Raw genomic sequence first — 60,948 nt, 5'->3', positions numbered from 1 at the left:
TTATTCTGTCCAATTTGGGGGGAAAGATTTTATATTGTATAACCTCACTGTAGAGCATGTTTGGGGGCTTCAATTCAAAGGAAGAATAAACATAAAACTCAAGGTCAATCAAATGGTATCCAAAGTCATTGAACCTCATCTCCTTTTAATTAAGGCCAGGCTCAACTCTTGACTTCCCATGTGACCCACTGACCTGGGAAAGTAGTTTGGCTTAATGAACATTTCCTGCAAAAAAGGAAGAGGCAATTATCATATGTATCAGAAAAAAAAAAGCAACCTTCCATTTCAAGTGGCTTTCCTCCAAATCTTCCTCTCTCCTCAGCAACTGAATTCTCTCTCCCTACCACACTCCTTCACCAGCCTCTCTTCCCACAGCTCCTGGTCTTGTTCTCTTTTCCCCGTAAATGGTGAGTAGGATGATAGTAGGATGTCTAATTTTGGATGATAGAGCTCTGCTTTGTCCTGTCTTACATGTAAATATTACTACCTGCATTACTTCACTCTTGGCCTAGGTAAACTCTGCTTCTGAATGTGCCTCCCATCAAACTCCATGTTTTGAGTGGGTTCCTCTGCTGTAGATCTCAACCCCCACATCCACCCCTGATCTCTTGAATTCATCTCTCTTCCTGGTCTCATTTCCAGGGAAACAACAAGCAGCTAGCTGCAGCCATTGTCTTGACTAACGGTCAAGTCCCCCAGGGCCTTCTTCCCTGCCTTCTTCAGCACTTGGTGATTTGGAAGTTGGGGGTCACACTTCCTGCTCGATTGCCCAAGATGCTTAGAGAAGCATTAAGAGCAGCATGGCTCTGGCCCTATAGTACCTGCATTTGAAACCTACCCTCACTGTTACTAGCTGCCCGCTCCTACATAGATTAACTAGTTTGTCCATGCCCCAATTTCCTAATCTACAACACTGGGGAAGTACTAGTACTTTCTTCCCAGGGTTAGGGTCAGGGTTAAATGAGATGAACCAAATAGAGCACTCATGATGTTTACTGGCTCATATCCAGCCTTCAAGGAGTATAAGTTATCATTACCCTTTTCCTACCAAATTGTGCTTCATCATAACATTTTGCCCTCAAAACCACTGCATAAATAATACATACAGTATCTTTTGTCTGCAGCACACACACAGTCAACATTATTCAATTTTAATACCTAATAAATTGCAAAGGGAAGTATCTCGCAACATATCAAAGTCTTCAGATGGGGCACCTGGGTGGCTCAGTCATTAAGCGGCTGCCTTCGGCTCAGGTCATGGTCCCGGGGTCCTGGGATCGAGCCCTGCTTCAGGCTCCTTGCTCAGCGGGAAGCCTGCTTCTCCCTCTCCCACTCCCCCTGCTTGTGTTCCCTCTCTCACTGTGTCTCTCTGTCAAATAAATAATAAATAAAATATTTGAAAATAAATAAATAAAATAAAAAATAAAAAAACAAAGTCTTCAGATAAAGGAAAACTTCTAATAATCCGTGCTTTAAAATGACTCATCCATGCAATGTTCTTGAAGCAACTAGGTTCAGTTCTTGGTCGTAGAACCACCTTGACCCTGGGAGTGGGGAGATTCCAGCCCTTAACAGTGCACACAGTGGTTTTAAGTGCCTGAGCAATTTCGATCCTGCCAACAGCACTCTGAGGGGACATTATTACCCCAACATTGCAGATGTAAGAACTGAGGCCTGCAGAGGTTTAGGAATTTGCAGAGGAGACACTAATCACACTAGTAGGACAGAGCGAAATTGGAATCCAGATCATCTGACCCTATGTCTTCTGATTCCCAAATGTTTTTGCTACTTGACCATGCTGAGTAATAGGCCCCATTTCACTGTGACTACTTTAGTAACTAAAATAGATGATTAGATCTAATATCAAGAATAGTTTAGGGGCACCTGGGTGGCTCAGTCAGTTGAGAGTCCAACTTTATTTTTTTTATATTTTATTCATTTATTTGACAGAAAGAGACAGTGAGAGAGGGAACACAAGCAGGGGGAAGGGGAGAGGGAGAAGCAGGCTTCCCATGGAGCAGGGAGCCCGATGTGGGGCCTGACCCCAGGACCCCGGGATCATGACCCGAGCCGAAGGCAGATGCTTAATGATTGAGCCACCCAGGTGCCCTGAGAGTCCAACTCTTGATTTCAGCACAGGTCACAATCTCAGGGTCCTGAGATCCAGCCCCGTGTCAGGCTCTGTGCCCAGTGAGAGTCTGCTTGAGATTCTCTCCCTCTGCCTCTCTCCGTCCTCCCAAACACTCTCTCTCTAAATTAAATAAATAAATAAAATCTTTTTTAAAAAAAAGAATAGTTTTGTTAATCATTGGACAGTTATTGAGCAACCCTTGGGTGAGGGTAAAGCTAAAGAAAAATAAATCTTTGCCCTTTGATAGAGTAGTTTGCAATAAAGGGCAACATAGCTGTGAGGAAGAAAAACTCAGGAACTCTTACAAAGCAACATGCAGGGGCGCCTGGGTGGCTCAGTTGGTTAAGCGACTGCCTTCAGCTCAGGTCATGATCCCAGGGTCCTGGGATCGAGCCCCGCATCGAGCCCCGCATCGAGCCCCGCATCGAGCCCCGCATCGAGCCCCGCATCGAGCCCCGCATTCGGCTCCCCGTTCCGCGGGAAGCCTGCTTCTTCCTCTCCCACTCCCCTGCTTGTGTTCCCTCTCTCGCTGTTTCTCTCTCTCTGTCAGTTAAATAAATAAATAAAATCTTTAAAAAAAAAAGCAACATGCAATCTCTTATGAATCATAAGCTGCAGGCTATTTCAAATTTTAATGTCTCTGGATGATTCCAAATCAATTAAATGTCATAGCATAGTAGGTAGCATTTGTTTTCTTTCTTGGTGGCGCATAAAATAACAGTGATGCATAATCACTGTCATCTTAGGGGCGCCTGGGTGGCTCAGTCGTTAAGCGTCTGCCTTCAGCTCAGGTCATGGTCCCAGGGTCCTGGGATCGAGCCCCGCATGGGGCTCCCCGCTCAGCGGGAAGCCTGCTTCTCCTTCTCCCACTCCCCCTGCTTGTGTTCCCTCTCTCGCTGTGTCTCTCTCTGTCAAATAAATAAATAAAATCTTTAAAAAAAAATAAAAATAATCACTGTCATCTTGAGTCAAGAAAATATAAAATAATTAAAGCCACTTATTTTACAGCAATCAACAAACATTAGTCAAAAGTAAATCTTTTTTATACATAGTTAATAAAGTTAGTATCTGTTACCACAAAACTAGAAGTTTTCAGTATCACCATTATTGATTACCACTATCTGGCTCAGGTTCAAGGTCCCCTCTGTCAGAAGCAGGCACAGCAAAAGTCCCGCAGGGTTGGTTCAGAGCAGCCTGCACAAATGAGGCTATCAATTAGGTTAACAATTCCAGATGACAATATAATCAGGGAGTTAAACATGCATATAAAATCCTCATAGAGGGAGAAACATTTGAATAAACAAAATGGTAGGTGAATTCAGACAGAAGGCCCACACAGTGTTTCTGGAGACAAAATGAACGTTGGACTTTCAGAGAAGTCAAATACCAAGGGGTGCAACAGAGGGTGGGGAGGTCCCGGTGGAGGCATCTCTGTGGCACAGGGGACAGGAACATACAGAGGGTATTTGGCAAGTAGTGCCACACGCCGGACGTATGTAGATCTGTAAGAGGTCAGGTGACAGGGAAAAATAAAAGTGTTACGGACTTTTTTAAAGATTTATTTATTAGAGAGACCGCGCGCGCAAGCCCACATGCCTGCGCATGGGGGGAGCGGCAGGGGGAGAGAATGTTCAAGCAGACGCCCCCCCTGAGCGGGGAGCCTAACAGGGAGGGCCCCCCCACACCCTAAATCTCACGACCAATGAGATCATGACCTGAGCCGAAACCAAGAATAGAAGCTCAACTTCCAGGAGCCCCATAAAGTGTTAGGGACAGGGACACCACTCTCACGGATTCAAATCCTGGCCAGGCCGCACATTGGTTTTCGACCTTAGGAAAGTCATTTAACTATTCTGGGTGTCAGGTTCCTCCTTTTTTAAAATGGCCATAAAATATGTATGTTTAGTGGTGTGAGGAGTAGTGAATGACATTTGTAAAATACTTGTCGAGAAACAGGCACTCAACGAACGGTAATGAAATTGGTTAGGAGATTTTGACTGGAAGGACCCAGTGAGCAAAGCCACGCTTTGGGAAATTGACATGGAACTTGTGATTAAAACTGATTAGAGGAAAGGAAGTAGTAAGGAGAAAACTAGTTAAGATGGCTTTTCATTCGTCTAGGTGAGAGGTAATAGAGTGGAGGGAGAGACAAACCAGGATTATGTCGGTGGAGATGCCGCTATCAGGTGTCTCTAGGGGCGGGGGCTACAGAGATTTTGAACCGTGTCTATGCAGTACGTACTGGAGGTAGACCTTAGGGTGGAGAGCCAAAAAAGCTCGAGAGGAATCCAGAGGCTTGGAAGTTTGGCGCCCAGGTACGTGAGGGCCGAAGCCGGCGTGGATGGGGGCCGGCGGGGAGTGGGGCGGGATGTAAAAAGTTCTCCACCACAGCGGCCTAAATCCCGTACGCGGGAGAATCTGTGTCCAGGCCCCGCGCAGTAGTCAGGCTCCGTAGAGGAGGAGGGGCCGGCGGAGGCGGGGCGAAACCGCTCCTCCGCCCCGCCCGCCGAGCCCCGCCCACCCCACCGGCCGCGCCCGCCCCGCCCGGCCCGGCCGACCTCCGAGCGCCTCGCCGCGGGGCGGAGTCCGAAGCGCCAGCCAGCCGACCCGGCCTGTTTGCCCTCGCCGGCCTTGAAGCCCCGAGTCTGCAGGTGCGTTCGGAGCGCCGCAGCCGCACCATGCTGGGCGTGATCAAGAACTCGCTGTTCGGGAGCGTAGAGACGTGGCCTTGGCAGGTCCTCAGCAAAGGGGGCAAGGTAGGCCCGCAGGGCTGCCGAGGACCTGAAGCGGGGCCGCGCTCCACACACCGCACCCTGATCAGGGCTGGAGCGGGTTCTGACGGGCAGGTGGGACAGCGGTATGCCCCAGAATGTGCGTTTTAGCTTCTGCGGGAGGCGCGGCCCTCCAGTGCCCAGCACGTGAACTGGGAAGGAGGAAGTAAAAGGGAAGTACGGAGCAGCGGGCTGAGGGCTCTCCTGGGAGGAGGGGAGACAAAAGAGGAGAGAGATCGCTTTAAGAGAGGAGTCCCGGGGGCGCCTGGGTGGCTCAGTTGGTTAAGCGACTGCCTTCGGCTCGGGTCGTGATCCTGGAGTCTCCGGATCGAGTCCCGCATCGGGCTCCCTGCTCGGCGGGGAGTCTGCCTCTCCCTCTGACCCTCTTCCCTCTCGTGCTCTCTCTCATTCTCTCTCTCTCAAATAAATAAATAAAATCTTAAGAGAGAGAGAGAGAGAGAGAGAGGAGTCCCGGCGTGGCGATAGAACAGCGCCTGTTGAATGCATTAGTTCATCTAAACATCCTAAGCATACTGAGCATTTGTTTGCTGAGAGCCCTTCGGGTGCAAAAAGACCGAAAACGTGCTCGTCCTCAAAAAATTCCCAACTACTGGAGAAATGAGTATAAAAGAACAAGATCTGTGCTCCACAGAAGTAAACGTGCAAGGGAGGGACTGCAGGGGGAGAACCGATCCATTCTGCCAGGGGCTGATGAGGGGGACTTCCCGGAGGAAGTGTCTTTAGCTGGGTCTCTGAGATGTTAGGAGGGCACAGAAAAGGGAAGAGCAATGCTGCGCAAAGGCCCAGAGCCTTAAAATGGTATGCCGGCCAGTGGAACTCCCAGAGTTGGGTTCTAGAATACAGGATGGGTGAAGAGGGCATAACTACTGTATCCCCCCAAATTGACATCAGTGCTAACACAAGCAAATTGGACTGCCCCCTGAAAACAAAGAGTCTGCCACTAGATTATAGTCTCCTTGCAAGCAGGTACTTTGTGCCTTTTGTATACTCAGCTCCCTGCTCAGCACCTTATATGCTAAAGGACTGTGTTGTCTGGGGGCCGGTTTCTGGTACTTAGTGCGCTGATGGTCAGGCAAAAGCCCTCAACCAGACTCTACTAGTCTGGACTCTTCACGCAGCCATAACCAGAGGCCGGTCACTTCATCTGTCTGTCTCTGAGTTCCCTCAGCTGCACTTAGAATGACCAGATCAGGGGTGACATACTCAGATGTCTACAAGCTTCCAGGCAGGCCATGGAAATGAGTGAAGCTGGCAGTGTTAGACTCTAAGGCAAGGTGGGGACTGAGGCAAATGCGAGGGAGAGCTCAGGGCCCCCCCTACAAAGGGCAGTCATGTTGCTGTGCAGGGACATAAACCAGGGTTGCCAGATTTTTAAGGAAAACCAGAAATCCAGATTCTTCCTGTGAACTCTCCCAAGTTAAAATTAATGTATTCAACAAGTAATTATTTGTTGAGTGCCATCTGCATACCAGTTGCTCTTACAGGCAGTGGGGATAAAGCAATGGACAAAACCAACAAAAACTCCTGTCTTCATGGAGCTTACGCTTTAGTGGCTAATGCACAAGTAAACAGGTCAGATACATCGTTATCAGATGGTGATCAGGGCTGTGAAGAAAAACAAGAGGGAAGGCAGAAAGGAATAGGGAATTTGAGGAATGAGCCGTGGTTTTGAGTAGGGCAAATAATGTCAGTTTTACCTGTTGGCAACTGCCTACCAGTGTTCGTAAACTGCCGGCCACGGGATCTGTCTGTGCTGAGACTGTGCCTTTGTGAGGTGTGCACGCCAGTCTGTGGACTTGGCCCAGGAATGTCTAGGATGCTTTTTGGCCCTAACGCTTAAAGAATCCCCGTGTTACCAACAGCTCCCAGAGAGCTCTCCTTTCTGTAGTGGAATCCAGCTCCCTGGGTCTTTTTGGGTTAGTAGACAATTGCCAGTGCAGGGTCTGGGCTGTTCTGCGACCTGTCTGTTCTCAGATCCCCTCCCTCGCCCATTCCTGGGTCTCGGTCTGGAGTCTGGAGTGGAGGCTGATTCCAGTTGCCTACTTCCCAGGCTCCGATGTCAGACAACTCGCAGCAAGGTTCACCCAGAGAGAGGCGCTAGCGGGAGCAGAATGGGAAGAAGGTGTTTCTCCCTCTCTTTCTCTGAACTGTCAGGTCTCTGGCACCAAGAGTTTCTCTGTAGCTCCAGCTCTTTCTAGACAGGCCACCATGGTTCTAGCATCCAGCGAGTGATCCAGGTATCTAGAGAATCCTCCCTCTACCTCTCCTAGGGTGCTCACCAACCTCTGGGTTGCTTCCCTGTTCCCTGTTGGGCATCTCAGCTCTTCTGTTATCTATGAAATAAGTTTCTTGGAACGAGGTGCCTCTGTTCAAAATACTCTAGCAGTTTCTGTTTCCTGTTAGACCCTTAGTGATAACAGTGTCACCTGCCACTGATTCAGTGCCTCTAGGGATAAATACAGTTCCCTGATAAGCATCTTCCCTCAACATTCGATGGGAATATGGCGCCATATGAGATATTGCTACCAGGCTGACGCAGATCTTTTAACCTGAATGATCTCAGTTTCTGCAGCTGTAGAATGGGTATAAAAATATCTTTCTCATCTACTCCCAGACTAATTATAAATATTAAATTTTTAAAAAACATGAAACTGCTTTGTAAAGTCATGCACCCTACAAGTGTAGTAATATCATTATGTCAGAACTCATCTCAGCTCCGCTTTTGCTAGCTGTGTGGTCACAGGCAACTTACTTAACTTCTCTGAAGCTGATCACGAGAGGAAATAATAATTTGTGTCTTATAAGAATCTTTGGAAGTTTAAATGAGATAACCAGTTATAAGTTGTTCAACAAAATACCTAGCACTTGGTTGGGTATGGTAACAGTTAACTTCCCCTTAGTTTCACAGGTAATTTTGGGTAAGCTACTCAACCTCCTAACCAGTTTGAACCCTGAAATTCCTCAACTATAATATGAGAATGACAGTGCCTATGTGACAATTACTTAACTATTCAAAGATACTTATATGCCTTTTTTAAAAAATATACAAATTCAGGGGGTTATTATTTTGAAGACAGACTCTCCCTGAAATTATCTCTCTTGCCCCGGATAGCGTCTGGGTCAGGAACTGTTGTCCACTTTCTTGGGCCAAGATAGATGGCAGACAGCGGGCCCCGTGTAGCTCAGGTTCGGGTTCACCAGATGTTCAGGACTGATTGTGATGGGGAGGTCCATGCTGCTGCGGAACTTATCAGGCACCTTCCACGTTGCTTCGGGAAGGAGGGGGGCACACTGTGCTCTGTGTTGGATTAGGTGGGTCTTGTGAATGCTCAGAGCAGGACTGATATGAATAACTGACATCTTAATGGGATTTTTTTTCTAGGCTGTGCATGCTGTTAGGACGGGTTAGGACCCGACAGCCCAGGTTTGAATCCTGGCTTACCACTTGCCCACTGTAACTCCGGCAGGTTACTTAACCCCCTGAGCTCCAGTTTCACCTGAAAATAAAGATTAAAACACTCACTTCTTCACAGGATCATTGGAGGGATTACATGAACACATCCATGCAAAATATTTAGAATAATACCTGACACATAGAAAGTACTGAGTTAGGTTGGCTATTATTATTATTATTATTATTATTATTATTATTAATTTTCTTAGAATGAAAAAGCTGGCTTCCAGAATCAACATGTATACCCAGCCCAGCAGGTGGCAAAGAAAAAAACTGACCTTGTAAAGGACCTTGCAAATCCCATAGCAAGAGGCACTGTTGCAAAATCCCTGTCTGGGGGGGCGCCTGGGTGGCTCAGATGGTTAAGCGTCTGCCTTCGGATTTGAATTTGACCAGGGCTCCCAGGGAATGTTGAAAATTGGTGTTTGCGGCCATCGGCCAAATCCTCATCTGATTGGAAGCATAAGCTAGCTGGATCTGGGGCAAAGGTGGGCTGTTATTATGTCCCATGTGACAAGGACACACACTAAAGACACTAAATTTGAAGAATCAAACGTTAGCTGTGTTAACTTAGGTGCTTTTTTTTTTCCTGCGGAAATAGAACTCTATTTAAATTCTGCTCCCTAAAGGACTAGAGTAGTTTTGTAATATCCATTTCTCAAACCTAAATCTTCACAGTGATCCAGTGGTTCAAATGAGAGTTTATGGACATAGATGCTATCAAATCAGATGGGACCTGCTGTCATACCACCTTAAGACATTGTGAGTTTGCTTTCTTCCAGCATAGACATAGTTAGACTAATTGCTCATCTGTCTACCCAGCCATGTCTATTGGTATTCCTTGTTCTTAGAGTAGAACCGGGTTTTACTCCACAGCCTCCTTTTCCACAAATACTCCTAGTACCTACCATATGCAAGATGCTAAGAGATACAGTGGTAAACACAGACAGCCCCCGACCCCATGGGGCTTATGGTTGCAGATGGAGGTTAAACACATTATTATTCAGTTATAATTACAATAACTTCTGTTGTGAAAGTCCAAGGGGCTATAAAAAATATCATGGGAACTTGGTTTTTGTTTGTTTGGTTTTTTTTTTTTAATTTTATTTATTTATTTATTTGACAGAGAGAGACACAGTGAGAGAGGGAACACAAGCAGGGGGAGCGGGAGAGGGAGAAGCAGGCTTCCCGTGGAGCAGGGAGCCCGATGTGAGGCTCGATCCCAGGACCCTGGGATCATGACCTGAGCCGAAGGCAGATGCCTAACGACTGAGCCACCCACGCACTCATGGGAACTTGTTTTAAATGAGGATCCTCTTTGAGGATGTGACTTTTAGGTTGGGACTTTTGGGATTAGTAGGGGTCCATCAGGCAGGGACAGGAAAGAGATACTCCAGGCAGAAGAAGAGGCAGGTACAGAGGCCCTGAGGCAGGAATGACCATGGCATTGAATGAAATAGCAGAAGGCCAGTGAGGAAGTGCTCTGGGTGTGGCTGGCAAGGTAGGTAGAAGCTAGCTGGTGCCTGGACCATCTGGGAGAGGTTAAGAACTTGGTGAACGAGGGCTTTTAGGTAGGACATTAATTAACTTGTCAAATGATACAGAATGCTCTGTGTATGTTCCCTGGGCAATCTCAATTTCGTTCACAGCTTTAGTTACCCCTTTTGCTGATGACTCCCAAATTTATCTCCCCATGTCAGTCTCCTGCTGAGCTCCAGGCCCACATGTCCAGCTGCGCAATGGATAGTTTGCTCATCTGTAACAGGAGGCAGATGAACTGATAGATATGAAGGGGCCCTTCTAGCCTTAGTGTTCTCTGCCTTTGGGGTTCATAGGAAGGAGGGATCACTCAAGAAGAGGAGGTGGAGTTGAGCCTTACAGACTGGCAGAATTATGGGGTGCCTGGGTGGCCCAGTCTGTTAAGTGTCTGCCTTTGGCTCAGGGTCCTGGGATTGAGCCCCACATCGCATCGGCTCCCTGCTCAGCAGGGGGTCTGCTTCTCCCTCTCCCTCCACCCCTCCCCCCCCCCCCCCCCCCGCTCATGCTCTCTCTTGCTTGCTCTCTTTCAAATAAATCAGTAAAAGCTTTAAAAAAAAGATTGGTAGAATTATCATGGGGGCCTTGGCTCTCTGAATCAAACTAGATTCCTTTCTCGGCAGCCTTTCTTTCCTTGCTGTGGACCCTCTGCCTAGGGAAGAGGCTGAGAGCACAGATCACCTATACCATCCTCAGAACTCCTTTCTGCACCAGGACCCCTCCCACTCAAAATCCCACATTTGGATCACAAAGTCCTTTGAACTAATTTTGGGTAGATGAAACTGACTTGCACTCAGCTCACCCGCGGGGGAACGATGGTTACAAAATCCTCCCTATGGCAGCCTAGGAGTTTTTCAGGGGTCTGGCCCCAGCCAGAATCTCCAGCCCCTCTCTCCCCAGCCTTTGCTCTAGGCCCGGTGAAGCACTTGTATTCTTCACCTGCAGCATATTGTTCTTCCCCTTTGCTCTTGTACATCTATGGTGCCCGCTACCTGAAATCACCCTCCCTGAACTATCAGAACATTTACTACATCATACGATAATTTCATAATCTTTTCACCACCCCCACTAGACTGCCCTCCAAATCCATAGCACCTGTCAGAGGTTTTCAATAATATTTCCTCAATAAATCCATGCACAGTGACTGAATGTCCAGTTGGATGATCTATAAGCATCTCAAGGTCAGCCTGACCTAGCCAAGCACATCAACACACACCCTGCCCCCCAGAATAACCGAAGTAGGCCTCTTCTGTGTTCCCATGCTGCCCTGCCTCTCCTCTTAAATATATCATCGGATTATAACCCGGTTTCCTGGCCACTTCTATTAGACCACACCCCTCCTGATGTCAGAGACTGTCTTTCATCAGTATCTTAGCACCTGGTACAGTGCTCAGCACATAGTAGAAACTCCATTGTTGGTGGTTGAATGAATAAGAGAAGGAAAGAAAGAATGAAGGAAAGAGCCAACCAGCTCTTTTCTCCAGTGAGAGCTTGTCATTGGTTTCTCCATCTGTGAGAGAATAAGCCACATTCAATGACTTTAGATGCCCCTCTTCGGAGTTGGACACAGGCATACAAATGTCTATCAGAAAGAACTAACTCAGTAGCTAAAGGAAGATACTTAAAAGCGCTCGCATCATCCCCCATATAGTACAGAGTCCTGTAGTTAGCATTAGACTAGGGTTTGGAGTCTGGAATTCTGGTTCCAGCGTGACCACTTAGTAGCTGTGTGTTCCTGGGCAACTCAGTCCCTCTGGTTCTTCATTTCCTCTCTGGGAAAATTAGTTTGATTGGATGAACTTTAAAACCGTTTTCAGGCTGCAGTTCTGTGAGTCACAGAATTTTAAACTCAAGTGGCAAGACTCAATGGGACCTCAAATGAAGGGTGAGTCTAGTCTCTGCTCTGACAGAGCCAGAAAGAGCAAAACACTCCAGGTTTATGCAACATGGTTTGCTACTGAAGGCCCTTTGGAAATGTGACACTTTCCAAGGGGAGGACCTCACAGCCATCCTCGGAATTAGTAGCCACAGTGGACTTGATTTGTAGCCTCTTGATTCCCAGTTTGGTGCAATTTCCCCTGCCCCACGTGAAGGGAAGCTGATGAAACTGGCATTCAGAAACCTTTCGGATTTCCCGGGCCCCTTTCTCACTATTCTTTCATTTTGCATTACCAAAAAACAATAGGTATTTTTTTCATTCTAAACATAAAATTGTAATGTAAATGTACTTTTTCAGACTATACAGACCTCTTAGCTCCACAGTCCTACCCACCTCCAGAGAGTCATTCTGTCCCCTTGGGATTTGAAAAGCTTCAATCTAGGATGTCACAGGAAGGCCTATTTGCCCAGCCAGGGTGGCCAAGTCCTCTCTCATGTGTCTATTTTTCATAATCGTTAGTAAGCGAGGCAGCTCCTTAATCAATAAATAAACACCCATTGAGCGTCTAATTTATGATGCTCCATGGCATAGTTCTTGTCCGCAAAGACTTTATAGCAGATTTTTCAAACTGCACCGGTGTTCCGTTACCAGATAGCAAAATCAATATAGAGTACGTCTTTCTTCTTTTAGTAGAGTAGAATAAAATTCACTTGAGTAGAGTAGAAGTCAACAGGAAAGAAAGAAAAGGTTAGTATCAGAAAGCCTCCCCTCCATAAGGGTAAAGTATTATTTTGTGAAACTTTGTTTCAATCATGTGTATGTTCTTGATAAGGCATGATGTAAAAATGCATTTCTTGTTTTGGAGCGTGATTCTTTTTCAGGTTTGAAAAACACTGGCTTATAACATATGTTCAAGGAATACGAAATTATATCATATGAAATATCGAAGGACAAGGAAGAAGCGGGTGATGGAGGAGGAGGGCTGCGTGGGTCCATAAGGCAAGGGATAATGACCTAAGGACAGAGACTCCCACGGAGAGTGGTCATAACGGGCGACGGGGGGGGGCGGGGCGTCCTACCAGGGAGGAAGGCTTTGTGGGGGAGTGGCACTGGAGCTGAGCGTTCAGGGGGAGTGGGAGGTACGATTTAGCGAGATGAGTTGGAATGAGGAGTCAAGTCTGGGAGTACAAGTGAAGAGAACAACTCTGATTCTTTTTTTTTAATTTTGTGAAAATTGCCATGGGGATCTTTTATTTTTATTTTTTTAATTTAAAGTCAATTAATTAACATGTAGTGTATTATTAGTTTCAGAGGTAGAGTTCAGTGTTTCATCAGTTGCATACAACACCCAGTGCTCATTACATCACGTGCCCTCCTTAATGCCCGTCCCACAGTTACCCCATCCCCCCACCCCCTCCCCTCCAGCAACCCTCAGTTTGTTTTCTATAGTTAAGAGTCTCTTCTGGTTTGTCTCACTCTGATTGACTCTGATTCTTCTTGACCTGCAGCCCTGCTTCTAGAATGAGGCTAATCCTGGGGCCTTTGAGTTTGTGGCATTGTTGCTGGATCTCTTTCTTTCCACCTTTCCAATTTTCTTCTTCTCATTTTCCTGGCTCTCCTGTCATTCAGATGTTGGAGTTCCTGGCTTGATCCTCTGATTTCCTTTTCTGTTTTCTACATCCTTCCTTTTTACTTGACTTCCTAGAAGATTTCCTTCAGCTTTATCTTCTGACTTCTCCCCTGAATTTTTTATTTCTGTTATATTTTTAATTTCTAAGAGCTCTTTGATCTCTGAACATTGTATTTTTCTAGCATTCTGGGGATGTTCTGAGTGGCTTGGGATGCAATATTTTCTCTTATCTCTCTGAGAGTATTGATGATTTGAAGTTTTTCCTGCTGACTCCACATTTGTAAGAAAGCCCAGAATCTTCTTCTCATGGCCCTTCATACTCCTATTGTCTCTTCTACCCTGTCACCATGCCCAGGTTCGTTATGGAAAGTTCTTTAGCCGTTCTTATGACTGGGTCATTACCACTTATTCTAGAGTAATCACAGGTTGCCACTTTTAATCTCTTAAGCATGTATATTCTGTTTCTAGGAAGATGTCTCCTATGAGGAAAGGACCTGTGAGGGTGGGCGCTTTGCCACAGTGGAAGTGACAGACAAGCCTGTGGATGAGGGTCTACGGGAAGCAATGCCCAAAGTCATAAAGTACGTGGGAGGCACCAATGACAAGGGTGAGTATCCCCGAAGGGTGTGGCTCTGGTCTCAGAGGCAAGCTTGCTAGGTCTCATGTCATCAGGAGAAAATACAAGGAGGGGCCACAGAGCACCTGTCACCACCTGCTTCAGTAGCATGTGAACTTGGGCTGTGTGCACAAGGACACTCTAGGGGGACCACACCGACTTCATCCCAGCCTACCCCTCGCTGTGTGGTACCCCTGCTCCATATCACCGACGCATGCTTCTCTCCCAGGCATGAACATACACTCTGGGGGTTTTAACCCTGTAGTGCTTATAGTATCTTTGGATTGGTTGACTGAGTGAAGAAAGCCAAGTCACAGAGCCAGGCCAGCTTCAGACTTGAGACCTCTGCCTCCAGGCTGGACATCTCTGCCCAGTCCCCCGGTAGCTCAGAATCTGCAGAGCGCTGAGGCTCAGTGACTAATGAGTATGGCAGGTCCTCGGCTCTGTCCTGGCAAATGAAGGGTCTGAGAATTTTAGGGGGTCCCACTCTTAGACATGGCAGTCTGTGCTGGCTGTGCCCCCATTTTTCAAATGATGGGCCCAAAGTTTCAGTGTGCCTGCCAGTATGTAGACTGTATTTAAATATGAATTTAACTCTAAAGCTGTCTAATTTGGACTGCTCTTTAGAATCAGTGCCAACCCAAAATGGGTCAGAAAGCGAGGTGAAAAAAGAGATAGGATGTTTAGTTTGTAGGATATTTCTCAAGCTGATAATTTAGAAAGTCAGAAACTGGTTTTAACCTCAGTAACATTAGTAGCACCAAAGTAATCAGGCTTTGGATGATAAGGCAACCAGTAGGAGGTCAGGAAGAAATCTTTTCCTTCTTAATACTGTTGTAACTTTTTTTTTTAAAGAATATATGTATAAAAATGATAAAACTCAGGGTGCCTTGGTGGCTCAGTCGGTTGAGCATCCGACTCGGTTTCACCTCAGGTCGTGATTTCAGGGCGTTGAGATCAAGCCCCACGTCGGGCTCCATGCGCAGCACAGTCTGCTTCGGATTCTCTCTCTCTCTCCCTCTCCCTCTCCCTCTCCTTCTGCCCCTCCCCCCCAACAAATAAATAAATCTTTTTAAAAAATCTTTTTAAATGATTAAACATTAAAGAAAATCTTGAAAATAACAAAACAGCACCCCTGATCCATCTTTTTTAATACAATCATTGTTGTCTTCTGAATGTATTTCTTTAGGGCTTTTTAATAGGCCTTTAAAATGTAATCATAGTGTTTGTGCAATTGTATATCCTTCTGTTACTTATAGTTACTTATAACTATTTTCCACTATTGCTAAATAGTCTTCTTAAGCGTAATTATTGATAGCTACACTATACTGCACGATGTATAATGTGTCTAATTTACTTAGACATATTCCCTGTTTTGAACATTTATATGGCTCCCAATCTCTCACAGTTATAAATTTTGCTTCAGTGAATATCCTATTACCGATAGCCTTTCCCATATTTTGGATTACTTCCTTAAAATTTATATTTAAATAGACAGTAATTAGAGGGGCGTCTGGGTGGCTCAGTCATTAAGCATCTGCCTTCAGCTCAGGTCATGATCCCGGGGTCCTGGGATCGAGCCCCGCATCGGGCTCCCTGCTCAGTGGGAAGCCTGCTTCTCCCTCTCCCACTCCCCCTGCTTGTGTTCCCTCTCTCGTTGTCTCTCTCTGTCAAATAAATAAATAAAATCTTTTTTAAAAATTTAAAAAAAACTAATTAGATACTGAAATATTTACAGTCTTGTTATATATTACCAAGTAATTTTTTCCAAACGAGTTGAGTCACTATATTCTATTTCCAATATATACAAATAAGAGGTGTTTCGTATGTATCTGACTATATATTTTTAACACCTACAAGGTTTGTTAATCAATTTCAAGAACAAAACATACTGTCTTGGAGGAAGAATGAGACTAGCAGATCTTCCACAGTCCTGAGCAAGTTCTGTCTGTAATACCCACCTCACTCTGTGGGTTTTTCTGTTTTCAGGAATCGGAATGGGGATGACAGTTCCTGTTTCCTTTGCTGTGTTTCCCAGTGATGACGGCTCCCTACAGAAGAAATTAAAAGTCTGGTTCCGGATTCCAAACCAGTTTCAGAGCAATCCACCGGTTCCCACGGATGACAGCGTTAAGATCGAGGAGAGAGAAAGCATCACTGTCTATTCCCTGTAAGGAGATGATTCTTTAGGCATCCAAGGCTAACACCTGATCTCCATAACCACTCCTTGACCATCTGCAGTGAGCATTTGCATTACATTTATATTTTATTCCAGTTTTATTGGGATCTAATTAACCTATAACATTGTATTGACTTACAGTGTACAACATATAATGCTTTGATTATATAAATATTATGAAATGATCACAATAAGTTTAGTTAACATCCATCATAGTTACAATGTCTTTTTCTTGAGATGAGAACTTTAAAGATCTGCTTTCTTAATAACTTTCAAATATACATGACAGCATTATTAACTAGAGTCACCTTGCTTTGCATTACATTCCCAGGACTAATTTATCTTATAGATGGAAATCTGTACCTTTTGCCCACCTTCACCCGTTTCTCCCACTCCCTGCCCACATCCTGTCTCTGGCAACCACCAATCTCTTCTCTGTATCAATGAGTTCATTTTTTTTTTTAATTCCACATATAAGTGAGTGTGTATTTTCCTTTCTCTGTCAGGGTTATTTCACTTAGCATAATGTCCTTAAGGTCACCCACGTTGTCACAAATGGCAGATTTTCTTTCTTTTTTTATGGCTGCCTAATATTGCTTCATATTTACCACATTTTTATCCATTCATCTCTTGATGGACCCTGAGGTTGTTTCCATATCTTGACTGTTGGTGAATAATGCTGCAGGGAACATGGGAGTGCAGATAGCTCTTCAAGATAGTGATTTCATCCCTTTAAAGAATTTTTTAAAAAAAAGAAGATAGTGATTTCAATTCCCTTGGATATATACCCGGAAATGGAATTGCTGGATCATAGGGTAGTTCTACCTTTAATTTTTTGACAAACCTCCATACTGTTTTCCGCAGTGACTGCCCCAATTCCCATTCCCGCCCACAGTACATGAGGGTTCCCTTTGCTCCGTAGCCTTGCTAATACTTATTTCTTGTCTTTTTGATACTAGCCATTCTAATGGGTGTGAAGTGATATCTCATTGGGGCTTTGATTGGTATTTCACTAACGACGAGTGATGTTGAGCATCTTTTCATGTACCTACTGGCCATGTGTATGTCTTCTTTGGAAAAATGTCTATTCAGATCCTCTGCCCATTTTTTAATCAGAATGTTTGGCTTTTTTGCTATTGAGTTGTAGGAGTTCTTTATATATTTTGGCTTTTAACTCCTTATCAGATATGTGATTTGCAAATATTTTCTCCCATTGAGTAGGATGCCTTTTCATTATGTTGATGGTTTCCTTTGCTGTACAGAAGCTTTTTGGTTTGATATAATCCCATTTTTTTATTTTTGCTTTTGTCGCCAAAGACAAAAAATTGTTGCCACGACTGATGCCAAGGAGCTTACTCCTTATGTTTTCTTCTCGGAATCTTATGGTTTCAGGTCTTATGATCAAGTCTTTAATCTATTTTGCATTGTTCTTTGTATATAGTGTAAGATAGAAGTCCAATTTCAATCTTTTGCCTGTTGCTGTCCAATTTTCCAGACACTGTTTATTGAAGAGACTGTTCTTGGCTTCTTTGTTGTAAGTTGGTTGACCATACATGCATGAGTTTGTTTCTGAGCTCTCTGTTCTGTTTCATTGACCTATATATCTGTTTTTATGCCAATGCCATACTGTCTTGATTACAATAACTTTGTAATATAGTTTGACATCAGGAAATAGGCTTCAGCTTTATTTTTTCTCAAGATTGCTTTGGCTATTTGGGGTCTTTTGTAGTTCCATATAAATGTTAGGTTTGGTTTTCTATTTCTGTGAAAAATTCCATTGGAATTTTGATGGAGATTGCATTGAATCTGTAGATTGCTTTTGGTAGTATGTACATCTTAACAATATTAATTCTTCCAATCCATGAGCATGGAATATCTTTTTCATTTATTTGTGTCTTCTTTAATCTTCTTCATTAATGTCTTATAGTTTTCAGTGTACAGATCTTTTGCCTCCTTGGTTAAATTTATTCCTTGGTATTTTATTCTTTTTGATACAAATAGGTTTATTTTATTTATTTCTTTGTATTATTGATGAATTAAGTTACATACTGAGTCCTGACAATTTCTCATTTCATTTTCTTCAGTTTACAGCACACAAACATTTGCATTATGTCTGAATAAATACTTTGCCAGTTGCCAAATTGATGTGGATAGACTATCCCCACAGCTTAAACTGAACATCTACATTAGCCACAGTAGGGTTCTGGGAGACTCAGGGAATATGAAGTCAAGCTGTTGTTTGGGGTCATGAATACATAAATGAGTATATGAATATATATAGGACTTGGGGGCCCTCCTTTTTACCCCATGCTCCCCTTGAATGCCAAAAGGGCAGGGAGTATTTGCCAGAACTGGACTGCCCAGCCCCTCAGTTGCTCAGTGTCCACGGTCCTTTGAGCAGAGCACACAGGCATCCTATATCCATTCTTATCCTGTTTCCAGAGACCCATTTGGGGTTGTGTTCCTTTTGACTATAGAGCATTAACAGGTGCAGATGGTTGCATGGTTTTATTCTTTGGGCCCCAGCCTCCCTTCAGAAACCAAGTCTCTTGTAGAGAATCAGTGACTCCCCATTTGTTAAAACCCTACTTTGTGACAAGCACTGAACCATGTACAGTCACAGACCAGGATCTTTTCAAGTATTAACTATAGGTGTGGTTTTGGTTCTACTCTAGAACAACCTGAAGAAAAATAAATACACAAATAATCTTGTACTGAACAGTTTTTGTCCGCTCCCAGGCGCCTCCCAACCTACTTATTTGGCTGCCTTGCCCCAACACTGCTACCTGAGGGTGTGGCTTTTTCTGGAGCTAACACTAATGCTGGGAACGTGAGCTGGGCTGCTCTGGGCAGTCGTAGGCCGGGTGACGCACGCCCCCCAGAGGACAGTGAGTGTACTGCAGCCAGCCGGGCCGCGGCCCTCGAACCTCCGGCTCCTCTGCGCCACTCATCATTCAGACCTCCCAGCCTTCACTACAGAGGCTGCAAAACTCTAGGTAAAGAATATCTTTCCCAAGGGCAGGGACTAGGGTGGGGAAGCGAGGTGGCTGTAGTACAAAATTTAAGGAGGCACCCACTTTCACAATTGTCCAAGTGCAGGATTGGCACTGAGAGTGAGTGCCTCCTTAAATCTTGGGTGCCGTGTCTCCACTGTCTCACCCGCATTCCTTCTCCCTCTTCCCCATGTGTCTTGGGAGGCAGCCTGGGGCACTCTAGTGAACAAGTCTATTTTAGTTTGAATCCCACTCAGCCTCGCTAAGACAAGTTTCCCCATCTGTTAAGTGCCTATAGCAACCTACCTCATAGGACTTCTACTAAAGAGTATCTTTCAGTAGTTACTAAGATGCTTCTGTTTTTACAGATGACTTAATGTGTGTGACCTGTGGGAGGTTTCAGTAATTATTTTTTCCCTTCGCCCCTTTTGATTTCATAAGGAATGAGGTCGACGTGATTAAATCAGTTCACGTAAGCCTCCAAGCAGATGGGGCTATTGTTTTAGCAGAGCCAGGGTAATGAGCAGGTCTGATGGTTTTCTTTGGTCCTTAACTTTTTAGTATGGAAATTCTCAAACTTATAAAAAGATAGAATAAGATAATGAGAGGCGCCTGGATGGCTCAGTCGTTAAGCGTCTGCCTTCGGCTCAGGTCATGATCCTGGGGTCCTGGGATCGAGCCCCGCATCGGGCTCCCTGCTCAGCGGGAAGCCTGCTTCTCCCTCTCCCACTCCCCCTGCTTGTGCTCTCTCTCTCTCTCTCTGACAAATAATTTAAAAAAAAGAATAAGATAACGAGACCCTATGGAACCCATCACTCACCTTCAATGATAATTACACTCAAGGCCAGACCCTGTGTCATGTGTACCCTCACAGCTGCCACCCAGCCCCTCCACTGGGTTATTCTGAGGCGAATTCCAGACATTATATTTTCATCCATAAATACTTCAGTGTGACTACTAAAGACTTTTTAAAAATACAATCCTAATGTCTTATTACTCCTAACATTTTTTCAGCGTGTCATTAATGTTATAATAATAAAAAATGTCCAGTGTTCAGATTTCCCCCACTACTCTGATCATTTGTTTTTAAAGTTTGTTTGAACCTGGATCCAAATAAAATCCATCCATGGCCATTGGCTGGTACACCTTTTAAGCTTTTACTAATCTGTAGCTTTTCTCTCTACCACACCTTTCTATTTTTCCGGGCTGCTTATGGATCATTTGTCCTACTGTTTCCCATAGTCTGAATTTTGTAGACTGCCTTTCCACGGCGTTTTAACATGTCCTCTGCCTCCGGCATTGCCTGTAAGTTAGCAGTTAGAACCAAAGGCACGGGCAGCTTCAGGTTGGCACCTTCGGCCAGGATGTTTCATTGGTGATGTTGTATACTGCCATGGGCGGCTCATCCCGTTTGCTTGCCTCTGTTTTTGTGATGTCAGTAACTGTAGATCACCTTACCTAGATGCCTTGCTTCATTTGAGTTTGTAAAATGATCATGTCCTCCATTTTTCCTTCACTTATTAGCTGGCATACTTTGATAAAGAGAAACCTCCTCTCGTCTGCTATTTGGTTTCCCTGAGAGGGAGTCACAGAAAAAAAGAAAGGCAAGATACCTTCTCGTTAGCTTGTTGCCTTCTCTTGCCTGTTTTCAGAAGAATGACTTCATTCCTGAACATGCTCTGCAGGGAAGGTGGCGTTGGTCTCTGTTTTTCTGAGGCTCAGTATAAACATACGAATTTAAACATAACTGATGTGTTTCAGTTCTGTGCAGTTGTTCTTACTGATGCTCACATTGTCCTATCTTTGGCCAGTGGGAGCCTCTTCAAATTGGTTTCCTAGTCCTTTTGATAGGACTCTAGTACTCTATGGTAGCTTCCTTGCTGTCTGGTGTGACATGATGTTCTAAGCACATCTTGGCATTTCTTGCCCTAGAGCTGGAATTAGCCATTTCTCCAAGGAAGCCTAGTTCCTTACGGTGGGACAGGGTATCTCTTTAAAAGGTACTATTAAAGTCAGGTCTGTGGAAGTTTCCTATTAATTCTCTAAAACCTAAACAGATGGATGTGATAAATACACTGTCTAGCATGGCTCTGTGAGTGTTTTTTTAAACCTAACCCATGGTCTTAAATTAGCATGTGTTATTCCTCAGCTAGCCACTTGGTGTCACTGCACAGTCAAATGTGCATTTAAGAGTCCCTTACTGTGGAAGGCAGAGTGAATGAGGTAGTAGAAGGCAAAAGTACCATTTCGTATACACATAAGTGTATTTGCATTAGATGGCAAAATTAATTCTAAAATGAAAGGCTTGCCTCCTTAATTCAGGCTTCCTTTTGTATGACCTCATGGAGAGATGTTCAAAAGGGATGATGCGTCTATTAGTGGTATGTATTACCAGTCAATGGATAGAAGGCTAGGAAGGAATAACACTATCAGAATCCTCTTAGTAGTCACAAGAGGCAATGGAAGTATCCTCACACTTGTATGCGTGGCCATATTCTAGGTCCCTCTGTGTTCCCTAAAGGCCACTTAGGTTACAGCTCAGCCTCCTTAGGGCACTGCGAGAGTGCCCTGGGTTCAACAGAGACCAGGGGCAGGAGAGGGTGATGGTTTTAGCAAAATGTCTGGCCAAAAGGAAAGAGTTGGAAACAGGGAGTTTGTTGTCGGGGTAACCTATGATCCAATCCTAGCTCTCCTGCTCAATGGCCGTGGGACCTTGGGCTTTCTGAGCTTCAGTTTTCTCATCTATAGAACAGAATGTATGACACACTGTTGTTAGGGTCCCGCGAAGCGTGCGTGTGATACAACTGTCAGCCACAGGGAGCCTAGGGATGCCGCTGTTGTTGTCCCCTCTAAATGCCCAGGCCCTAACTGAGGCCGCTGGCGGCTTGGGAAGCTCAACCTAGAGAAGGAGAACTTTGGAAAGAACTGCTAAGCCTCTAGGGTGTTCCATATAGGAGAGCTATAGACCAGTGTTAGCCAAGTTCCTAGATAATTCCAGCGCCCATCTGTAATCACAGGAGGCTCTGGCCACGGGGGACATAATACTGTTTTGCCTCCTTGGTCTGCTCAATGCCTAAACTCCGTCATTTTGATTTCAAGGAGCCTCACCTGGCCATTCTATCAAAAATAGCACCCCTTCCTTTTCTATCCTCTTACCCTGCTTGATTTTTCTTCACCTCACTTACTCTCATCTGCATTATATACCTATTTGTTCATGTGTTTGTGGTTGTCTCCCTCACTCGCATATTCTTGAGGGTAGGGCCTTGGGTTATCCTCTAGTAAGTGCTCAGTTAAAAGTTAGGGAGTAAATAAGCGAGTGAAAGTCTTGGTCCTTGCCTTCTCTGCACTTCTCTTTTTCTTTTTTTTTCTCTTTTTTCTTTTTTTTTTTTGCTCTCCTCCCTAAAGATCATGGTCCCCACCCATAGTTTCAACTGTCACCCTTCCATCCATAAATCTCCAACCTGACCATCTCTCCCCCTCCCTTGAATGCCTTAGCATTCACCAGACTCAACATGATGACCAAGATGAGGCCATTTACACATTTATTCATTCATTCAAGAAACCATGTATTCATTATTCACTTATTCTGTGCCAAGAATTATTTTCAGTGCTCAAAATAAAGCAGGGAACAAGCAAAATGTCCACTCTTTGAAGCAGGAAAAACATCCTAGTGGGGAAAATAGATGAGAAACAAATGTCTTTGGTATGTCAGGCCTGTGTTATTCATTTATTTTTTTAAAGATTTTATTTATTTAGGGACACCTGGGTGGCTCAGTCGTTAAGCATCCACCTTTGGCTCAGGTCATGATCCCGGGGTCCTGGGATCAAGCCCCACATCAGGGCTCCCTGCCCGGTGGGAAGCCTGCTTCTCCCTCTCCCACTCCCTCTGCTTGTGTTCCCTCTCTCACTGTCTGTCTCTGTCAAAAAATAAATAAAATCTTTTTGTCAGAGAGAGAGCACAAGCAGGGGGAGTGGGAGAGGGAGAAGCAGGCTTCCCGCCCAGCAGGGCGCCCGATGCCGGGCTCGATCCCAGGACCCCGGGGTCATGACCTGAGCCAAAGTCAGACGCTTAATGACTGAGCCACCCAGGCGCCCCAGGCCTGTGCTACTTCAGAGATGAGGAGTGGTCTTTGCGGATGAAAATTATAGGGAAGCACATTTCTTACTGAAAAGCCTTCTGGCATAAAGTATCTACCAGTAAGATGGACAGGTAACAGGATGATGAACACTTGCCTCGGAGGAATTCAAGCATCATCTGCCCAGATGTGCAGCAGTTAAGCTGTGTAATGTGTGTGCTCAGTGGCAAGCTTGGTTTCATTTGGCACGTGTCTCTCGAGTACCTCTGACATCGAAGCCACCTCACTTCTGAGAGCCCTGCCAGTGACAAGATTCTGAATCTAAAACCTAGTTAATCACCATGTCCCCCCACAACCGGTCAGGTATCCCCCAGTCCTTTACAAACAGGTTCTTGGAAGAGGCTTCAATCACCATTTCTGGGTGGATGAGCCCGAGTCAACATGGCTGGCACTGTCATGTCTCCCAAGCACCAGCGCCCCCTGACCCCCCGGGAAGCGTCTCCACCTAAGCCTCCCCAAGGTCTCCCAAATCAATACATCAGAAATGGAACTCAGCTTTCCTCCCCAGAACTATTGCTGTGTCCTCCTGATTCTTCGTGGTTCTTCCACCTCTGCCCCTTGCAAGGTGTCCTTTCATCACCACCAGCCCTAGAGCACGGGACCCATGCCTCTCAACTTTGCCCGTGGGCCTCAGGCACACGTTAGGGTTGGGCCCAAAGTCTAGGCTGGTAATAAAATGAGACGGGGAGTGGGTAGACTTTGGGTTGGGTCCCCAAATGTTTAGCCAAGCAGCGAAGCCTAGTAAAAATGCTTCATCATGGCATCTAATCCACAACACACCCCGCTCCGTGTCCACTTGATCTCAGGGCATGCCCCCCCAAACATGTCCACGTGCAGCATCCACTTCCACTCGCCCGGCTCCTCCTACAGCCCTTCTCCAGCTTTTCCTTAGTGGAAGCCGTGTGAGGCCAGGCATTTTTGTCACATTATTCATTGCTGACGTCAAGAAGAGATGCTCAATAAACAACGGCTTAATATCGGGTCTTCTATAATGCCTTCCCTTCATGTTCTAAGTCAGAACCAATCATTCCCTATTCCCCGCCCCTGGAACATTCCATCTGTACCTTCTACCTTCATTCTAGTGCTTCCTTCTGCTCTATATAATCTTTATGTGTGTTGCTGGCCTGACCACTACAGTTAGACCTCACAAGGGTAGAAAGACGTCTTTATCATCTTTACAGCTCTGTGGTGTCTCGCTTGGGTTGTGTGCCTCGTCATGCTCAGCTCAGTAAGCATGGTTCAGTCTGACTCAATGAAAGGCCTTCTGGGGTGAAGCCTCTTTCCTGTTGACATGCAATTATCAGCTCCTAGTCTTACACTTCTTTTGCCTAGCACAGAGCTACATGCATAGCAGACCCTCCCCAAATTTGTGTTGACTTGCTGCTTGTTAAAGGCTCAGACCATCCATTTCTCCATCTATCCCACTGCATGCCTCAACCATTATGATTTCTTGCCTCCTGGGACCAAAGCCTCCATCTGTTAGCCTGCCTCATCTCAGCCCCACAAACCTCTTCCAGACCTTTGTAGTCAGCTCCTTTTGTGTTTTTGGAATCCAAGGGGAGGGCGGGTGTGTGTCGTTCCTCGGTTCCCATAGTAACCAAAGTCTTTGTTCCAAATACTAAACTCTGACGTGGGGGGAGATAAAATACAGTGCCCTGGAGGAGAGCTTCTTTGAAGATGGAGATGGAGACTTGTTAATAGGCTTACAAAAATAATGTGTAGACTTCATGTTTGTGTCCTTTGAGGAGCTCAAAGTGCTTTACGAGAATTCTTGAAGTCACACTCTAACATGCTTGTGAACGCGGAGACTGTGGGCACTGTGTTGCCCTCCACATACAGCTTGGAAGCTGAGGCAGGGAGGAACAGGGTGGCTTATCCCCGAACGAGCTGAGGAGCCAGCACTAGGCCTCCGTTGTGTATAGTAGGGTCATGTGCCTGGTAGGGTTTGGTTTTCTGGCTCGTTTGTGCAGTTCTGTGCTTGGGTGAGGGTGCATTGGTTAGACCGACCGTGAGGAGAACACATGGATCTGCTGTTTCCTAGCCCATTCGCTTTGCTTGTTTTCTAGTAGAAAGTTCCATGGTGAAGCAAGAGGGAAATTTTTATCTTCATTATCAGCATCTCAGTCAGCCTGGGAATAAATATTTTTAAATTGTTTTTGTTTTTTTAGTGAATTTAAGAATCCCCAGACGATGACATTCTCCATATCACTTGCTGGTCTCTGTATTTCTCAGACAACTCCTTCTCCAGTGGCCCTTTCCAAGGCCACTTCTTCCACCCACCACCTGCGGACTAGGATTCCGAAGAGCAAACTGCTGACCCTCTGTCTGCTCACCATCTAGGCCTCGTCTCCCTCCTTACCATGATTATAGCTAGTACCTACTCACTGAAGACTCCCTGGATCTGTCGCTAGACCCACCTCCTTCCCAAATCAGGATCTCTGGCTCCAGTTCTTCGCCAGGTCTGAGGAGATTTGCACAGTGCCTGACACACACTTAGGTACACAACAGTTGTTGCATGAATGTATTTCACAGACGCACCTTCATATCAACATGGCCCCCAAACCATATTATTAACCATCCCCACTCCTCCTTTTCTTCACCCTAGCATCCCTAGCATCCCTAGCAGCAGTTTCTATCCAGAGACTTCACTGGAAATCCTGGAGAATCCTCGACTCCCCCTCTCCCTGCCCTCCCCTCGCATCAGTCACCTCTCAAGTTTACCTTTGTCCAGAGGCCTTTGCCATCTCACACGTGGCCGTTCCTGGCCTCCAGCGATTCCATCTCTTTCCCTCCACCGCCGCTAGAAGGATTTCTCCAAAACACAACCTGATCACGTCAGCCCCTTACTTTCAAAGCCTTCGTAAGTCCACCTTTGCATCTAAGATCAGGTTCAAAGTCGTTGGCATGGCATTCATGGCCCTTCCCAGTTGTGGCTCCAGTCAATCCAGTCTCCTTGTTTGAATTCCCACCACTGTCCCCTTAGTGTGTGCTTCAGGTTTCATTATATGAGTGAGTGAATGTGGAGGCAAACAGTCTTAAGTGCAATCATTTTTAGGTCTATCGACCCGAAGACCTGAAGACACTAACTTTTATTGTTTACCCCAGAATTGTTGATTTAGCCAAGGGATTGAACATATGTCAGGTACTGTGTTAGGTGCTCAGGCTACACCCCAGTGCACAAAAAGTGACAAAGATCCCTGCCTTCATGGGGCCTATATTCTACTGGGAAATTCAAACCATAAACAATGAACACAATTAGTGAATTATATAGTATGTTAGAAGGTCATAAGTGCTGAGAAGAAAGAAAGAAAGAAAGAGAGAGAGAGAGAGAGAGAGAGAGAGAGAGAGAGAAAGAAAGAAAGAAAGAAAGAAAGAAAGAAAGAAAGAAAGAAAGAAAGAAAGAAAAAGAAAGAAAGAAAAAGAAAGAAAAGAAAGAAAGAAAGAAAGAAAGAAAGAAAGAAAGAAAGAAAGAAAGAGAAAGAAAGAAAGGGAGGGAGGAAGGGGAAGAGAGTGAGAAAGAAAAGAAAGAGCAAGGAGAAAAAAGGAAAAAGAATGGGAAGGGGGAGTGGGGTTAAAGACTCAATAGGGTTTTGAGAGAAGGCCCAGTCGAGAAGATGAGATTGTTCATCGAGCCAGCTCTTCATTGCTAGGCTCTCTTCCTGGGTTCCTGAAATTACTTGAGATCCCTGTCATGCCCCTCACCCCAGGAGGCAGGGAACTGGATGGCTGTTCTGAGCAATTGCAAAGCAACAGTAATAGCTCCTGTTTGTTGTGGGCCTACTCGTGAGCCGGCACTGTGCTGAGCAATCCGCCATCTTGTCTCCCTTCATCTTCACAATAGCCTTCGAAGATGGATACAATCAGCCCTATTTAACAGTTGAAGGACCTGAAGGTTAGAAGAGTTAAAGCATTTGCCCAAGACCATGAGCTAGAAAGGGGCCGAGGTAGGATTGAGCACACAACTAGCCCTTTTGCCACTGACTGATGAGTGAAGGTATTTGAGGACCACTCTTTCTTCGGATGTTTGTAAAACCCAGTAGCCTAAAGAGCCAACATGGCTCATTTTCAGGGATAATAATCGAGTGTCACAGCATGAGTGCGGGATGCAGGGGGCACACAACACCTGCTCCTACATTCAACATCTGATTCGTCTCAGGCAAGTGGTTCTCAACCTATAGACGTTGTTTGAAAGTAATTCCATTGTCTTGCTGGCTTTTATTGCCCGAACAGTCTTTATCCTTAATGTCCATCCTCGGTCTACTAATCCAGTTTCCTCTCATTCGAGCCTCAGTGAAGCTAGAGTTCAACTTTCCTCATCTGCCTTATGATCTTTCTTCAATATCCTTGAACCAAGCCTCTTCTATTCCAAATTGGTCTTGGCTCTGTCTGTGTACTGTAGTGATTGTCTAGACGTTGGAAGAACCAATCCCTTAAAGATGAAATCCTGGGTGTTTTTACATCAATAACCCTGTAATCAACATGCTGAATGCTTGTCGAGCATGACTAACCACTTATAAAAGACCAAAGCGTGACTCAGAGAACCCCACCAAAAATAATGCATTTGGCCTAATCTTGGCCTGGTGCAGATTCAGACTTTTGAGTCATAAAGCTCATTAGAAATGGGGACATATTTGACTCTAATAAAGATTTTAGTGCAACTCAGATTTAGAGTGGTATATTTAGGGTAGGCCACAGGATGAATTTTGGAGCGTAGGCAGATGACGTAAGGAGGGAAATAATCATCTTGAAAAGGCAAGCTTTATTCCTTCTCTGTCCCCACTTTCTGCCATTAAGAGAAAAGCCTGATTTAGGAAAGTCTTTTTACTTACTAGAAAAAGAAGGCTTTCATGATCTGTGCAAGAGAAGGGATTTATTAGAAGTGATTTCTTTATTTGGGACATGCTTAAAGCTTGCCAGGGGGCCTCCCAAGACTTCCTTGGGTCCTTGCCTTTGGTCACTCTGTGTTTTTAACAAAGCTGCTACTTGTCACTCATCAGTGAGTGTGATGTGCTCACTCATCAGAAAGGATCTGCTGGGGGAGAAGCATTAGCTGCAGCTCTAAGCTATAACTAAAGCCCCCGCATCTTCCTCCTTCCCCAGCTGGAGACAGAGGGTCCTGGAGGAGGAGATGCCAAGGCAGGAGAGCTAGAGAGAAGGGCGAAGGCACGGCCTAGGGGAAGGGTAGCCTACCATCACTCGGGAACATTTCAGGAAGGAGAAGGAAGCTCACACTTAGTACTTGACTGCCATATTTCAGGCTCTGCATTAGAGTTTTTCACATCCATTATTGTATTTAATGTTCATCACAACCTTGGAGGAAAAATACAGCACATCCCAGGTGCACAAACGAGGATCTGAGGCTCGGGGTGGGGGGTCAAATCCACCCATCAAGGGAGTGGCAGATGTGCCGTCTTACTGCTCTAGCATGCTTGTCATAGTGAGAGTAGCAAGTGACTTCCTTTTTTAAAGATTCCCAGCTCTCAATAAAATCTTAAAAAAAAAAAGAAAAGAAAAGGCACCTGGGTGGCTCAGTCAGTTAAGCGTCTGCCTTCGGCTCAGCTCATGATCCCAGGGTGCTGGGATCGAGCCCCACATCAGACTCCCTGCTCAGCAAGGAGCCTGCATCTCTGCTCTCCCTCTGCCTGTAACCCCTCCCCCTCTGTCAAATAAATAAATACAATCTTAAAAAAATCATAAAAATAAATAATAAAAAATAAAAAAGACTCCCCCCTCTCTTGGAGATCACGTCTTCCCTTAACCAGCCCCTTACTCTCTTCTGTCTCAGGCAGTTTGGTGGGTATGCGAAGGAAGCCGACTATGTAGTTCATGCCACGCAGCTGCGTACTGCCTTGGAGGGCACGGCCACCTGCCGGAGTGACGTCTACTTCTGCACTGGCTATGACCCTCCCATGAAGCCCTACGGACGTCGCAATGAGGTCTGGCTGGTGAAAGCATGAGTAATTCGCTGCACTACAACTCCCCGGATATCTGTTTCTGTGTCTGCTTCCTGAGAGGAGAAGGGAGCACAGCTTCCAACTGTGTCTCCAGCTCCACCAACTTCCCTTCAAAGCCGTGTGCTGCCAGTTTTATGAAATACGCATATTCCGTCTATGCTCTCTCTCCTGGTAGGGGCTCAGACAGCCAAGATAGACAGCATCCTTCGAACTGACTTAGAAAGTTCTGTGGTAGATGAGAAAAAAATCCAGCAACATTTTCCCAGCTATCTGGGTCACTCAAAACTGATCCTTAAAAATGATTGAACCTGTATTTTTGTGGTGGAGGAAAAAATGTGATTTGTGCATGATCTTTCATCTGTGATTCTTGCAAGACCTTTGTCTGAAAAGAAACTGAAAATAAAGATCTTTGACTTAAACAGCTGAGACAAATCCAGAGTATAGTTATTTCCAAGACTGTACAGTCTTAAAAATAATATCGTTATAAGTACTAATGGTGATGTTTACTGTGACAGGAATCCCATATTTAGTTCCAGAGTCCTTCAGAATATAAAACCAAAGATCCCGGGGTGGAAGGATATGGACCAGATGCTTGAACATCCCCACATCACAGACATTTACCGCAACCAAGTTGTAGGGATTCTACGATCGGAAGTTGAGGATCCTGTTTGCAGTTGTGGTCCACGAAGGGTTCCAGGAGGGACAAAAGTAAACCAAGGGGAAAAATCATCACATTCTGATAGACGTCCCTGGAGGCAGGAAATCCACTTGCAGGATTTATTCGTGGGGATAAGGTGAGGTGAAAAAAAGCTGAGGTCCAGTTTCATGAGCTGAAGAAGAACATGCTGTTTGACCTGCAGAGAAGGAAAGGGACCCCCCAAGGCTGTGAGGGGCAGGTGGGAAGGTAGCTGAGCTGGAACAGAATGTGTGGGTAAGCAAGAGGACAGAAGAGCCAGGCAGGTTACAGGGCACGTGGAGAGTATGCTGATCCTCCCGGGTGCACCAAGGCCCTGCCCTGTCAACAGCCTCCCCCCTTTCCCGCCACCCTACTCCCACCCCCGGGACCACTGGACAGGTTTTCTGGGAGAAACCCACCTTGGCACCCATCAGAAAGTTACTACATAAGCAGTGAGGAAAGAAACAAAAATGAGCTTAAATCCTCATGAGGAAGGGTTCTCGCTGGACGTAAAATGGGATTTGCTAAGGAAAGGGGTGAGAGCTATGCCGTCACCTTTCGTGGCAGCCGTTCAGAATAGGGATCTCTTCTGAGGGCCGGGCCGGGCCCCTCTCCGAGGATCAGTGGGAAAGTACACTGGCCACTGAGTCCTGACCACCTGTCAGACCCCATGCTGGGTCCCTTACATCCTCCCCCATACCCCACATACACCCCCTGTGAGGGAGGTACTGTTGTGACCCTCACACACGGCTGAGGGCCCCCAGGCTCACACAATGAGCTCAGGATCAAGACAAAAGTGCAACCACGGGGGCCTTAGGTCATGTCAAAGAGTTTGAACTTTATGAAAAGTAAGTGAATGACTTTGAGCAGGAACGTGATACCATCGTGTTTTAAAGGGGAAATTCTGTCCTTGGTGTGGTAAACAGATTAGAAGGGAGTGCACCTGGCGGCAGGAAGACTAGGCACAAAACTCTAAGATGATGGAGGCCTATAAGCTAGGATGGTGGCCTGGGGGTGGGGAGAAGGGGACAGTTTGAGGGAAACAGGATCGACAGGACTTGAAGCAGAACAGGGGAGACGAGGGAGAAGGGGTCAAGGGCAATGCCCAGGAAGTTGGCTTGGACGGGGTGGGTGGGCCCGCTCTTGGTGGTAGGGAGCACAGGCACGAAGCAGGTGATCGAGAGCCGTGTCCACAAGACAGCGGTTAGGCCTGCGGAGCACCCGGGTGAGGCTGTCTCCTCGACAGTTAGAAGGAGGGTCTGATGCGAAAGAAGAAACCTGAGCTGCAGACGCGTGTGGAGGTCAGGAAGATACCGATGGAGTGGATCAGTTATGGCCGCTCCCAGGGAAAGGCTGTGGGGTAAGAAGAGAATGTAGGTGAGAACTCAGGGGAACCCCGATGTTCAGAGAAGAGCAGAGGAAAAGAGCCTGACAACGATTGAAAAGACATGGCCAGTGGTATGGGAGGAAAACGAGAAAATCAGCGAGGAGGAGGTGACCAGTGAGTGTTACGACATCAGTAAGTGCCACGGAGTCAAGTCTGCCTCCACTGGACCACCCTAGGCCATGTCACCATCTCTCTTCCCTGGACTCCTGTAATGACCTCCTAACTGGTCTCACCTCCCTGTGACCCGTTTCTACGCAACATCCAGAGGGACTTGGCTTTAAAACTCTCCTTTGCCCTTGAACTGAAGGGTACACTCCATTTCATGCCCTGCCAGGCAGTGTGATTTGGCCCCTGACCACTCCTTCCCCTTCCTCTCTCTCTAAGGTCTTCCTTCGATCCTCCAGGGCGGTGAACTTTTACTTCCTTGAACATACTAAGCTCTTTATTGCCCTGGGGCCTTACCCTAACTATTGTGCTTGCCTGAAACCCTTTCTCTCTCTCTTTCAAGCGGCTGGGCCTTCTCATCCTGTAGGTCCTAACTTAACCCCCTCCTCCTCAAAAAGGTCTTCAGTGGCCCCTCCGTCTAAACCAGGGTCCCCCATAGCTCTCTATCATAAAGTCGTGTTTATGTTTTCCTTCTTAATACAAACCACCATTTGCAGTTTGGAGACTTAATTCTTTTTCTCTCTCTTGATAATAAGGAGGAGGCCCATACCTGCTTTGTTCTCCCTTATAACCCCCAGCACCTACTTTAGGGCCACATTTAGGAATGAATTAAGCTGTAAGTAACAGACAACTGAACCAACAGCAGCTTAAACTGAAACGCTTTTATGTTCTTACATAGCAAGAAATCTAGCAGTAGGCTCAGCAGCTCAATGCTTGCATCTCTGCCCATGCCTCGCTGTTTCCCTCATGGCTGCAAGATGGTTGCTGCAGCTCCACGTGATGGACGTGCCATCACGTCCATGTTTAAGGCAGGAAAAAAGGGAGAGGAGGAAAGGCTGTATCGGTAGTATCTGTCTAATTTTATGAGGAAACAAAGGCAGAAGCCCCCCCCCCCCCAGCAGATTTCCACTTAAATCTAATGGGCCAGAACTGACAGAGTCACCCACACCTGCACCAGAGATGGGGAAAGTGTGTGTTTGGCTTTCCAGCCTCTACAGCAGCAAAGGAGAATGATATTCAGAATGGCTTTGGAGTAGTTAATCTACAGGGGTTTCTGCAAGGGGACAATGAGTGGGGGTGTATACCTGGAGCCAAGAATTTGGGACAGTAGGAAATTGGAGAGCACTGGTTAAGGCCAGATTGCAAAAGATCTTAAAGGTTTGAATTCTCCATTCTCACTTCTGAGCTGATGCAAATGGCTCAGGAGCCCTTTGCCGCCTCTCCTGCCAGAGTCTTCCGTTCCCCCCATCTCTCCTCTCTCCCCCTGCAAAAGCCCAAAACGTGAGGGTCCGTCAAGGCGACGAAGGGATTGGTTTTCAGTCTCTTACTCCCCAGTAAGGACACGGGGTGACTGGATGCTGGTGATATAGTGAAGTCAGAGGAAAGAGGGACAGGAGCAAAGGAAATAAAATGTTTACCCTCGGTCTGGATTTAATAATGAAAAACAGAACCACAGAGACCAGGGTTTCTAATTGCCAATCTATGGACTAGTAAAGCAATCTCCTTTCCTGACTCCCAAGTACTTTCTTGTCTGAATCCTTCCCAAAATAGAACTTTATGAAAAGACCCCCCTCTGGCCCCATCTCAGTCCTCCTCTCCCTAGGGTCTGGAGTAGAGCAGATGGCTAATAGTTTAGGTTATTGTGTAATGAAGTTGGAAAACAGGAAACAGTCAAGTACAGACGTTAACAAATATCTAAACTATGCTCGGGGTTTAATGCTCAGGATCACAGCCTAGAAGTGCACATATAAGGATGCTCTGCCTTTAGCCCAAAGCCATCTTCCCGTGACATTAATACCCTTGTATGCTTTGTGAGCACCACCCAGTAAACTCTGTCCTGTACATAATACAGCCCAATACCACACTCTCCTGCTTACATGAGTGCTTAAGGACCATCGGGTGATTGTGGGTATAAATGCAGTGGAACATTTCGCTAAGCTCAGGGAATTGGTCATCAGGTGTTTAAGGAAGACTTCCTTCATTTACATTTGGCTTCTCCACTCTTGAGTAATATTACTTTAATCTTGAGCACAGTAATTAAATCTTCATAGCATGCCACATGGATGGGCATTTATTTGGTTGAATGCCATGGATCTTGCCTTTGAATTTATATTCTTGACTAGCTCTAGGTTTTCTCTTTAGAAATACTGTGTTTCTATGGCAATCATCATTTGGGGAGAGACCCAAGCAGTATGCTCAAAATGCAGACTCGAGAATTAGCCTGTGTAAGGTGGAAATGCCAAAGTGGACAGGAGGTGTGGCAAGAATCGGTATAGGCTACGTGGAGCAATCTGGTAATCAAACTTTAGGTAAAACTTGAATTAAGTTTTCCTTGGCAATGAATTCATTAGACCCTCATCAAAAAGTCATCTTATGAGCTGGCTCAAACCCAGCTTCTTCTCATGTCATGCCTCTTCTTTCCTGGGCTCCTTATCCTCCGGAAGCATGATCATAAATACTGGTTCCCCTACGGGACCCCTCACTTTCCCCGCTCCGTGCCTTTGCTCACACTGCTCCCCCACCTAGAACCTCCCCATGCCTCCCAGTCCTTCCTCTGCCTGCCCTGCAAATCTCAGCTAAAGAGACTTCACATTATTCTCTGATTTGCCCCCTGCCGTGTCACCCCCAGAGCATGAGGATATGTGCACAGTGGATGCTCAGTCTTACTAATGTAGATTATTTTGAATTTTTATTTTTTTTAATTTTATTTATTTATTTGAGAGAGAGAGAATGAGAGATAGAGAGCACAAGAGGAAAGAGGGTCAGAGGGAGAAGCAGACTCCCCGCCCAGCAGGGAGCCCGATGCGGGACTCGATCCCAGGACTCCAGGATCATGACCTGAGCCGAAGGCAGTCGCTTAACCAACTGAGCCACCCAGGCGCCCGATTATTTTGAATTTTTAAATGAGAGCCTTGGGTAACTAACATTTATGGGACATTCGTCATGTCCTAGGCACTATGCAAACTCATTACATGAATTACCTTATTTATCCTATACAACAACCCCTTGAGGTAGTCCCAGGCTCTGCCATCTCATTCACAGATGAACTGGGGCAGCTCAGGAAGGCTCATTAACATGCACCAAGCTGCAGAGATGGCACCTGACAGAGCCAGGATGGGAGCTCAGGGAATTTGACTCCAGGACCAAACACTCCTAAACATTCAGTTCGATGTCTGGTTTCCTCATCTGGCAAGAAGGAAATGAGGCCGGGAGGGAGTATACTGGGTGGATGCTCCCTCCTCCCTGTGTAATTTATTCTGAGGCTCAGCCAAAGTGGCAATGATATAATCCCTATATCCCCAGGGTATATGCTGCTGCCTGAAGTTTCGGTGAACAAACCCCAGGAACTTAAAACTCCAGAAACAACACAGATACCCAGCCACAACCTGTTTGCCACCTGTCGGACCAGCAGCCTCGTCTGTCATGTCTCTCTCTCCCTCTACAGATTAAAATTCAGCTAAGAGAAGGTCTTGGGCCACCCATGCAAACACAGGACACTTGCCCCTCCTTAAATACTGTCTACCACATACTTTTGAATATATAATGTGTGTCTGTAATGATGCTGTCTCCACTCTGATTTTAGAGTCCTTTCTGATGGGCCACCAAATGGGGGCAATCACACAGGGTGTTTGCCTGGTAAAGCAGAGTGTGCTTCACGAACGAGAGGCTTACCCTAGAGGCAGAGTCCAGTCAAGCCTCGACCATTCTAGAAACCGAGAGGAACCTTCAGCACTTGGTTGTACCTGCAAAAGCTCCGTGGAGGAAGTGGAGTCATGGGAGTCCACGTAATTCGTAGGAGAAGGGCGTGGTGGTCGCTGGAGAACACTGTCCTTGATTCCTTCCCTCTCCCGGAGGATGAGGTGTCCCACCGTCCATCCAGGCTGGCCGGGGCCAGGTCTCTCACCCCTGTAGGAATTCTGGCCCATCTTACTCTGTCCTTGTGATTGCAATCCTTCCCTCTCCCCTGACTCTCTCCTCCCAACACAGAATTGTCTCTCACCCCCCAGTTAAAGCAAAGAAACTTCCCTCCGTCCTCTCTTGCCTTCCAGTGCCATCTCAGTTCTCTCATTTCCTCCACAAATTGCCTTACAAATTACTTGACACACAGACTGCGAATTTCCTTTCCTCTCGTTCACTCTGTTGATAGACATTCACTTTATCTGAAATTGATCTTCTTCCACAAAGTCCAGCAGGTGCATTTTGGTCTTTATCAGGGTTGATGGCTCCTCTGTACCATTTGACAGAGACCCCCTTCCCGCCCTGCCCCTTCTCCATGGCATTCCTCCTTTGGCCCCTGTGATCTGTCATTCTCAGGTGCACCTACCTCAGATTACTCCCTACTGCCTTCATGGGCTTCTGTCTCCCTCCCCTGCCCTTAAGTCGCTGGTGTTCCCGGGGCGCAGGGGGCGGGGGAGGGTATCCTCTACCTTCTTCCTGCAGCACCACATCACTCTGCACACCCTCCCAAGGTGAGCCCATCCACGATGTCACAGATCATGCCTGTGCCTTCTGTGACCATCCATGTGCTGGTGACTCCCAAGTATTCAATCCCAGCCCATCCTCTGACTTAACTTCTGTATGCATCCATCCCATCTCCTTCCAAAATGTGTCTCTGCAGGCATGTGGAAGTAAGAAATGGGTCCATTGCTGAGACAAACACTGAATAGCACCCCCTCCCCCCGCTCAGTGACACAAAGACATAACAAAACCTTTGAAATAATCACTTATGGCATTAATAATAGGTCATTGATAAGACCCACCCTCATTAGGGGTCTTTTTTCTGATAGGAAAGGAGGCAGATGTATTCATTTATTCTTCAAGTGGCACTGTAGAGAGCATAAATTCCAATATTTGTCAGCATATCTCACCAAGGAGATGTGATTTCTTGAGTGCTGATATTTAGTGTTATTCGTTCTTGTACTCCCAGCTCCCAGCAGAATATCAGTTCTTAGCAAAAGCTCCGTGTCTGATTGCGGGATGAAGAAATGGAAGAATGTGCTTCCTAATTCACACAGTTGCTGAGACAGCTGGAAACTGAGGGTGGAGGGGCCCCCTGGTTCCCTGGCTCCCTGTCTCCCTGTCTGTCACCCAGCGTGGTGCCAACAGGAAGGTGGTACATAAAGAAAAGTACGAAAAAGCAAAAAGAAATCTATAAGCTCCAGATTGCATTTATCAACAAACTACTTGACATTCACACACGCAATTCACGGGTACCTCAGACTTCGCATGTCCGAAACGGAACTCTTGGTCCAAAACCTTTTCCTCCCTCTGTCCTCCTCATCTCCCTAAATAGCACACCATCTGCCTACTAGCTCAAGGGAAAGACCTGGAAATCATCCTGGGGAGAGACAAGTCCTCCTTGGTTGCTGGGTGGTCCTCGAGCAGCTTCTTCCTATCCCATGTGGCTATCGTCTGAGATCAGAATGTTCCTCTTGCCCCTATTTTAACTTGATCAGTTACCCAGTTGTTTCCCAACTTCTCTTACAGAGAATGGAGGGGTGGGTGGGGAAGGGTGGAGACGCTCTCCCGGAGCACACACCCACAGGGTCTCCAGCGAAGCCTGGCCAAGAGCAACCATCTAGGGGGACGACACACGTTTTGCTGACCCCCTGCCTCTGAGTCTTCCCTATTAACCATGCTTTAGCCTGTGTTTACTGCGTTAGGCTCTACTCTCTGGCTTAACGCATTCCTGATCCTTCTCATCGTTCATTCATTTCACAAACGGTTTTCAAGCCCCCACTATATGCCAAGCATGGCTGTGGGTGATGGGATTCATCAGTGGCCAAAACAAAGATCCTTGTCCTGTGGAGCTGGGGAATATAGCGGTAGACATTAATAAATCACTTACTACCTTATCTTTTAAAGAAATAAATGCTATAGCAAAATTAGAAGGTAGAGCAGGATAAGAAAATAGGCAGTGTTGGAGGATGGTGTGAGGTTTTTACTAGTGTGCAAAGGCCCCATGGAGAACAAAGACGAGAGACAGCGAGCGAGTTAGCCGTGTGACTATCTGGGGGAAGCACATTCTGGGCAGAGGAAAGAGCCAGTGCAAAGCCCTGAGACAGGGTGAGCCGGCGTGAACAAGGAACAGCTGGTGGGCCAGAGGGGCTGGAACAGCGAAGGCAAGAGCACAGAAGGTGAGATCAGAGAGGTAACGAGAAGGGCAGGGCATCTGAGGCCTTAGAGGCCACTTTGAAAGCTTGGGCTTTTCCTCTGTACAAAAGGGAGAAGCCCATCGCAGGATTTTAAGCCGAGGAGAGACATAATCAAAGCCAACCTTGGAAAGGATCCCTCTGGCTGCTGCGCTGATTATGTCCTGTAAGAGGCCCAGGCTTAGGGGTGGGGTGGGGTGGGGACAAGAGCAGAAGCGGATGGCTAGCTAGGTGTCTCCCTGCAGCCCTGCAAACAGGGGTGATGGTGACGAGGGCCGGCCCGTGACACTGAAGTGGTGTGAAGTGACCAGAGTCCGTATCTATCTTCATGGTAAAACCAACAGGATCTTCCATGAAACTGTGTATGGCACAGAAAGAAAAAGTCAAGATGACGCCAAGGTTTTTCATTTGAGCAACTAGAAGGATGATTCGCTATAAAATGAGGGGTGGAAGGGGCTGGTGAAGCAGGTTGGGGGCTTCAGGGGTCCGGTTTTCCTTCCTTCTCTGTCTCTCAACCACCAGCAAGACAGATTCCACCGCCAGAGTGTCCCTTGAATCTCATGGGCTCTCTCCCACCCCCCCGCCCCCGGACCTAGGAAACTAAGAGCCACCATCACATGTCGCCTGGACTCCAGATGGCCTCCTGCTTCCTATGCTGATCCTCTCAAAATCCACTCTCCCATTCCCCCAGCTCCTCAGCAGGTTAGACGGTCTGCAGACAGACCGATCTTTGACAGCCCCGCTGGGTGGCATCCCTTCCCAGCTGACTGCCCCTCAGCCCTGGGTCCCAAGCCCTGCCCCATCTGATGCTCACTTCCTGTTCCACTCTCATCCTTTGCTGCAGACACGGTGGTCTTCTTTCCATTCCTCAGGCACTCCTCCGCACTCGTTGGCACCTTCAGGATCCTGCCCCTCTTCACCTGTCTGCCTGGACTGCTCTTCCTCCCGCTCCCCATGGCCATAGCTGGCTCTTTCCCCTCCCCGGGGTCTCTGCTTCAGTGTTGCCTTCTCCGAAGGGCCTCCTAGCCCGCCTAACAGAGGCACTCCACTCCATTATTCCCTATTACAGCACGTTTTTTAGTACTTTCCACAATCAGGAAACTGCAAGCTCATTGAGGCGGGAAGCGTGTCTGTCTTCTTCAGCGCTATATCCACAGCATTTGACATGGGAAATACATGTGCTGGGTAGGGGAATAAATGAATTATATTAAGTGTAGTGCAATATAAAGCTTAAATGCAACTGTTACAGAACCTGGACTGGATTGCCCGACGGAAGAACCAAGCGGCCCTAGAGATCTTGGAAGATAGGTTTATTTAATGCCGCGGGGCTCGGAGAAGAGTGGTCTCCAAAGGTCTGAGCCCGGAGCAAACAAAGGGGGCAGTTTATACACTTCTACTTCTGCATACTTGGCACTTTTGGTGCGTGTGTGAAGCGGGGCAGGGAGAAGAACCCGGAAGAGCCCTGGGGCAAGGACTGGGACTCTCTCACTGGCTGGGTCGGCCATCTTAGGACACAGTGTTCCTTATCACAATAAATAAAATTACCCTCAGAATAACATCTATACCCTTTAAAATGCAAGGCCCTGGGCCCCTCCTCCTCTCTCAACTGTTCATGCCCATCACTCGCCCCCTTACCTACTTGCCATTCCTGACCTTGACCACTGAGCAGGCAGGCTGTTTCCTCCATCAGGAGCACTCCCACCCCTCATTTCACATAGCTTAGCTTGGCTTAGACATCTCTTCCTCTGACAGACAGGTTTTCCCTGATCCTCCCTTCTGGTGTACCCACAGATTACTTACTGAATACCTGATGTTTCCATTATCCACTCACTCTCCACCCACCCCCATGTGTAAGCAACCTGAATACAGACACCGGGTCCTAGGTCTCATTAGCTGTGACAGCTGGTACAAAATAGACCCTCAAAAGAAGTCACTAGAAGAACGAATGAGCAAGTGAATGAATGAATGCTATAATACATTGAAGAGAGAGGTTCTAGAAATAAATAAATGGGCTACCTTATTCTGTAGACCTAACATTTGAATTTAACGTAATAGTTTGCATGTTGATAATTAAGGTATGAAAGTCCTTTAAAATTACTAGTATTCCTAGGTTGACAGTCTTATTTTAACTTCCAGGTAGTTTATACCATCACTTTGCTTTCAAAACGCTTTAACCCAGCCCACACCAAATTATCACAAAAATCACTGATGTTTTTTCTCTATGTATATATACCCACAGGGAAGAGGAAACATTTGTGTAAGTTCAGAGAAACTTGTCCAAGATCAGAGAGCTAATTCATAGCTGATATCCAAACCCAAGTCGGATTCCAGGGCAGTGCCCATTTGATGAAACTAGTATAGCCTTTGAACCTGGTTCTTTGCCTTTTTAAATCCAATCAAAGTTGAAAACCCTAAAAATTCACCCAAATAGATTGTTGTGATTGGTAATATAGTAATACTCCCTATTTAGCACTAGAAATTTTTCTTAATCTCAATCTAAACAATAAACATAATGTCTTTTAATCATTTTTCAGTATCAGAATTAAATACAATTATTTATTCTCTTTTCTGTTCACCAAGGTTAATTCAATTATTGATTCGGAGTTATTGATTCAGATTCAGTGTAAAGCAAATGCATCTTTTATTCAAATGTTTTTCTTTCAAGCTTCAGATTTTCCTCTATAAAGAAATGGTTGGGACTTTGAGAGAAAAATAAAGTGTAACAATAACTCTCATTTTATTTTATTCAACCTGATTTTGTAATGTTCCCTTCTATGTGTTGCAATAAGGTTGGGAACATCCAGTAGCTATAATTATTACATTTATAAGAAAAATTTAAAGACTTTGGAATGAACATCTTTTCAATGGAATCCTGGTGTCTCTGATCCTATAGGGATGTGTGCCTTTGGCTTTGACTAGATTGGTAGGTCCCCATCTACCCACCCAAGTAAAACATGTCAGTTTTTATTTGGAGCACTGAATGAAGTTTCAGTGCACTTCAAAGCTTGAGGATAGAACAATATTTAGAGGGTAGATTCGAAATTGGCATGTGTTTGAGACTATGACAACACCAACCTTGAAAAATATTATCTGTTCTTCTACTACAGAAAAAAGCTGACCTGTCACTAGGACATCTTTATCAGTGGTTTATACAGAGCCTTCTATTAAAATCCAACAGTTTATTAAAGTTATATTTATCATATGGGCAGGCATTCATGTTGTCCACAAAATTTCCAGAGATATTCATCACTTCTATTATTAACTAAGCCAATATTTGCTATCTTGCTAAGTACCCTGCACTCTTCCAGATGCTAATTTTTGGTCATTTGACCGTTCAATGAGTAAGGAGGTAGGTATTCACCTCTAGAAATGAAAAACAGGAAAACAGCCCATTGGCAAGTCAGTCAAACAAACAAACAAACAAAACCCAACTTTACTACTGCAGATCTCTCTAAACTTGTTAACTCATACTTGATTCTGCAAATGCACTCGGTGGTAATTGCCAATGTCACCTTTGCCTTCAAGTGGCTTTCCTCACCCAGTACTGACTTGGCTCTTTTAGAACTCTGTAGAAATAAATATGAACTTGTAGAAAACTCATAGCAATGCAAATAATTCTTGCATATAGACATGTACATAAATTCTGTTCTGTGAAGTTTCAGTTGAACACCTGGAACAAGAGGATCCATTTCCCAAATGGCTTTTCCATTCCCATGTCTGGTGCTTTGGCGTGAACAGCTGGAAGACTGGACTCAGCTGGTGTTGTTGACGAGCAAACCTACATGTAGTCTCTCTTATGTGGCTTGGGATTCTCAGAGCTTCACAGCTGTGTCTCAGGAGAAATCACTGGGAGACCGAGTATTCCAAGGGACCAAAGCTGCCAAGTCACATTTTGACCCAACCTCAGAATTCATACATCCTCACTTCCACCATATTTTATTGGTTACGGGAGAGTCAGCCAAGATTCAAGTGGAAGGGAGTTCGATCCCATTTCTTGATGGGAGAAATGTCACATAATGACAGCCATCTTTTAAAACTGCCATGTCTTTTGGAATCTTTGAGTATACTTGACATGTTAAAATATAGTTTTCTTCCAAAATTATAGTTAAGAATGCTCCCAAATCAGCCAAATATGCACTTTGACTATCCAAGTATCATGTCCTCAAATATTTGCCAAATGAGATATTTTCCCAATTCAAGAAATCTAATTCTTATTTCTGAGTTTATGTATCATGCTTTGCTAAATATTTTATCTGATGGCAACCAGGAATTCTACCATGTATAATAAGTAGATATGGTCAGTTCCAACATCCGAACAAAATATTTCTACAAGTTTTGCTAACTGACATCTCATTTGATTTTAATAAATCCATGAGGCTCAAGAAAAGTTTCTTTAGGTGCCAAAGATTCATTAACAACCATGGTTGTTAATCAGCTTTTAATAATTCTGACATAGTTCCTGGTCATATTTGTTGTCCAAGCCCATAATTCCTTTACAATTTCTCCAGTCTAAATATTGAATCAACATATTTTTTCAACTCGGAGATTATACCCAATCCAGTTGTAAGTAAAATTAAATTTAAACAACACACAAAAAAATCCTCCACCAAAATTGTCTTGTCAAAAAAAAATTGTCTTGTCATTCATACCTGATCTAACTAAAAGTGTTGACAACTTACATCAGTGCTTTTATCAAGCGGAATCACAAAATTTATATGGGACTATAATTATGTTAAAACATAGCTTCTCTATGTTCTGCAATAGTACAGATTTGATGAGACATCATGGTATACAGATCTTCCTTGATTTACAATGGGGTTACAAGCCAATAAACCCATCGCAAGTTGAACATATAGTAAGTTGAAAATGCATTTAATACACCTACCCTGGGGCACCTGGGTGGCTCAGTCGGTTAAGTGTCTGCCTTCAACTCAAGTCATGATCCCAGGGTCCTGGGACGGGCCCTGCAAGTCGTACTCCCTGCTCAGTGGGGAGTCTACTTGTCCCTCTCCCTCTGCCCCTCTCTCTCATTCACACTCTCTCTCTCTCAAATAAATAAATAAAATCTTTTTTAAAAAGTACCCCTAACCTACCAAGCATCATAGCTTAGCCTAGTCTATCTTAAATGTGCTCAGGACACTTACATTAGCATAAAGTGGGGCAAAATCATCTAACACAAAGCCTATTTTACAATAGTTAAATGTATAGTTTAACTTGAATATCTCAAGTAACTTATTGACTACTCTTGAAAATGAAAAACGGAATGGTCGTATGTGTACAGGCTGGTTGTAAATGTATGGGCTGTGTACCCTCGTGATCATGTGGCTGACCGGGAGCTGTGGTAGCCACTGCCCAGCATCATGAGAGGTTTGTTCAGCCCATCGTTAGCCTGGGATAGGATCAAATTCAAATTCGAAGTTCGGTTTCTACTGAATGGGTGTCTCTTTTGTATCATCATAGTCAAAAAATTGGAAGTTAAACCACAGTAAGTCAGGAGACTGTTGTACTAAGGGGTATAATTTTTAACTGGTCGGCTAATTTATCATTTTGTTTTCAAAATCATATTTCCATACATCCTGGAAGAATAACTTTTAGTGGCTATGTGGACCAATTTTCTTTTTTGCCACCTAATATATTGCTAAATAGCTGACTACAAGGCTCTTTCATTACTAGTAGTTGACAACCTAGAAACTATTGCTCAACGTACGTATTATTCTTTTTTTTATTTTTAAGATTTTATTTATTTATTGGGGCGCCTGGGTGGCTCAGTTGGTTAAGCACCTGCCTTCGGCTCAGGTCATGATCCTGGAGTCCCGGGATCGAGTCCCGCGTCGGGCTCCCTGCTCAGCAGGGAGTCTGCTTCTCCCTCTGACCCTCTTCCCTCTCGTGCTCTCTATCTCTCATTCTCTCTCTCTCAAATAAATAAATAAAATCTTTAAAAAAAAAAGATTTTATTTATTTATTTGACAGAGAGACACAGTGAGAGAGGGAACACAAGCAGGGGGAGTGAGAGAGGGAGAAGCAGGCTTTCCGCAGAGCTGGGAGCCCAATGTGGGGCTCGATCCCAGGACCCTGGGATCATGACCTGAGCCGAAGGCAGATGCTTAATGACTGAGCCACCCAGGTGCCCCAAGCTTTGCATATTTAATTATCCCATTTAAATCATCTTCATATTTAAGGTCCTGCATCTACATTGTCCTTTTTATAATGCAGTTGAAATAAAATCAAAGTTATTAGTCAGCATTGTTCTCAATATTGTTGTGTTTACACTTCCGATCCAGCTGTTAAACTTGACATACCTCTATATTTCTCACATTGTCTGCTTTCTTCTAGTGATGATAAAACAACCCAATATGAGAACAATGTATACCAGTTCAATTAAAATGTTATAATAGTTACAAACTGGAAAAAAATGTCAGATCTTTACCTTTCCAAAAACTACCCTGCACATTCATAAATGATACTCAGTTGAGTCTTGACAATTTGCTGATCCAGGTAAAACATTGCAGTTCTTCACAACTAACTGTGCTTTCTATTAATATACAATTAAACTGTACACTGTTAACATCCCGATATAATGTTGATCGTATTAACCATCTTATATCAGAAAGTTTAATGAGATCCCCAAAGCCAGCTACATAATTTGCAGGGCCCAGGGCAAAATGAAAATGTGGCACCCTGCCTCAACATGGGTAAGTCAATTCCCCCTTTCCAAGAGCCCAGACACCTCAACCCACCACCTCAACCCATGTGGGACAGGTGACCACAGGTGGAGTGTGACAACCGTCATGGGACAGGGGCAGAAATGGGGAAGCCAAGTGACCCAGGGCACAAAGGGGTGGTAGGGAGTGGGTGACAGAGAAACTGTCTCAGGGAAGCAGGGAGGGAGTGGGAGGCAGTAACATAGCCGAGCCCCGGCTCTGAGCCCCCAGTGCATGCTCCATTGTCCTATCTGACTTCATGTTCAAAACACAAATTTACAAAGACAAAACTAGGAATTTCAAGATAGTGACCACAGAGCCTTAAATTCCCAACATGGGATCCTTCTAAGTGGGAGTCCCTGAACAACCCTACTGGTTGCACACCATGAAGCCAGCCCTGGAGTTGTTAGTGAGCAAAATCAGCAAATAACCCATTCCCGGCCAGCAACCGCTCCTATCACACAGCCAGTCTTCACGCAGCCAGTCATTATAGCGACAGGGTTTCTCACAGGATGCAGAATATCTGATGCTCTCTCATAGTCTATGCTTTTTCCTTCTTTCTGGTCCTGACCCACATGTCATGTCTAAGTGCTTGTCTTTTTCAAGGCTCATCTTCCTGAGATGGGAAGGGTCTGGAAGGCAGCCTGGGATGGCAGCAAGAATGGCAGAGCTAGTCAGACAACCCTGGCTGGCCCCTCTCACATTCCCTACCTTAGGTACCTCCCTTCCTCTCTCTGGGCCTCTGCCTCCGTATTATGAAATTCCTCGTGTCATAATTTTGGCTTCCTTATTATTAATTACCAGTGGAAGGGTTAGACTAGGTGACCTTCCAGCTCTGTTTCAGGAAGGAGACAACACAAATGGGTGTTTGGCAAAAGGCTTTTGACCTCTTGACTGTTTTGTCTTCATCTTTATTGGACTTGTTGTAATCAATATACTTTGATTCATCAAAGCCATATCTGAGCTGCTTGGTGTGATGTTGTTGCTGCATAAAAGCCGAAAGAAAAGAGACGTGAGTAATGTGGATGTGTGTAGGCAAAGGGAACCCTCGTTTATTTAAGGCCTAGCAGCAGATGGGTTAATTCCATGACCCCAGGTTTTAGAAGAGCAGTAATTAGTACCTGAGAGGAGCTCTTTTATCTAAGGTGCTCAAAGGGCTTTGTGGTCATTAACCCATTAATGCACCTGCCTCAAGCCATCAGGAGGTCCGGAAGAATCTCCTTAGAAGACAAGCATGCCAGAAATGGAACATCACCACAGTGAGGAGTGGCCATGAGTAACTAGCTGGAAGGACGGAGGAGGGGAAGGGATCACCAGAACGGTTCTCTTGGAAGAATTAAATGGAAAATCCTCTGCTGTTCTACAGACAGCAGTTTAACCACTCACTAGGCTCTGAGTGAATTCTCATGGATGTCACATTTCATCATCTATTTGGAAAATCTCTTTACCCTTGATGTAAACCTTAGATTAGCTTTTACAGCTTCTGACAAACCACAATTATGCCTAAAGCAAGTAAAGGAGAGGACTCTCCTCCCTAAAATATTCTTCTCTCAAAGGGGAAAAAAAAATGGCTCTTTAAAGTGGAGGACTCTCTAAAGATAGAACACCACTTCAGAATGAATTTGTCTGGGGTTTGTTAAGGTCCTGACTTATTTGCAGGTGGTTTCCATTAAAAAGCGTCTGTTGAAAAACCACACTGCTAAAACATACCTTTGCAAGGCCTGGAATTCGGTCATTAGACTCCCTCCTTCAACTGAACAGTCCACCCATCACCCAGGAGGTGCTCCCCTGGGGACCAGGTGCTATGAGGGCATAAAATGTGGAACCTGACCCTCCCCCCGCAAGCAGCTATAAATCGAATCAAGAGGATGAGGCTAATACAAATAAAATAAATTAGTAAATTTACTACTTATTACTATTTTAATTCATTTATTAATTTATTAAAAATGAATTGATGCAAATAAAATGGGCAGAAAATATGATTTCCATAATTGTGAACAGCACAGACCCAACATGCAGTGGAGGTGGTTGTAGGAGGTAATCGGTGAGGGCTGCAGAGATCAGGGGAGGCAGGAGAGCTCACAGAGGAGATAAGAGCTAAATCTTGGAGGTAAGGGAAGTATTTGGTTAGGAAACGGGATCAGTGAGAATAAAGCAAAAGGCAATTCAGGCCATGGACAACGTCTAAGAGAAGGTAAGCAGATGGCAACTTAGTTTCTTTATGATGCAGTAGGAAAACCAACCTGGATAAACCATAGAGCCAGGAGACCTGAAGGAAATATGGTGGATGAGAAAGATAAGGCCAGATCACAGGGTGACTTGAAACCAGACTAACAGGTACTGGTTTGGGGTATCTGGAAGTCTTCTGTCAAAATGCAAATATCCAGGAAAAACCAAGGAGTAAATTGGGGTGGGGGGGTGGGGGTGCAGGCAGTATAGACTGAACACAACTATGGGCTCTATCATACGCTGTAGCAGGAGAAACAGAATTTGCTATACCAATATCAGCTGGTAAATTCAACTGTGAGTTCCATCTTGGGCCCTGGGAGGGATGCCCCAATGGAATGAAACCTAGAACAAGTGCATTCTGACCAGAATGAGGAGAGGAAGGATAAAAGGAAATTACACCAAAGCCTTCAGCATCACCAGGAAGAGCTGGTCCAGGTAGGAGCCCACACCTGATGGACAGCCAAAGCCTGAGAAAAGACTTCCAATGGAGAGGGAAAGGGAGTAGAAGAGAAGACAAATTTCCCCTAACTCACAATTTTGCCAACTACTGGCCCTTCTAATGCACATGACCCTTCTTTATGGCCCAGTAAAACTCTTAGTCCTTTGTTGAACGGATGCTTTTTTGGCTCTCACAATCAAAAATCGAGCTGTAGGGAAGACTCCAGAGAGGGATCTTTAGGGAGTAGGTCAGAAGAAGAATGAAGTGTCCCCATGTAAGGCGAACTGAGGGCCTCTTGAAGCTTCCTAAACACAGTGGAGTCTATGGAGAGGAAGCAGTCTTCCCTAAAGTCACCTTCAGCACCCCCTAAGGCCAAGGCGACTCTGGTCAGCAATGGAATAGAAAATAATTGTTCTCACCAAAGAAACCTCTGTAGAAAAGTTGCTGGGAAACTGGAATAGGTGTGTCTTTCTGACCTTCCGGTTCTTTTTATAGGCCTTGCAGGAACCTGAGTGAGGGCCTCCACTCCTTCCGCCCATTTGGGGAGAGATTAAAGAAGCTGAGATTGTCGCCTTCTTACTCATTGGCAGTTACAACCTCGCAGCCAGCAGAGCCTCAACTTTCAGCGTGGACACAGAGAAGGTAAGTCGGAAAGAAGGGGCCATGCCCGTAGCTATAAACCCGGACAGCTCCAGCCACCTGGCTTGGGAATAACTGAAGAGGAATCGAGCTAGGAGTATTCAGTTGCAAGGTACTTTTTTTCCTCACAAATAGGTGGGATTTTTTCCCTAGGCAACCTCAGGGAAGACATAGATTTTGGTGCTCAACTGTTGAAAAAGTTATCTGAAGGCAGGAATAATTTTGTATAATTCTTTGATGAACAAAGAGTAGATATTTAGCAATAACATGTTGTGTTGGATTGACTTAGATTAAAAGAAGGAACAGCCATTAGAACTACAAGGAAAAGTGATCTGCCTGTCTCCTTCAGGCAGTGCGGCAGTGTCTTGAATGATCCAACGATCCATTAATGTTGACAACCTTTGTTCTGGAGTCTGATATAACCGGAATCTCGTCGACCAGGCAAACGTTGTCACACACCCCATTTTATGAAAAAGATTCTGCCTTGGGTTTCAAAAAGCCTTGATATAGACTGTGACATGAAAATGGATGATGTATCTGGAATCTTCAGGTGAAGAGTATTCTGCTTTTCCTGGCAAGACAGAGCTAGAAGAGTTTTAAGGGTTTGATAGCTTGGGGCTCTTTCATATTTGGGAATGAGAGACATTATGGTGCCCCCACAGGACTAGCCAACAGGCATTCCTGTGTAAGGATGTAGTCAGAAGTTTGTCTCATCTTTCTTTTGCAGGGAAACAGAAGTCCATTCTTGTGAGGTCCACCCACAAGTCACCATGTATGAGGACTGTGTCAAGTCCACTGAGGACTATTATTTCGTCTGTGACAACGAGGGAGCATGGGGCATTGTTCTCGAGTCCCTGGCAATAATCGGCATAGTAGTTACAATTATACTACTCTTGGCATTTCTCTTCCTCATGCGAAGGGTTCAAGACTGCAGCCTGTGGAATACCCTCCCCACTCAGTTCCTCTTCCTCCTGGGTGTGCTGGGACTCTTTAGCCTCTCATTTGCCTTCATTGCTCAGTTCAATCAGCAAACTGCCCCCGTACGCTACTTTCTCTTTGGGGTTCTCTTTGCTCTCTGTTTTTCATGCCTCTTGGCTCATGCCTCCAACCTGGTGAAGCTTGTCCGGGGTAGAGTCTCCTTCTGTTGGACAACAATTCTGTGCATCGCTATTGGTGTCAGCTTGTTGCAGGTAATCATTGCCATTGAGTACGTGACTCTCATGATGACCAGGGGTATGATGTTTATGCATATGACACCCTGCCAGCTCAACGTGGACTTCGTTGTACTCCTGGTCTATGTCCTCTTTCTGATGGCCCTCACATTCTTTGTCTCCAAAGCCACTTTCTGTGGCCCATGTGAGAACTGGAAGCAACATGGAAGGCTCATCTTCGTCACCGTGCTCATCTCCATCATTATCTGGGTAGTGTGGATCTCCATGCTCCTGAGAGGCAACCCACAGCTCCAGCGGCAGCCCCAGTGGGATGACCCCGTCATCTGTATTGCCCTGGTCACCAATGCATGGGTTTTCCTGCTGCTGTACATCATACCCGAGCTCTGCATTCTCTACAGATCGAGCAAGCAGAACTGCCCTTTACCAGGCAACACCTGCCCAGCCCCAGCCTATCAGTGCAGCTTCAAAGTGGAGAACCAGGAACTCTCACGAGGTACTTTCCCAGGGAACTCGGGGAGCAGGGAGGCTCTCCTGTGGGAGAAACAAGAGAGAAATCAAGAAACAGGATGAAACAAGAGGGAGCAATAAGGGAAGGGTCACAATTTAGGTGGGTGACTTAAGAGCTCCGGCGTGGAGATAAAGACGCCCAGAATCAATGTTAAACTTTTATGAGAAATCGGTGCTTCCAAATACAGAGATTTGTGGGGAAGAGGCCAAGACAGAAATGAATCAAAAGCCCTAAATAAAGAGGGTGTGGCTCTGAGTGCTCACGCTGGGTAAAGAAAGGCACCCCCTATAAAGTGAGTTAACCAGCCCCAAATTAGGCTTGGACCATGCAATTGCATGACATATGATGCTAAGTCCAGATGTTTTGGCTATCGAGGGCACAAGTCAATCCCGGCAACAGTGATTGACTTTTTTTTTTTTTTAATTTACGTCTTGAAGTTAAATTGCCCAAACATCATAGTAAACTGATTCATAGGACTCATCACCTCATTAACATCACAAAGCCCAATAACTTCTGGATTTCTACTTTTCAAACCATTCACTGCTTGAAAGCCTTCAAGGTTTACAAAAAGTGACAGGAAGAGCCATTGAATCAGAATTCTAATAAAGGCTCAGATGTGTCATCATTAATAGAAATAAAGCAACTTGCTCATGTGACATTTTCATAAAAATTTCTGGTCAGGTTTTTATCGTTCTGTAAGACCAAGCCACCTGACTATACTTTGCTAATGAATAAAATATATTAACCATGACAACAAAAATGCTTGGGCCCTAACAACCTGGGGGAAATAGTGGCTAATTCTGGTTATCTAGAAATATGTCAAAACACATTCATTCCTTTCTGAAACATCTGGCCTATTATTCATAACCCAATATCATAGTTTTACATCAATTTTTATGTCTTAATAGGCATCTGATTCCTCACAATTTATTTCTAATGTGCAAAAATTATGTTATTTTATATATTGTATAGCACACATAATGTTCACCAGGCTCAAAAAATTTAATAGAAGCCTTCCCTTTAAGTGCATACACGTTTTTGAGCTGTAGTCTATGGCTAATTACACATTCAAATTAAAAGCTGTTCAGATAGATGCATCCATTAATTCTTTACAGTGCAGTTGACAGAGAGTCGGAAATTGATGCTCTACATCCTTCCTATAACAGTCTTTCTTTGCTTGTTGATGCTTTTACATCAGATCACTAAGGTTTGTGGTAGAATTGCAGAGTCGATCCCGGAAACTACTTCTCAAAGTTCTCATCAACAGACAGGATAAAACTTCTTGTGTCTGTTTTATTGTTGTCATATGTTTCCAGGAAAGAAAAGTCAGAAAGAGAGAGAGGAATTCTCAGAGTTTTATAATACCCCAAACATACTGGGATTTGTAACAATCAATATTCCATATCCCCGAACACAAGTGTTTCAAGTGTGCTCAGGAATGTCTTGGTGGCAGAGCAAGGGCGTGCAAAAGCACGTTTCCTGGTGCTATCCTTGTTGCTCATGCATGGTTAGAAAACCCATTTCTGAGCAGGAAATGGCCTGCCAGTGACAGTCATTGTCAATGTAGTTAGATGTTTTACTAAAAAAAAAAAAATCAATAATGAGTAAAGAACATGCAGATTGCTCTCCAAATTGGGCAGGATAACCAGAAACTTAAACTTGGATAACAGAATCAGAATTTAAGTTACCTGGGGAAAATGCAAATATCCAAAATTAGAAGAATGATTAACACTCAGTACAAAATACAGGATTACGCCAAGCTCGGAAAAACATACAACACAAGACAGATAAGAGCCAGACAAGTAGAGTGTGATAACAGGAACCTATAAAAACCTAAGTGTGTCCTGTAGGTCACAAGCTGGCAAGAGGAAAGCAGCTTACCACTGTCTTTGTTTTCATCGGCTCAAAAAACAGTCACAGTACCGTATCAACACACATGTGGTCAGCAAGAACAATCAGGCCATTGTATCGGCATTGGTCAGTCTCCAAGGAGAATACCCATTCCAGTTCTGGGATCTGCCAGTGAGAAGTGTGGGGAACTTGGGGAGGCTAAGGGAGAACTACAAAGCTAACTAAAGAGTTATAACATCCGACCAATGTGGAAAGGTTAAGACAATGAAACAGGTGGTCGTTTGTAATGTGCCTTCATCATAGACTATTCAAGTTCTCTCTCTAAATTCTGTACCAAACATGACATTTTGTTCGAGTCCATGAGGCATGCATTTGTCATGTGACTCTTCTGATGAATACTGCTTGTAGCTGTGACTCCGGTCACATAATTATTTGATTTACCACTGGGTTGTGGGACCAGAATTATTCATCTGAAAGAGTAAGACAAGTGGAGTTTAGCAGGGAATTTCAAGTATGAAGACCTCTCTCAAAGAAGCTGTTGTCCTGTTGCCTTCTGTTTCCAACTAAAGACAACATGTAGAAATAACTCAAACCAAAGCATGAAGGATTAGATTAAAAGTGAAAATAAGAGTTGGTAAACAGTGAAATAGATCTGCAAAGGGGATTAAGGACTCCATTTCCCTGTGAGTCTTTCAAAAGAAGATTAGGCTTCATCTCCCTGAAGTGGCTTATGGACTTAATTCCAAAATCTAAAAACATCCGGGTGGAGAATGAAAATGCATTCAGGCATGTTACTACAGGACCCCAAACAAATGGGCATAAATATTCTTTGCCCTCTATTATAAATGCATTCCTAGAAAGCTGTATATTGATTGCACTTTTTTATTTTTTTTCCATTCAGTACGAGCCCTCTTTAATACCCATCACCAGGCTAACCCATCCTCCCACTCCCCTCCCCTCGAGAACCCTCAGTTTTGTTTCTCAGAGTCCATCGTCTCTCATGGTTTGTCTCCCCCCTCCGATTTCCCCCCCTTCATTTCCCTTCCTACTATCTTTTTTTTTTTTTTAACATATAATGTATTATTTGTTTCAGAGGTACAGGTCTATGATTGATTGCACTTTTTAAAAAATCAGTTGTCTTTTTAACTGAGAATTTTAAATGCAATATAATTTGTGGAGATCTTAAATATGGAATATCAGCCACAGTTCTCTTTTTTTACGGAGGGAAAGCTCCTGTTCAGATTATCGCTTACTTTATCTGCTTTAGTGTACTTAGGATGTTGTTATGTCAAGTTTGCTAAAAGCAAGACCCATGTATATTTTAAACTATCATGTTGCTATGGGCATTTTTTTCTGTCCATTGTTTGAAGGTATACAGACAAACCTAGTATGATTCTTTTTGAGGGTATTAAGACAAAAATAACAAGTCTATGCAGTGTAAATGGGGGTCAGTAACTATAAAATGATGTGAACCAAGAGAATGTTCTTGCAAACTTAGGTCCATCAGTTATTTTCATTATAGCAAATATATATATATAGACATATATATATATATACACACATATATATGTAAAGGAATTTTTTTAATTTATTTATTTGAAAGAGAGAGAGAGCATGAACAGGGGGAGGGGCAGAGGGAGAAGAAACTCCCCGCTGAGCAGGGAGTCCAACAAGGGACTTGCCAGGACCCTGGGATCATGACCTGAGCTGTAGGCAGACTCTCAACTGACTGAGCCACCCAGGTGCCCCGCAAATACTAGCTTTTGCTGGACAGCCTTTTTTGACAATTCTCAGTATTTTGTTTTTCTTCAAGGCACCCCCCCTTCCTAGAAGAAACCCAATTTCAATGGTCCCAAGCAGTGTAATTTTTGTTTGTTCTTTTGCAGGAACAAATCAAAAAAACTGCTGTTTTATCACCCTCAGGAGCTACAGGTTACAGAGAGAAGTGGCATAAAGTAGGGAAGAAGACAGTGAGTCTGTGCAGGACTTGTTTGGTCTGAGGACAGATAAGGCAAACATTCAACATTCCTAAAGATGCAGGGAGCGTGAGGTAATTGGGCAGCGTGGGGCAGCAGAAAGAATACAGAATCTGGGTGCCCAGGCTTTGAGGCTCAGATCTACCTCCTGCCAACTTTGAGGCCAAACCAAGCTCCTTAACCTCTAGGAGCTCAGGCTCCTTGTCTTTAAATGATGGTTATAATGTCCCCACCTCCTCCCTGTATAAATGGAAGGTCTTCCTTACTCAACTTGGATTTCATACCATGAGGTGGTTGCAGGATTAATAGAAACAGCCTTTTGGTAAATCCATGAGCAACAACTAGTGCTGGAGAATTCTGGAGAAGGAGGCTTCTCTAATTTATGATCTGGTCTGATGAGAATGTTGGGTGAATGTTGGTCACCAAGGAGCTGAGCATGAAGGAGTCTCATTATGCCTCAAGGAACAAAGTTAAGCCAAGAATTCAGTTCATTCTGCCATGAAAGAAGGAAGGGCATTTCATATTTCACAGGATCCAATCCTCTAAAAAATACCAGTAGGAGGATGATGTCAAAGCATCAGTTATGACCACACCACCGGCACCCGTGGATGTTAATATGCAAAGTATAACATTGTGGTGTTTTCTGTACATCATGCCCTATTCGAAGGGCCGTATATGTATTGATTGACTTAATCTTCAAGACAAGACTATGAAAAGATTTACTATTATGATCGTCATTATCCCTCTTTTATTCCCATCAGGAAACAAAGGCAACCAAAGGTTAAGGAACGGGGCCCTAGGTCACACGGCTAGCAAGTGAGAGAGCCGCTAAGCGTGAACACTCGGGGCGCAGCCACATCTGTGACCATCAAACAACGAATATGTATGGAGCGAGGGCCTGGCCTTAGAGCCGACTTGGCTCCTGTCTTCATAGAGCCTGCAGTCTTGTCAAGGAGCCTGACATTAAACAAATAACCGTGCATGTGATTATTCTATGACAGGAGAAAATGGTCTCTAGGGATCTTTTTTAGTATATGTGCTGCCGAAGCGAGCACTCTAGGGATCTTTTTTATTATGTCTGGTTTTTATAGGCTGAACCAAAGCTTGCAGAGTATCAAGCTTGAAGGGACTTTAGAGGTGATCTAGGTAAGGCCTTTTATTTTCCTGTGGAAGACAGTGAGGTACGCAAGGTCGCACAGGTAATACTAAGGGGGCAAAGACCTTGACCCACTGCAAGCAGCACTCTTTCTCTAGAAGGTGATGACCAATGTTCAGCCTCTTCAATCACTAACCACAGATGTGCCTCTCCTGAAAACACAGACGTTACCCATAGCCAACCTTCCTCATAAGCTTTAAAAACACTTTTTTAAAATCATAGATTAAAAAAAAAACAAAACAGCCTCAACTGAGAATTCCTCTTTAAAGGGTCAAGAGCCTCTTTGCAAGCCCTCGGGTCTTCTCATAGTCCTCGTGTGCTGTTTCCAGGTGAATCTCTGACACTAACCCAGCCCTTCCCATCTTTGGCTTTCAGCCCGAGACAGTGATGGAGCTGAGGAGGATGTAGCATTAACTTCATATGGTACCCCCATTCAGCTGCAGGTAAATGTGCTCATCTATGATCACCAAGGAGGGACAGAGCGAGTACTCCTTCCTTAGGAGAGCTGTCAGGCTTCATTTCCAATGTCTGTACTGACCTGAGAGAGGAGAGGTAGGGCAGGCTCATCCCCACAAACACGTGGAGCTTGAGCCGTCCAGATATAATCTGTCCCGGGGCAGGACAATAAAGGCAAGACCTGCCTTTGCCTTTGCCCAAGCCCCTCCTAATCCCACAGCCACGCCATCAGCAAGGTACTCTGCTACAGGTGAATGTCGCTGGAAAGAAAAGGCAGCTCGAAAGGTTGGTGTGAATGTGAAGAGGAACAGGCTCACTGCTTTTTGCCTTGGGGACAACAGGGAATTGTAAATATGTATGAGGTCAGATCTGTTTTTAGTATCTATCAGTTGTTTAAATGAATCCCCTGAGCCCCGCTGGCTGCCTCTCTGAGTCACAGTCTAGCTCCTGCAGCCCAAGCTGCCCCTGCGAACTGGGCTAGCTCTGTCCCCCTCACCACCAGATGGGTGTAACCGATTTTAATCCTTTCAGGCAAAAGCAGAAGGAGCACAACTGAGCAGAATTGGAGGTGACGCATTTGCGTCTGATGGCTTGAGGGCATACAGATGCAGACAGCCGAAAATATCACACTGGGACACAATTCTTATATTCTGGTTCCCATAACTAAAATCTGAGGGTGGAAGTCATGCTCAGACTGGTTGGTCAGTGAACCGTACAAAGCAATTCTAACTAGCTAATCCCTCTGGTCTGTTATCTGAGACTTGGCCTATTCCTGGAAGGATGGCTCACAGACCAGGACAGAGATAGATCATTTGCTGTAGTTAACCCTCTGGAGGGCATTAACAGGATGAGAAAATCTTTATCATCCTCTCCAAGAATTTCTTGGATTACTTCAATTTCCAGTGATCAGCTATTCAAGAATCTTGCAGAAAGATCCTTGCTACTCGTTAAGAGGGAAGATGGTGAAAAACAAAAAAGTTTTGATGTGGGTAGCCTCCATATTTTTTTTCTTTTATTAACAAAGGATTAAGTGATGCTGAAATGATATTTCAAACATAGCTCTGGAGAGTATCATCCCTTGCGTTGGCTCAGAAAATTGGCAATGGCCTTTCTTCTTTTCCAGACTGTTGATCCCACACAAGAGTGTTTCATCCCACCGGCTAAACCAAGCCCCCAGCAAGATGCAGAAATCTAAGTCCACAAGAAACATGCATAGTGGAAACCCAGAAGACCATCCTAATGTAGCAATAATGGGTCGCGGGGGAGCCCAGAGTCATGCTGCCAACAAAGTACCGGCTCATCCTTTCTTCCCTGCTTCCTAGCCCTTTCCATCCATCTGGACCCTTCATCAGAAGACTACCCTCTCAAGCATAATTACAATCTTGCTGGCCACCCTACCTTGACTATGTGTCTCTTTCTTCTTTCGTGCAATTGAAAGACTCCCTTCCTTAGCAATGAGAGAACACATTGGCACCTCTTACTAATGGGGCTGAAAGACTTTGGTCTGAAAAAATTAGGGTCATGTTACTGTGACAAAATATAGAGGTTAGTAGCAACTTACTCCTGGATTACTTCTGTAGTCATTTTTTATAAAGGGCCCCTAAATATGATTGACCCAGAATTTGTGCTAGAAGTTGTAGCAAGATCTTCAGATCTCCATGATTGGGCATTTTATTTATTTTTTTAAGATTTTGTTTATTTATTTGACAGAGAGAGAGCACAAGCAGGAGAAGGGGGAGGCAGAGGGAGAAGCAGAGTCCCCACTGATCAGGGACCCCGACATGGGGCTCCATCCCAGGACTCTGGGATCATGACCTGAGCCAAAAGCACCCACTTAACTGACTGAGCCACCCAGGCTCCCCTTGATTGGGCATTTTAAATAACACAGATATTTCATGGCTTGCAAGCTGGTAGGCTTTCTCCCGTGGTTTCAGCACCCCATGCCAGCAAATGTGGCTGAGGTCAGTGACCTACTTTGTTGAACCAATAACAGCAAAAGAAGAGCCACCCTAGTTGATGCTCATAAACGATTTTAGACGGTGCATATAAAAAGCAGAGTCTGTCTGTCTTGATGTTTCCAATGAACCGATGCCTCTGCACTAATTACTCTGCTTTCATTCCTCCTGCAGCCTCACATCCTTCCCAATGGATCCATCTGTTCTCACTACCCATGTGTTGTACATAACAGGTATAACAGGACCAGAGTTAGAGGTGTGCCACCAGAAGGGTTCTTAGGGTCTAATTCAACCCTCTCACCTTATAGATAAGAAAACGGGACCTTAGAGAAATGGAATGACTTGCCCAAAGTTTCACACAGTAGTTAGTGGTAGTCCAGGTCTTCCAACTCCTAGGCCACTCCTCTTCCCATTCAACAAGGCTTCTCCATGCCTATATTTCTGTATTAACAAGTACAGTGTGGGCCCCCTGAGAACCAAATGTGATAGTTCAGACCAGTGAGTGTTGAGTGCCTCCTATGTGAAAGCAAACTGAAAAATACCTAAGACTCCATATATGAAAAAAAAAAAAAAAGCCTTTTGTATGAGCAACATACAGCATGAATTGCTCAATACCACGAAGCATTTCCCAAGCACCCACGAGGTACCAGGAGCTGTTCTAGGATTGAGCCCTAAGCAGATAAGGCAGACAATGCTGCTTTGGTGGAGTTTGTGGTTTTTTTCTGGGGGAGATAACACAGTGCAGAGAATTTCAGGAACACAGCTCCCTCATTTTACAGATGAGGAGAGATTTGGCCAGAATATGGCATGCTAGTGGCAGAATCGACTAGAATCCAGATCCCCAGCTACTGTTCAAGTGCTCTCTCAACCCCTACACAATGCTCCAACATTTCATATTTTTTCTGCTACACTCAGCTCCTCCTTTTTGAAATCTGTGCGCTGAGCAATGTTCTCAGAACAAACCAGTATGTAGGTAAATGGCCAAAGAGTTTGACCTTCTGCCCTTATTAGTAATACAAAATTGAGGGAGAAGGTTTAAACATTAAGACTCTGACCTATCTATTAGGTGGCATACTATTTAACAAACCACATAAAGAACCCAACTTGAGAGGGAAAACAAACCATGGAAACTTACATCTGCTCCGGAAGAAAATCATCATCACTGATCCTCCTAGTTTTTAATCCCAAAAATGATGACAGTAACACCTCCAACATAATTGTGTTGTGTTGTGTTGTGTTGTGTTGTGGACAGGAAATGTTTCTGTTGAGTTGGCTGACATATTTTAATAAACCCATGAAAACCATAGATGATGGCCAATATTGCTTCCCAAAATGTTTTTCTTAATATTAGTAAAGGTAAAATTGAACCTCTTTGTACCAAACTTTAGACTACGTAGTAATTAGATTTGGGGGGATTGTAAGGTGGCAAGTGTCTCATTCCGGCTGTTTCCAGAATGGAGTTGTATTGAAAGGTTACATACATATGGCAGCAGGGAGACAAAACTCTCTCTGGGAACCAGAACAGCCACTCAGCCAGCCTCATGGAGATGAAATACTGTCAAGTATTGGTAGGAGCATGTTGTCCCCACCCCAGCCCTGCAATTCCCCTCAGACATTCTGACACTTTCCTCACTGTCTCAATTTCCTTTTGAGGTATTTTCACGTATCCACCCACTACCAGCTGACTGGTTCTCTCCCCATGTGTCATATTCAGATTCCGAGAGGGAGCCTGAATGGTCCAGCTGATCATCATTGCTCCTGACTGGGAGCTCTCTGGAAGTGGCCCTCTTAATTTACAATCAGCCTCTGGACCGACTGCCCGGGGGTCCCATCCCCACCCTTGGTCCCTTCAGCTATGCCTGGCTTGGTCATGGGGTACAGACTTGGTCACATATGTCTGCTCCCTCAGCGAGAAGCTGTGGGCAGGGTATTATCCTCTAGGCCACAAGGCATAGCATGCACCATGAGTGACCAATACAGGAGAGATTAATCCAGAAAAATATGATTTTGTGAAGTTAAAGAATATTTTAATGAAAATACAATTTCATTTCTTTGAAGTTTATGCAGCAATTCACATAAAGCTAAAAACCCCAATAGTCTTCTAAGTCAAGATCCTTAAGGAACCACTTAAAAGAATAGATAAAACTATTTGTGATGAGCATATTGTAGTCAATTACTCAATTCAACAAGTATTATTTGAAGATTTAAACTCATTTACTTACATGTCCTGGGTTGTATAATTGGAGAGGTGCTAATTCTCTTAAGTATTTTAGATAATCCTCTTCTGATTTTTATTTATTTATCCAAAAGGAAGGGTATTGGTGAAAACCGTTATTATAAAATATCTCCTTGGTGGGGCACCTGGGTGGCTCAGTAAGTCTGCCTTTGGCTCAGGTCATAGTCTCAGGGTCCTGAGATCAGGCCCCAAGTCAAGCTCCCTGCTCAGCAGGGAGTCTGCTTCTCCCTCTGCTCCTCCCCCTGCTCGTGCTCTCTTTCTCTCTCCCTCCCTCCCTCCCTCTCTCTCTCTAATAAGAAATGAAATCTTAAAAAAAAATAAAATAAAATATCTCCCTGGAGTAATGTGGCTGGTTGGCTCAGTTAGAGCATGATGCTAATAAAATACCTGTAGAGCTAACATATCCTTCATCTTGATGATTTTTTCCTGATCCTAAAGACCACCAAAGATTTGTTTCTCTCCACATTAAATGTCATGCCCTCCCCATAAGCTTAAAAGGCCTTGCAGATATCATGCCTTATTTCAAGCTGTGGTCTGGTCAGGCTAAAATTTTCTGACTCTCTCTATCATTATTCTTTCTCTCTTCTTTTAAATAAATGATCCCTTTTCCCAGGGTTATATCCACTTCAGACCGGCCAGATTCATGCTTTGTTGTCCTTCTTTTTCCTCTTTCCACAATCAGTTCCAAATCTACCTTTTCCCAAAAATTTTCTCTGATGACATAAGGACCCCGGGTTGTCACACACCAAGCCCTTAAGTTATAGCAGAATTAGGTTTTCTTTTTTCCCCTCAAGTTCAGATGGTAAAGAGGATACTTCTATAGCCTCTTCCTCAGATTAAACCTAATCATCTACTTTAAAAGCACATAATTAATGAGCAATAAATTCAAAAATCTATTTGTGCTTCCTTTGGTACAAAAGCCTCTGTATTTTTCATGTAAAGAAGGCGCTTCTCAGGTAACATTCAACAGGGACAATCGTGAAGACCTTGACTTCTGAGAAGACATGCTTGAGGTCTCTGTAAAGACGTCTCCTTGGAGTCGTTGAAAATATCTTCATGGCTCAGGCCAGTTCTAAGCTGTTGGTCTCCTGTGGGAAATCATATTTGCTGCTCTTTACAGATAGACGAGTTAGAATTAAGTTTACATTTTAAAACGGATCAGAACTTATTTATTCAAAGGACTTCAACATGGAAGACTCAGGAAGCAGAAGGATGCATCTATTGCTGACAACATTATTAGAATGCCTTTCCTGGAACTGCCTTCAAGAAAGTCTCAAGAAAATCAGTGGGACTGGATTACAGTGATGGTCCAATTATCAGATTTGGGAGGTGAGTTGAATGATGAATTTCCAATATTGATCTCACCCATCACTCAAAGAACACCAAGTGCACTCTGGAAATGCCATTGGATATCTTTCTGGATTTTTCTAAAGATGGTGGAACTATTAGAACTTGAACCACATTCAGTAAGTGGTTAAATCAAGTCTAGGTTTGCAAAAGTTGCACCAGATTGCCAACAGGTTGAGTCCTCCAGGTAGGCTTTTTTTTTTCTTTTTTAATGTGAAAACTAAGAGGATTTTATTGACTTTTATATGTTCTTAGAGAAAACCATTCATGTGTAAAAGTTTGACATTTGATAGGAGATATATTCACACTTTATTTTACACATAAATTCTCTCATTTGGGGTCAGACATAATTTTTCATTTCAACAGGACTTTTACATGATTATAGTCCCAAGCTCTTGAGATAATTGCATCATCATAGGGTAAAGGTAAACTAAACTGGTAGGGATTTCAGTCATATCCGTTATTGTCCTATTACTATAGCATAATGGAGTACATGCTGTAAGCAGATACAGAGGAAGCTATCCATAAAAAAAGGCATAAAACACAGGTAAAGAAAATATACAAATTATAGTATTGTGTATATATTTTAATTTATGGAACTGA

At 44.7% G+C, this 60,948-nt stretch overlaps 2 protein-coding genes across 3 annotated transcripts; both read left to right on the top strand.

The window, feature by feature from the left end:
* Positions 1-4,676: 4,676 nt before the first annotated feature.
* Positions 4,677-29,719, top strand: HEBP1 (heme binding protein 1). Its single transcript, XM_028119821.2, has 4 exons — positions 4,677-4,887; positions 13,891-14,029; positions 16,028-16,208; positions 29,132-29,719. Exons 1-4 carry the CDS (start codon positions 4,810-4,812, stop codon positions 29,301-29,303), a joined length of 570 nt encoding a protein of 189 aa, XP_027975622.2. The 5' UTR covers positions 4,677-4,809; the 3' UTR covers positions 29,304-29,719.
* Positions 29,720-47,550: 17,831 nt separating this feature from the next.
* GPRC5D (G protein-coupled receptor class C group 5 member D) lies at positions 47,551-56,161 on the top strand. 2 transcript variants are annotated; one of them, XM_028119822.2, is made up of 4 exons: positions 47,551-47,691; positions 48,416-49,353; positions 54,727-54,794; positions 55,931-56,161. In XM_028119822.2, exons 2-4 carry the CDS (start codon positions 48,459-48,461, stop codon positions 56,000-56,002), a joined length of 1,035 nt encoding a protein of 344 aa, XP_027975623.2. In that variant the 5' UTR covers positions 47,551-47,691; positions 48,416-48,458; the 3' UTR covers positions 56,003-56,161. The 2 variants fall into 2 exon arrangements, with proteins under 2 accessions (XP_027975623.2, XP_027975624.2); XM_028119823.2 differs by lacking the exon at positions 54,727-54,794 and having other exon boundaries at positions 55,931-56,018.
* The last annotated feature ends 4,787 nt before the right edge of the window (positions 56,162-60,948 follow it).

The sequence above is a fragment of the Eumetopias jubatus genome, unplaced genomic scaffold (genome assembly GCF_037043125.1).
Source record: "Eumetopias jubatus isolate StellerSeaLion01/CBP00866 unplaced genomic scaffold, mEumJub1_p1.0 scaffold_8, whole genome shotgun sequence".
In the NCBI taxonomy this organism is placed as follows: Eukaryota; Metazoa; Chordata; class Mammalia; order Carnivora; family Otariidae; genus Eumetopias; species Eumetopias jubatus.
The sequence above is the reverse complement of the archived record's forward strand: the minus strand, read 5'-3'. Positions and strand labels throughout refer to the sequence as shown.

Excerpts from the sequence above, each read along its gene's own strand:
- GPRC5D (XM_028119822.2), top strand. The coding sequence starts at position 48,459 with ATGTATGAGGACTGTGTCAAGTCCACTGAGGACTATTATTTCGTCTGT. Across the intron at positions 49,354-54,726 it reads GAACCAGGAACTCTCACGAG|CCCGAGACAGTGATGGAGCT; the intron begins GTACTTTCCCAG and ends TTTGGCTTTCAG. Across the intron at positions 54,795-55,930 it reads GTACCCCCATTCAGCTGCAG|ACTGTTGATCCCACACAAGA; the intron begins GTAAATGTGCTC and ends CTTCTTTTCCAG.
- HEBP1 (XM_028119821.2), top strand. The coding sequence starts at position 4,810 with ATGCTGGGCGTGATCAAGAACTCGCTGTTCGGGAGCGTAGAGACGTGG. Across the intron at positions 4,888-13,890 it reads TCCTCAGCAAAGGGGGCAAG|GAAGATGTCTCCTATGAGGA; the intron begins GTAGGCCCGCAG and ends TTCTGTTTCTAG. Across the intron at positions 16,209-29,131 it reads AGCATCACTGTCTATTCCCT|GCAGTTTGGTGGGTATGCGA; the intron begins GTAAGGAGATGA and ends CTTCTGTCTCAG.